Source organism: Saccopteryx leptura, chromosome 1 (genome assembly GCF_036850995.1).
Source record: "Saccopteryx leptura isolate mSacLep1 chromosome 1, mSacLep1_pri_phased_curated, whole genome shotgun sequence".
Classification (NCBI taxonomy): Eukaryota; Metazoa; Chordata; class Mammalia; order Chiroptera; family Emballonuridae; genus Saccopteryx; species Saccopteryx leptura.
Window position 1 is genome coordinate 26,129,598 of NC_089503.1, and position 64,134 is coordinate 26,193,731.

At 43.1% G+C, this 64,134-nt stretch overlaps 1 protein-coding gene across 1 annotated transcript; it reads left to right on the top strand.

The window, feature by feature from the left end:
* The first annotated feature begins 24,802 nt into the window (after nt 1-24,802).
* Nucleotides 24,803-41,336, top strand: TRAF6 (TNF receptor associated factor 6). Its single transcript, XM_066363122.1, has 7 exons — nt 24,803-24,992; nt 30,209-30,526; nt 33,779-33,929; nt 34,569-34,727; nt 36,128-36,199; nt 38,260-38,337; nt 39,826-41,336. The coding sequence occupies exons 2-7, from the start codon at nt 30,231-30,233 to the stop codon at nt 40,693-40,695; spliced, it is 1,626 nt and encodes a 541-aa protein (XP_066219219.1). The 5' UTR covers nt 24,803-24,992; nt 30,209-30,230; the 3' UTR covers nt 40,696-41,336.
* The last annotated feature ends 22,798 nt before the right edge of the window (nt 41,337-64,134 follow it).

The following is a 64,134-nucleotide window of genomic DNA, read 5'->3' on the forward strand; positions in this document are numbered from 1 at the left end:
TCCTCCTTCTTGACCCACAGGACAACCCCAGAGATGTCTCTCAATTTGGAGATGGGGAGGGAAGCTGCCATATTAAACAGGGTCACCCAGAGCAGAAAGGCTTTGGAACATGGAACAGAATGTAGAATCTGCCTCAGAGAATCAGCTGTTGCAGCATCTGGGAAACCAACGACAAGGACAAGAATAACAATTCATTTGGAGCCAGTGGCACTGCAGTGACCAGGAAATCAGGCACAGGAGAAAGGTTAAACAGCCCCCTCAATAAACCTCTCCCTCAAGCTCCTTCTGCCTCTGTAACTGCAACTTTAGATTTGTGTGAGATTTATTCCCAGTTCAATGGCCATGTATTTGTTCTGCCATGTGGAAAAAAACACAATGTCATAAAAATAAAAGGAGGCTGAAAAGTATACAACAAGCCAGAAACCTATCTTTATCTGCCTTCTGATTCTGTCAAATAAGAACCCAGTGAATAAAGTAAAAACAATTTTCATGTAAGTCTTTGTGCATTTGCATTAAAGAGCTTTACAGTTGGAAATAGAGATAGCATTGTATTTCCTATACATAGTAGGTCTAGTTTTAAACTCAAGCAGAAATGGCAGGTAGCCTCTAGAAGGAAAGGAGTAAGTGTTTTTTATGGAAATAGACATAAGAACTCTTTAATATGCCAGTTCTACATAAAATTCTCCTCTTTCTAGGATGAATAATAAAAAAAATCAGTATGATATCTATGAAGAAATTCTACAGCACCAAGAAAAAAACCTTTTTTTAATAACTATTTTGGTGGGGAAAAAAACTTTTTCTGAAACAAAAGAAATATGGAAAGTTTTTATTTACCCTTGTTCCTATAAGGAATTGCATCTGTTGAACAAGAAAAGACCCTTATAAGAAGAAAAGCCGAGAAAAGAAACAAGTGTGATAAAACTAACACTCAAGGAGAGACATAAAATAAATACTTTGGATGCATAAAAAGACAAATTTGCAACTTGATGATACAGAAAGCAAAGTGGAGAAGCATTCTCAGATCACATAGGCAATGAACAAAGAGATCAAAATAATGAGAGAAAAAAGATAGGGACAGATACTATAAGATACATGAGATGGTGAAATGGAACCCAAAGAATGGTGGTGTTTCCCCAAACATAATTGAATCTAGTCAAGTCAAATGGAATAGCGCATTATTCAAGATATAATTAGAGTCAATTTTCCAATGCTAAACAAACATTTAGTTTTAGGAGAGTTCACCACCATATTTGCATAAAGATGAAGAATAGGGGATCTCTTCCAAGACACAGGCTATTCAAATTTTAAAGTTTAAAGAATAATAAAGAATCTAGAAATTATCTATTTCTGGGAAAAATCTTCTTTGAAAAAAGAAGTTTAGGACTATAAAATCAATATAAAATAACACTGTTATGTTATTTCATGCTTTTTCTTTGATTTCCACGATAGTTAGGGTAACTATTGCTACCTTGCATGGAATTGCTTTTGTTTTTTTTTTTTTGTTTTTTTTTTTTTTGTTTTGTTTGGGGTTTTTTTGTAATTTTCTGAAGCTGGAAACGGGGAGAGACAGTCAGACAGACTCCCGCATGCGCCCGACCGGGATCCACCCGGCACACCCACCAGGGGGCGACGCTCTGCCCACCAGGGGGCAATGCTCTGCCCCTCCGGGGCATCACTCTGTTGCGACCAGAGCCACTCTAGCGCCTGGGGCAGAGGCCAAGGAGCCATCCCCAGCGCCCGGGCCATCTTTGCTCCAATGGAGCCTTGGCTGCGGGAGGGGAAGAGAGAGACAAAGAGGAGGGAGAGGGGGAGGGGTGGAGAAGCAGATGGGCGCTTCTCCTGTGTGCCCTGGCCGGGAATCGAACCCAGGACTTCTGCACGCCAGGCCGACGCTCTACCACTGAGCCAACCGGCCAGGGCTGAATTGCTTTTGTTTTTAATTTGCTATAGATGATAGATAGATAGATAGATAGATAGATAGATAGATAGATAGATAGATAGATGATTGACAGATGATAGATTATTGATAGGTACATAGATAATCCTCTTTTTAAATATCTGTGCTATTTTTTAATTTTACAGGTATTTGTTTTTTCAAATGCACTATTAAATATATTGCATATAGAGAGGACTGCATAAAAATATTTATGTATAAATCTCTTTCCCTTGAATTCAGATAAAACTAATTACTTAATCTAAGCAAGGGTATATGGCAAAGGTAATCATCATGCCTTTGACTAGTCTGTCATAGAAGCTCCTGTCTTAGTAACCAAGAAAAGGAGACCTTACTCCCTTGCTGGTTTGAAGAAGTAAGCTTTCACATTGTGTCAGGGCCTATGGAGAGCACTGCCTAACGGAAAGTCTGGCAGCCTCTCATAACTGACAGCAGGCCCCCAGCCAACAGACAGCCACAGGACAAAGATCTCCGTCATATCACCTCAAGGATATGAATTCTGCCAATAACCTGAAAGAACATGAAGCAGATTTTTTTCCTATCAAGACTCTGATGAAATTGCAGCCAAGTGAAACTCTGAGCAAGGGACCAGATAAGCCTTGCCTGGATTTCTGACCCATGGAAACTGTGAGATAGTACAATAGTCAAAGGATGGAAGCAACTCAAGTACCCATGAGTGAGTGAATAGGTAAATAAAATGCAAGACAGTTATCCCTCCATATCCATGGGTTTTGACTTGGTTGATCTTTTGCAAAGGTTAAAAAACAAGTCAGTGTAGGAAAAAAAAACTTCTTAAATCAGTAGTGCTAGAGTTATTGAAAATTCAAAGGCAAAAAAAAAGAGAAGAAGAAGGAGGAGGAGGAGGAAAAGAGGGAGAGAGAGAGGGAGGGAGGGGAGGAGGGAGGGAGGGAGAGAAAAAGAAAAGGAGGAAGGGAGGAAAGAAGGAAGGAAGCTGACCTAGTCTCATACCTTATATAAAAACTAACTCAAAACAGATCACAGTAGAAAGACTAACAATCCAATTAAAAAATAGGCAAAAGGTATAAAGAGACATTTTGCCAAAAAGAACATACAAATGGTAAATGAACACATGAAAAGATGTTGCACGTCATTAGGAATTAGGGAAACACAAATTAAAACCACAGTGAGATATCACTACACATCCACCAGCATGACTAATATAAACCTGAATCACACAAACATTGCTGGTAAGAATGTATAATGGTACAGTCTCTCTGGAAAACTATTTGGCAGTTTCTTGAAAAGCTAAAACACAAATACCATAGGAATCAGTGACAATGTTCTTGGATATGTGGCTAGAGAAATGAAAAATTATGTTTACACAAAGACCTCTATAGGAATGCTGATAGCTAATTCCAATCCCCAAATTAACATGCTACATGAGTTCATTCATGTAACATTCTTGAAATGATATAATTATAGAGATAGCAAACAGATTAGTGATTTCTAGGGTTTAAGGAGGGTAAAGGCTAGAGTAAAGTGGGTGTGGCTATAAGAAAAGCTACATGAGGGATCCCTGTGGTGGTGGAAATACTCAGTACCTTTACAAGATCAGTATCAAAATATTGCAATATTGTGCTACAGTTTTGCAAGGTGTCACCATTGGTGGAAACTGGATAAAGGAATAATGGGATTTTTCTGTGTTCTATCTTACAATGCACATGACTCTACAATTATTTCAGAATTAAAGTCCAAATTTAAAACAGATTAATGACAAGCTAATGCAATTGCAAATTTGAACTGAATCCTGGGTGGAAAACCAAACTGAATTAACAGCTTTAAAGGATTATTTGGGGTACAATGGGAAGAATTTAAATATGAATGCATATTGGATAATATTTATTATATAACCTCTCTGTTCATTGCAGCATTATTCATGGTAGCCAAGACATGGGAACAATTTAAGTGTCCTTCAATGGATGATTGGATAAAGAAGATGTGGTACATATATACAATGGCATACTACTCAGCCATAAGAAAAGATGAAATACTGTTATTTGCGACAATATGGATGGATCTTAAGAGCGTCATGCTGAGCAAAATAAGTCATGTGGAAAAAGACAAAAACCATATTATTTCACTTCCATGTGGGATATAAAACAGAGAGCAACAAATAAAGAAACAAAACAAACAAAAATCATTGACACAGACAACGATATGGTGGTTACCAGAGGAAAATGGGTGGGGTAGTAACGTGTAAAAGGGGTCAAAGATATGATGGCGAAAGAAGACAGAAATTTGAGTGATGAGCACACAATGCAATATACAGATTATGTATTGTGGTATTGTGCACTTGAAATGTATATAATCTCACTAACCAATGTCACCCTGACAAATTTAATTAAAAATGTATTTGTATGAGTTAATTTTTTGAGTGTGATAACAATGTAGTTATTTCAGAGACTATATAACTGCACTTATTCTTAGTATATTGAATTTAAGGGAAACATATAACAGTAACTGTACTTAACTCTCGAGTCATTCAGAAATTAAAAACAAAACAAAACAAACAAACAAACAAAAAACTCTCAAGTAATTGAGAAGGGGGTAAGGAAAAACATGGACCGTTTCTGAAAGCTAAGCAAATAAGCAGGACACTCAAAGAGTGGTGAAGAGACAAACAGCCTCCATAATTAATAGTTCCAAACGTTGTCTTGTAGTCAGAGTGGATAATGTCTTACTTGTCTATACAAGCACAAGGGCTCCTTTCCCACTCTCGTAGATAAATGCTGTCCAACCTTTTCTAAATATTAAATGTTTCACTGACTAGATACTATAATCCTTTTCACCTGCACTTTTATACAGTCTTTTTCAAGTTTCCCCACCTATGGCTCCCAAGTCTACCTTCCCCTCCTGACTGAATGTCCCGGAGTCTATCTTCCCCACTGGAATGTCAGCAAAAGGCAAGGCAACTCTTAAACGTGGTTGTAGATTGTACTCAAGTGATTGTGTTGTGACATTAATGAACGCATGGATTGTGCTAGAGTGGTGGTCCCCAACCCCTAGCAGGGAGGAATTTTCTTCCTTCTTAAGGAAGAAACACAAGGCCTTGGTTTTAAATTTAAGTTGGTCATATTGTTTTTATCCTTCACAGTGGTTATTTCAAAAAAGTAGAACTGAGTTCCAAAGATAATAAGAGGAAAACTTTTACCTTTTATTTTTCACTCTTCTGTAACATGACTGTTTTGTGTGTGAATTTTAATTTTTAAAAATTATTGGTGTGGAGAAGTAGAAGATGGCAGCGGAGTAGGCAGACGCACAGACACCCAGCTCTCACCACCAAACTGGAATACAAATCAATTTAGGAAAAATCAGCATGAAAAACCAACTCTGAACTACAAGAACAGCTCTCAAAAACCAAGGAGCAAAGAAGAAGCCACAACAAACCTGGTAGGGAGCGCCTGAATCTCCCCTGCTTACAGGAATGGAGGGGGGAAGGTGAGGCTGAGAGCCCAGAGGGGATCTCACTCCAGGGAAAGAGCAGAAAATACTGCTCACAGCCACTTGCCTGGCGACTAGAGAGCGAGGTGTGTTGAAAAGACCAGCTTATCTCCCAAGCGGAAAGGAAAGAGAGAGGGACAGACTGTGCGGGGCTAAGGAATGCAAGAGACGATCTAAAAAAAGCTGACTCGTCCGTGCTGGAGGCGGCCATAGCTGGGGGAGGGACTGAACCTTTCACAAAACAGAGCTGAATTGCTTCTGGATCAGAGATCTCCAGACATCTATCCAGCTCCAATCAGCACAAGAAGACACAGCTGAAAACAAGAAGTAGGGAGGAGGGGCAGTAACTCAGGTCTCCATGGAGATCTGAGATACACCTCCCCCTACTGAAGCTGAGAAAACACCCTGCCCCCAGAGAGATTAATTGGCTAAAGAGGCCGTCAGAGTCTCAGGTTACACCCACGCATTCCTGGATACAGTTACAAGGAAGCCCCCTGCTGAGATCAGTAAAAAGACTATCACCTGTTAAGAAAACAAACAAATCAAGACTTCAAAGCTGCCCAAATCTGAAAGTGGATTACAGATAACAGCTGATACCAACCCAAGAAGACCTAGAAATAACTGAAAACTGGAGGCAGATAACACCAAGCCTAGACTCAACCAACTCTACAAATAAAAAACCCTAAAACAGACAATGAGAAGACAAAGAAGTACAATCCAAATGAAACCACAAGAGACACCTTCAGGAGATGAACTGAGTGATATGGAAATAATCAAACTTCCAGATGCGGAGTTCAAAATAATGATTGTAAGGATGCTTAGGGATCTTAGAACAACAATGGATGGTCATTATGAACACCTAAATAAAGAAATAGCAAGTATAAAAAAGAATCAGTCGGAGATGACAAATACAATATCAGAAATAAAGACCACAATGGAAGGAATTAAAAACAGGATAGATAGAGCTGAGGATCGAATCAGTGAGTTGGAGGACAACTGGAATGAAAGCATGAAAGCAGAGAAGAAAAGAGAAAAGAGACTCAAAAAGTCAGAGGAAACCCTTAGAGAGCTCTGTGACAACATGAAGAGAAATAACATCCGCATCATAGGGGTTCCTATGAAGAAGAAAAAGAACAAGGGATAGAGACTTTGTTCAATCATATCATAGCTGAAAACTTCCCTAAATTAATGCAAGAGAAACTCTCACAAGTCCAAGAAGCACAGAGAACTCCATTAAAAAGAAACCCAAAGAAACCTACACAAAGACACATCATAATTAAAATACCAAAGCTAAGCAATAAAGAGAAAATATTAAAATCTGCAAGAGTAAAAAAAGTTATCACCTACAAAGGAGCCCCCATAAGGATGACATTCGACTTCTCAACAGAAACACTTGAGGCCAGAAGGGAATGGCAAAAAATATTCAGAGTAATGCAGAATAAGAACCTACAACCAAGACTACTTTATCCAGCTATCTTTTAAGGCTATCGTTTAAAATCGAAGGAGAAATAAAAAGCTTCCCAGACAAAAAACAACTCAAGGAATTCATTACAACCAAACCAATGCTGCAGGAAATGTTAAGGGGTCTGTTGTAAACAGATCAAAGTGGGAAAAGAATATACCAAAAAAGGAATACACCTTTAAAGGATAAAATGGCAATAAACAACTACATATCAATAATAACCTTAAATGTAAATGGATTAAATGATCCAATCAAAAGACATAGGGTAGCTTCGTGGATAAGAAAACAGGACCCATACATATGCTGTCTACAAGAGACACACCTTAGAACAAAAGATACACATAGGTTGAAGGTAAAAAAACATTTCATGCAAATGGAAATGAAAAAAAAGCTGGGGTAGCAATACTTATATCAGACAAATTGGACTTTAAAACAAAGGATATAGTAAGAGATAAAGAAGGCCACTACATAATGATAAAGGGAGTAATCCAACAGGAAGATATAACTATTATAAATATCTATGCACCTAATATAGGAGCACCCAAATATATAAAGCAGACTTTGATGGATTTAAAGGGCAAGATCGATAGCAATACTATAATAGTAGGGGATTTCAATACCCCACTAACATCACTAGATAGATCCTCAAGAAAGAAAATTAACAAAGAAACAGCAGACTTATTGGAAACACTAGATCATAGATATCTTCAGAACCTTTCACCCTAAAGCAGCAGAATATACATTCTTTTCAAATGCTCATGGTACATTCTCTAGGATAGACCATATGTTAGGGCACAAAAGTGCTTTCAACAAATTTAAGAAGACTGAAATCATATCAAGCACTTTCTCCGATCACAACGGCATGAAACTAGAAATGAACCACAACAGAAAAGCTCAAAAATTCTCAAACACATGGAAAGTAAATAGCAGGTTGTTAAATAATGAATGGATTAAGAATGAGATCAAAGAAGAAATAAAAAAATTCCTAGAAACGAATGACAATGAGCATACAACAACTCAAAATTTATGGGACACAGCAAAAGCAGTACTGAGAGGGAAGTTCATAGCACTACAGGCACACTTTCAGAAGCTAGAAAAAGCTCAAATAAACAACTTAACCCTGCATCTAAAAGAATTAGAAAAAGAACAGCAAGTAAAGCCCAAATGTAGTAGAAGGAAGGAAATAATAAAGGTCAGAGCAGAAATAAATGACATAGAGGCTAAAGAAACAATACAGAGGATCAATGAAACTAGGAGCTGGTTCTTTGAAAAGGTAAACAAGATTGATGAACCTTTAACTAGACTCACCAAGAAAAAGAGAGAGAGGACTCAAATAAATAAAATTAGAAATGAGAGAGGAGAAATAACAACTGACACAACAGAAATACAAAATATTGTTAGAAAATACTATGAAGAACTGTATGCCAAAAAACTAGACAACCTAGATGAAATGGACAAATTCCTTGAAACATACAATCTTCCAAAAATCAATCTGGAAGAATCAGAAAACCTAAACAGACTGATTACACCAAATGAGATTGAAACAGTTATCAAAAAACTCCCAACACGGGTTCGATTCCCAGCCAGGGCACACAGGAGAAGCGTCCATTTGCTTCTCCACCCCTCTGCCGCGCTTTCCTCTCTGTCTCTCTCTTCCCCTCCCGCAGCCAAGGCTCCATTGGAGCAAAGATGGCCCGGGCGCTGGGGATGGCTCTGTGGCCTCTGCCTCAGGCGCTAGAGTGGCTCTGGTCGCATTATGGCGATGCCCAGGATGGGCAGAGCATCGCCCCCTGGTGGGCAGAGCGTCGCCCCTGGTGGGCGTGCCGGGTGGATCCCGGTCGGGCGCATGCGGGAGTCTGTCTGACTGTCTCTCCCTGTTTCCAGCTTCAGAAAAATGAAAAAAAAAAAAAAAAAAAACTCCCAACAAAGAAAAGTCCAGGGCCCGATGGCTTCACAACGGAATTCTACCAAATATTCAAAGAAGAACTAACTCCTATCCTTCTCAAACTATTTCAAAAAATTCAAGAGGAAGGACGACTTCCAAGCTCCTTTTATGAGGCGAGCATAATTCTGATTCCAAAACCAGGCAAACACAACACAAAGAAAGAAAATTATAGGCCAATATCTCTGATGAATATAGATGCTAAAATCCAACAAAATATTAGCAAACCGGATCCAACAATATATGGAAAAAAATCATACACCATGATCAAGTGGAATTTATTCTGGGGAGGCAAGGCTGGTACAATATTCGTAAATCAATCAATGTGATTCATCACATAAACAAAAAGAAGGAGAAAAACCATATGATAATTTCAATAGATGCAGAAAAAGCATTTGATAAAATCCAGCACCCATTCATGATCAAAACTCTCAGCAAAGTGGGAATACAGGGAACATACCTCAACATGATAAAAGCCATCTATGAGAAACCCACAGCCAACATCATACTCAATGGGCAAAAATTAAAAGCAATACCCTTAAGATCAGGAACAAGGCAGGGGTGCCCCCTTTCACCACTCTTATTTAACATGGTCCTGGAAGTCCTAGCCACAGCAATCAGACAAGAAGAAGAAATAAAAGGCATTCAAGTTGGAAAAGAAGAAGTAAAACTATCATTATTTGCAGATGATATGATATTGTATATAGAAAACCCTAAAGCAGGCGTCCCCAAACTACGGCCCACGGGCCACAATGCAGCCCCCTGAGGCCATTTATCCAGCCCCCACTGCACTTCTGGAAGGGGCACCTCTTTCACTGGTGGTCAGTGAGAGGACCACTGTATTTGGCAGCCCTCCAATGGTCTGAGGGACAGTGAACTGGCCCCCTGTGTAAAGAGTTTGGAGACCCCTGCTAAAGTCTCAGTCAAAAAACTACTGGAGGCCCTGGCCGGTTGGCTCAGCGGTAGAGCGTCGGCCTGGCGTGCGGGAGACCCGGGTTCGATTCCCGGCCAGGGCACATAGGAGAAGCGCCCATTTGCTTCTCCACCCCTCCGCCGCGCCTTCCTCTCTGTCTCTCTCTTCCCCTCCCGCAGCCAAGGCTCCATTGGAGCAAAGATGGCCCGGGCACTGGGGATGGCTCCTTGGCCTCTGCCCCAGGTGCTAGAGTGGCTCTGGTAACGGCAGAGCGACGCCCCGGAGGGGCAGAGCATCGCCCCCTGGTGGGCAGAGCGTCGCCCCTGGTGGGCGTGCCGGGTGGATCTCGGTCGGGCGCATGCGGGAGTCTGTTTGACTGTCTCTCCCCATTTCCAGCTTCAGAAAAATACAAAAAAAAAAAAAAAAAAAAAAAAAAACTACTGGACCTGATAAATGAATTCAGCAAAGTGGCAGGATATAAAATCAATACTCAGAAATCAGAGGCATTTTTATACACCAACAATGAACAGTCAGAAAGGGAAATTAAGGAAACAATCCCCTTCACAATTACAACCAAAAAAATAAAGTACCTAGGAGTAAACTTAACCAAGGAGACTAAAGACTTGTACTCGGAAAATTACAAAACATTGATAAAAGAAATCAAGGAAGATACAAACAAGTGGAAGCATATACCGTGATCATGGTTAGGAAGAATAAACATCATTAAAATGTCTATTTTACCCAAAGCAATCTATAAATTCAATGTAATACCAATTAAAATACCAATGACATACTTCAAAGATATAGACCACATATTCCAAAATTTTATATGGAACCAAAGAGAACACGAATAGCCTCAGCAATCTTAAAAAAGAAGAATAAAGTGGGAGGTATCACACTTCCTGATATCAAGTTATACTACAAGGCCATGGTACTCAAAACAGCCTGGTACTGGCATAAGAACAGGCATATAGATCAATGGAACAGAACAGAGAACCCAGAAATAAACCCACAGTTCTATGGACAACTGATATTTGACAAAGGAGGAAAGGAAATACAATGGAGTAAAGACAGCCTCTTCAACAAATGGTGTTGGGAAAATTGGACAGCTACCTGCAAAAAAATGAAACTAGATCACCAACTTACACCACTCACAAAAATAAACTCAAAATGGATAAAAGACTTAAATGTAGGCCGTGAAACCATAGGCATCTTAGAAGAAAACATAGGCAGTAAACTCTCCGACATCTCTCAGAGCAATATATTTGCTGATTTATCTCCACAGGGAAGTGAAATAAAAGACAGGATAAACAAATGGGACTATATCAAACTAAAAAGCTTTTGCACAGCTAAAGACAAGAACAGAATAAAAAGACAAACTACACAATGGGAGAACATATTTGATAATACATCTGATAAGGGGTTAATAACCAAAATTTATAAAGAACTTGTAAATCTCAACACCAGGAAGACAAACAATCCAATGCAAAAATGGGCAAAAGAGATGAATAGACACTTCTCCAAAGAGAACATACAGATGGCCAATAGGCATATGAAAAAATGCTCAACATCACTAATCATTAGAGAAATGCAAATTAAAACCACAATGAGATATCACCTCACACCAGCCAGAATGGCGCTCATCAACAAAACAACACAGAATAAGTGCTGGCGAGGATGTGGAGAAAAGGGAACCCTCCTGCACTGCTGGTGGGAATGCAGACTGGTGCAGCCACTGTGGAAAACAGTATGGAGATGCCTCAAAAAACTGAAAATCAAACTGCCTTTTGACCCAGCTATCCCACTTTTAGGAATATACCCCAACGACACCATAGAATGGCTCCAAAAGGAGAAATGCACCCCCATGTTTGTGGCAGCATTGTTCACAATAGCAAAGATCTGGAAACAGCCCAAGTGTCCATCAGAGGACGAGTGGATTAAAAAGCTTTGGTACATATATACTATGGAATACTACTCAGCCATAAGAAATGATGACATCAGATCATTTACAATAACATGGATGGACCTTGATAACATCATACAGAGTGAAATAAGTAAATCAGGAAAAAACTAAGAACTATATGAATCCATACATAGAAGGAACATAAAAATGAGACTCAGAGACATGAACAAGAATGTGATGGCAACAAGGGTGGGGGGTGGGGGGAGGGGGGAGGGGGCAAAGAAGGAGAGAGGGGTTGGGGGAGGGGAGGGGCACAAGAAAACCAGATAGAAGGTGACAGAAGACAATTTAACTTTGGGGGAGGGGTACACAGGACAATCAAATGTCAAAATAATCTAGAGATGTTTTCTTTCAACATATGTACCCTGATTTATCAATGTCACTGCATTAAATTTAATAAATAAATTTAAAAAAATTATTGGTGTGTGTGTTTGCTTCTTAAAATAATACTCAATCCTAGAATTTTAGGGAGAATGAGTAAGATGCACACCAAGAATCATCTGGAACACAAAACGACATCTTTCTGGGAAGTCATTTGTAACACCAGTCATAAATATCTCTGGCCTTTGACCTACCAATTTCCATTGAAGGGATCCGTCTTAAAGTACTAATTTAAAATGGGAAAAAAGATTTATGCACAAAACTTCATTGACACATTATAAAAGCAAATATAGTAGAACTAACCTTAGAGGACTAGTTCATTTGTTATAAGCATAGCTAGATAAATAGGAAACTACATCCCTTAATATTATTTTGAAGCATTTTAATTACATAGGAAATGCTTGATATAAGAAATGAAATATAAACTATTTTAAGAACAACGGAACTAAAGCTGGTGAATCATTTCAGTTTCCAACTGTGTTCCAATTTCTAATACTTTCTTTCCTCTCTGGAATATGATGGTTGGCTCTTCCCAATTTAATTTGGAGGGATTTCCTATCAGAAAGATGCCCTCTGGTCATGTATAAAATGATCTCTTGTTTCTCTTGTTCATAGATTTCTGGCATTGACCCCTTGTATCCCTAGTTCACTGGTACAGAAAACAAAATATGTAGATGACCTTTAATGAATTCCTTAAAAAGAAAATAACCACCACCACCATCCTCAGAAAACCATTTTGGAAATCTTCCAATGGGCACATGTCAAATCTTCAAAGATCATTTTTAATTTAACATTACTATATGTTGTATACTATATAGAATCTCCTTCAGGAAAGCAGTAGATTATAAGCTATCGTTCAGAAAATAAAAACTAATCTGTTATAAGAAAATGGTCAGTCTCGTGTTATTCATTAAAGTTATATTCTACCTAGAAAATCCAGAAAGAAATATGTTCTGTTCTGGCAGAAATTAAAATGAAATTTTGATTTTTTTTTTTGGTGGATAAAATACTCCACTAAAAAATTATTTATTTTCACCCTGGCCGGTTGGCTCAGCGGTAGAGCGCCGGCCTGGCATGCGGGGGACCCGGGTTCGATTCCCGGCCAGGGCACATAGGAGAAGCGCCCATTTGCTTCTCCACCCCCCCCCCTCCTTCCTCTCTGTCTCTCTCTTCCCCTCCCGCAGCCAAGGCTCCATTGGAGCAAAGATGGCCCAGGCGCTGGGGATGGCTCCTTGGCCTCTGCCCCAGGCGCTAGAGTGGCTCTGGTCGTGGCAGAGCAACGCCCCGGAGGGGCAGAGCATCGCCCCCTGGTGGGCAGAGCGTCGCCCCTGGTGGGTGTGCCGGGTGGATCCCGGTCGGGCGCATACGGGAGTCTGTCTGACTGTCTCTCCCCGTTTCCAGTTTCAGAAAAATACAAAAATAAAAAAAAATTATTTATTTTCTTAACAGTCTCAAGGTATTAATAGCAGCACCGTATGAAAAATGCAAACATGGGCGCAGGCTTCAGAGGAACTTGTAATGTGGCCTACTCTATGTGATAAAAAAAAGAACCTAAAAAGGTGTAATAGCGCACATACACACACACACACACACACACACACACACACACACACACCCTTTCCACTCCCTTTTATAGCAAAGCAGCTTCTAATTTACTTAATTTGTCATTGTAATAAACCTATTGTCTCATGGTAAATTGTTCCCAATCTATAAAATAATTGTATATTCTCCCCAAAGCATTTTTATTTAGTTGCTCCAAACAAAATACATTATTTTCTATAAAAACAACGTTATAAATTGGGACTAGTTTTCCAGTCTGCCCCACAAAAGACTACTTGGTTCATATTGCAAAGAAAAGATACAATTACTGAAAATAACACTGTTGCATCAAAGACACATTATTTCTACTACATTGTGGGCAATTCAAGGAAACTAATATTATTTATTTAATTGCCTTTTGGGGAAATGATACTGTCAATTCTAATCAGGAACACTGAAAATCTATCTCCTGTTTTTCCCGCTAAGCATGCTCAAGCTTCAGTCCAGGACACTTCTCTTGTACCTCAGATACCCCACTTCCCGCCACTGCTGTGGAGTCTCCACGCCCGGCAGCCAGCAAGAACACATACAAACGAGGCTTTGGAACTTAGAACCTTCCTAAACTATTAGCCTCTAATTGTTTCAGAATATGGATGTCAAAAACTTAAATACACAGTTTTGGTTTTGTACTACAGTGAAATGATTTAGGGCTTTTAAAAACAAGAAGAAGAAGAAGAAGGAGGAGGAGGAGGAGGAGGAGGAGGAGGAGGAGAAGGAGGAGAAGGAGGGGGAGGAAGAAAGAAGAAGAAGAAGAAGAAGAAGAAGAAGAAGAAGAAGAAGAAGAAGGAGGAGGAGGAGGAGGAGGGGGAGGAGGAGGAGGAGGGGAAGGAGGGGGAGGAAGAAAGAAGAAGAAGAAGAAGAAGAAGAAGAAGAAGAAGAAGAAGAAGAAGAAGAAGAAGAAGAAGAAGAAGAAGAAGAAGAAGAAGAAGAAGAAGAAGAAGAAGAAGAAAGGAGGAGAAGGAGAAAAAGAAGAAAGAAGAAGAAGAAGAAGAAGAAGAAGAAGAAGAAGAAGAAGAAGAAGAAGAAGAAGAAGAAGAAGAAGAATCCCGATGTCCTGAAAGATGCATCATTGTCCCATTCAAGAGGTCAAACATCAAACACGCAAAATTCTGAGCGATTTATTCTATATGCAAATATTGGAAAGAAGTAGAGTCAAGCAGGAATGTTGTAATGTCAAAATAATTTTTAAAAAATTAAACACAAGACTGTTATACAAATATACAATGAACATGTGTCTAAGATTTTATTCAATCCATTAATTAACAAATTGGCAAGATAATAAACTACTTCAAAGGAGACTTGGAAAAACAGAGGTTTTATATAGTCAAGCAAAAAAATGCTGAAATAAATTTACCTGCTTAATGGATATGAAACTGCTTAGTATCTTTCAGAGAATTAACTACTGGGGTTTGGTTTTTTTTTTTTACTGGACAGAAATCTCTAAGTTAATGTGTAACTTCAGTGACTGGTCTTTAATCAAATTGTAAATATCAAAGTCAAACAGAGGTGAATTCTCAGACACAGATATTAAATAATCATTAGGTGAACATGTTAAACAATAACACTATAGAATATTGTAGATTTTTTCCTGCTATATTTCAAATTTTAGATGATTTTTCCTAATAGTAATTGTTTGAAAAGTGTCCAGAAGAGAATGTACCAAGAGAAGTCATAAGATATTATATACCTTGATGAATTAATCTTCTGCCTAGCTCTGTCAGTTCAAAAACTGATTCTGTCCATCCAATGTGCCTATACACTAACTACCTTTGAAAATGGACAACAGGCCCTGGCAGGTTGGCTCAGTGGTAAAGCATTGGCCCAATGTGTGGACGTCCCAGGTTCAATTCCTGGTCAAAGCATACAGGAGAAGTGACCATCTACTTCTCCAGCAAACCCCCCCCCCCCCCGCTTCTCTCTCTTTCTCTCTTTCTCTTCCCTTCCTGCAGCCATGGCTCAATTGGAGCATGTTGGCCCAGGTGCTAAGGATGGTTCCACGGCCTTTGCCTCAGGCACTAAGAAGAGCTCAGTTGTTGAGCAACAGAGCAACGCCCAATATAGACAGAGCATCGCCCGTTAGTGGGCTTGTGGGTGGATCCCAGTGGGAGCGCATGTGGGAGTCAGTCTTTGCTTCCCCTCCTCTTGCTAAATAAAAAATGCCTATAAAAAATAGACAACAAGGAAACAAGTATACATATCAGACAAAAGCAATTCAGCTTTTTAAGCATCTAGTGCACTAATAAATTAGATACTTAGATCCTATGGCTGCTACATTCTTTCCCTTAAGAAAAGCAGTAAATTGGGTCAATATCTCATGTCAACATTGCTTGATGAGCAGTGGTGCAACTCTGAAAAAACTGGTCCCAGTGCCGTGAAAATGGGCCCACCCTCCCCATTTTTCCAAATAAAGAAGAGAAATAATCCCCTCCTTTCTTCTAGAGCAGGAAGAATGAGAGTGCCACAAAGTTTGGGTTCTTGACTGGGATTTGGAAAGAAGGTGAAGAAGGTGATGAAGAAAGGACAACTATTTTTACTCCTTGCTAGTGGACAAGCTTTACCAAAGAAAACTCATTGCCATGGACAATACTGGGAAGTTCCATAGATTCCAAAGCAAGTTCCAACATAAGCTTCTGGCTCCTAGTAGTTCAACTGCTCTCAGCCTAGACAGTGGACTGAGCCAAGAGCCCAGCATCCAAGCCTGTTATTACTGTCTGAAACTTCCCCAGGAGTCTTGTCATACACCCCCACATGTCTACACACCTCACTCACCATCCCTCTCTGCCCCCACCTTTTCACTGGTCATCATCTACTCCCTCCTTTGCACTCTGAGATCTTTCCCTTATTTTGGTGGAGTGGGGTAGAAAGAGGGAGAGAGAAACGGTGGGGACTACCCTGAGCCTTATTCTACTTGAAATCTGTTCCAAGGCCAGAATCCTCTATTGGGTAACATCTCTTCCATGTGCATCTTTGACTTTATTAAGCCACGTTAGCAAGCATGAACTCATTCAGTAGGTTATTGCTTTTACAACTCAAAGATTAATGACATCAGGTCATCTCCAAAACTCCTGCCTTTGACAATGGACAACTAAGGGGAGATTTTGATGCGGGGCACTTCCTTCCCCAAACAGAATGCACGTGGGAAATTCCACCCTGGATCTCTCTGGCCTTTTTCTAGGCTCCATCATCTCTAATTCCTCTTCTAATTAACTGAGTCTTTCTTGATTTGTAATTGTATCAAAGATGATTGTACTTAATTTCTTGCTCTTCCTGTTTGTGCTGTGAGAGAGATTCTGACTTTAAGGTGCTCTGATAAGATGATATATCCCAATGCACTTTTAGGTTGACATCTAAAATATTTTATAGGTTCAAGTAATTGCAAAAAAAATGTCAATCTACCATATTGTATAAATATATTTCACACATGCTTTACATATGTTTTGACAGAATTTTGGAGCAGTACATATAGATCATTCAATTTATGGGGGAAATCTACTGTACATATAACCGAGTGGTAGTCAACCTGGTCCTGGCCGCCCACTAGTGGGCGTTCCAGCTTTCATGGTGGGTGGTAGTGGAGCAACCAAAGTATAAATAAAAAGATAGATTTAACTATAGTAAGTTGTTTTAGAAAGATTTATTCTGCCAAACTTAGCAAAAATCTGACATAAAATACTTGGTAAGTAATTATTATTATATGCTTTAACTTGCCGTAACTCTGCTTTATACATTTTATAAAGTTACTTCCCTACTTTATAAATCATTATTACTGTGGAACTGGTGGGTGGTTAGAAAATTTTACTACTAACAGAGATACAAAAGTGGGCAGTAGGTATAAAAAGGTTGACTACCCCTGATATAACCTAATTAACAAAGCCAGTCTTTATTGACAAACCAAGTCAACCAATCAGATGCACTTTCCATCAATTTTCAATCAAAATCAATCTAATAACATGCATCATGAAAACCATCTCATTTGTGAATTTTAACTCTAAAAGAGGCATAAAGATCATCAATGAATGGATAGACAAATGGGTGGATGGTGAGATGAGAGAGAAAGAGAAAGGTGGATGGAAGGTATAATAGAAAACTCTGGTTTGTCTTGAATTTGTTTTCTGAATGAAATATGGTCACTTAGAATACTTCTTACTGAATACCCCCCTGTTGTCCAAGAAATTCTCCCTTAGTGGCTGTGAAATCTTGACATGTTTTCTTTGGAACCCTGGAGTCAAACTAGCCTAGGAAATAGCATTCTGTCATTTCCACATCTTACTGGTTACACCCTATTCGTGTGGAAGGGAATCACACAGGGTATAAATATGTCTTTGAGGCTGACTGCCACGTACACATAATGGTTGCTCAATAAATGTTTTGAACTATTGAATTGTGTTTTAATATTATAATTTAACTCTTACTCATAATTCAGCTATCTTATTGCTAAATGTTTGGAAAAAGAATCTCTCACTGGCTTCCCCTCACCTGCAACAGTCTATACAGTGTATCTTATTCATTTCTCAAATAGAATGTGAAAACCAGCAATCCAGGAATGATGTGCTGATGACATTTTTATACACTTTAATTTACCTGTCTAAGACAGCTGATAAAAATATTTTAAATTAGCAGCATTTCAGAAAATCTGGGCATTGCAGTTGCTGTATATTCCTGGTAACTCCACAGATCAAATGTTCAGTTCCCTCCATCTATATAGGACTTTCTAGTTTTTTTTTTTTTTTGTTTTGTTTTTTTGTTTTTTTTTTTCATTTTTCTGAAGCTGGAAACGGGGAGAGACAGTCAGACAGACTCCCGCATGCGCCCGACCGGGATCCACCCGGCACGCCCACCAGGGGCGACGCTCTGCCCACCAGGGGGCGATGCTCTGCCCATCCTGGGCGTCGCCATGTTGCGACCAGAGCCACTGTAGCGCCTGAGGCAGAGGCCACAGAGCCATGCCCAGCGCCCGGGCCATCTTTTGCTCCAATGGAGCCTTGGCTGCGGGAGGGGACGAGAGAGACAGAGAGGAAAGCGCGGCGGAGGGGTGGAGAAGCAAATGGGCGCTTCTCCTGTGTGCCCTGGCCGGGAATCGAACCCGGGTCCTCCGCACGCTAGGCCGACGCTCTACCGCTGAGCCAACCGGCCAGGGCTAGGACTTTCTAGTTTGATAAGCATTTTTACATACATGATCTCATTTGGACTTATCACAGCTCTGAAAAGAAGACAGAGTACAATTTATTCCAACTTTATAGCTGAAGACACCTGACCAGGTCCCAATTTAGGTGAGGCAGAGCCGGAGTAAAGCTTTGGTTTTTTGATTCCCAGTAAACAAGGGTACAAGCTGTTGGAAAAGACTGCAAGGAGGAACTGCGCATAGGATAGGATACGTTTTATGGCAGAAAAGACAACTCCTCGGCCTAGCGTGCAGAGGACCCAGGTTCGATTCCCGGCCAGGGCACATAGGAGAAGCGCCCATCTGCTTCTCCACCCCCGCCCCCCCCCTTCCTCTCTGTCTCTCTCTTCCCCTCCCGCAGCCAAGGCTCCATTGGAGCAAAGATGGCCCGGGCGCTGGGGATGGCTCTGTGGCCTCTGCCGCAGGCGCTAGAGTGGCTCTGGTCGCAACATGGCGACGCCCAGGATGGGCAGAGCATTGCCCCCTGGTGGGCAGAGAATCGCCCCCTGGTGGGCAGAGCATCGCCTCCTGGTGGGCATAGCGTTGCCCCATGGTGGGCGTGCCAGGTGGATCCCGGTCGGGCGCATGCGGGAGTCTGTCTGACTGTCTCTCCCTGTTTCCAGCTTCAGAAAAAAAAAAAAAAAAAAACGTAAAAAAAAAAAAAAAAGACAACTCCAACATTTCAATGGCTTAAAACACTAGACATTTGTTTCCTGCTCACATAAATAAGTCCAATGCAAGTGAGCTGACTTTCCAAGACAACTGCCCTCCACACAGCAATTTATCAATCACCCTCTTACAGATATCCCATGATCTCCTTGGTTGCCACATGGGGAAGATGGTCTTGCAATAAAAATCAAATGCTTTGGCCTTAAAATGACATGTGCTGCGAACCAGCGCAGCTAGTAATTCCAGGTCCTGAGTGGGAACAGCGCGGAACTAAAAAAATAGGCTTAGAGTAAAAGGATGGGCTCGGGAGGCCTCTGCAATGCTCATGGCAAGAACAGAGTGCACTCTACACCCGCTTCCTGCTTTATTTATAGGGCAAAGTAAGGCCATTAGCAAATCAAAGAGATCTCTGATCACATTTCCAAGGCAACCCAAGAATTCTACCAAGTGCAGAAAACCCCCACTATCATACATAACATCTTAACTTCACAAGACAAAGGATAAAAGAAACTGCCTCCAGTTTTTCCGGGGGGGGGGGGAATGGGGGGCGGGATGAGTATAAACAATCCAGCACCGTAACAAAATAGCCCTTAGCAACTTCACAGAACAAATAAGGTGGGGGGTTGGGCAGACTGTCAGCTTACTGTCAGTTCCTCACACCTCTGTCCCCCAAAAATCTAAACTGCAAAGACCCTGTTGGCTTTCAGTCCCCAATAGACATGCATTCCTTCCCCTCGCAGCCTGTGGATCAGAATTAGCAGTATGATATGGCCCAACTGCAAGGAGATGGAGAAGTGTACGTTTCCCGCATGCCTATGGCATAGATGAGCGCTAAAACCCTCCACCACATATAAAATAGAGGAGAGTAAATAGGATTTATGGAAGTAGATGAAGGAGGTTTGTAAAGCCAGTAGCCGCGGCCACCATCACAGCCGCCTGGCCCATGCAGGTTCGCATTTGATTCGGATAGACAGTAATGAAACAATGGAGCCAAGAACTGGTGGGCCATTAGCTTTAATACTAGCTTGCACCCGATGGGCAAGAAATACACACAGAGGGCAAACACTTCCCTTCCCATTCAGGACTCCCAAAACCACTGACTTATCCAAATTTTCCTAGGATCAAAGGTTTGTACCTCACCAGACTTATTCACCTTTGTTCCCCATCTCCTTCTCTCTGCACAAACTCTGCAAAAACTGGCTTCTCCTTCAGCATTCAGCCATTTGGCTGCTTCTCCTCTCCTCCACGTGGCCTTTCTCTGCTCTGCTCTCTAGTGCTAATCTCAGGAACCAAGAGAGAGCAAGCTCCCGGTCTGCCCCATTTTACAGTGTAGAAATCAAAACCTTTAATCCAATATACAAACAAGGAAGTCTCTGATACAAAGTCACTAAGAGTGGGAAAGGCTTAGACTTAAAACTAAACCTTAGGGCAGGGGTCCCCAAACTATGGCCCGCAGGCCACATGCGGCCCCCTGAGGCCATTTATCCGGCCCCCGCCGCACTTCCGGAAGAGGCACCTCTTTCATTGGTGGTCAGTGAGAGGAGCACATTGACCATCTCATTAGCCAAAAGCAGGTCCATAGTTCCCATTGAAATACTGGTCAGTTTGTTGATTTAAATTTACTTGTTCTTTATTTTAAATATTGTATTTGTTCCTGTTTTTTTTTGTTTGCTTTTTTTTTACTTTAAAATAAGATATGTGCAGTATGCATAGGGATTTGTTCATAGTTTTTTTTATAGTCCGGCCCTCCAACGGTCTGAGGGACAGTGAACTGGCCCTCTGTGTAAAAAGTTTGGGGACCCCTGCCTTAGGGTATAACCACCCTGCCTGCTTACAGCCTGTCCCCCACTCCCAATGCAAACTATAAGCGAGCAAACCTATATATCATATTTACAAACTTATTTGACCAACATTCCACCCCTTTTGCTTGCTTCACAATCTAAAGCACAGGTATACCTACCTGCACAAGGAAATTAGGCACATTACACAGATTACAACAACATGACAAATCATACAATTTCAACAATTGAAAAGATACACTTCACCAGTATCTGATCACTTTGCCCAAAGCGCAAAATGTCCTCGGCCTTCTTTCTAGCCGTTTGAAAGTCTTCCCGGGGCAAGGGAGTGCTTCCAGCTAAGCTACCCCTCACCCCCATCAGGGTATTTCACATTGTCCAAAATCTGTAAGTCCATCCAACAAAGGAGCCAGTGTCCACTCCGGTCATAGTCCAGGAATCAGTCCACGCACATGGGGCCTCAGCCACCCCCCTACCCCTGCCATCCTGGCAGGTCTTACACTGTCCCAAGGAGGAGCACGTGGCAAAGGCAGTCAGCATTTCTGTCTCTGCTCTAGAGAGCATGATGGCAACCACCCCTATGTCCCCAAATCGCAGACCTATCAGGAGTGTAGTAGGTACTCCTTGCTGCAGATTCTCATCTTCTGGAGACTGCAGATTGCAACTCAAGCCCGATTCTCCTCATCCTCCAAAGAGGAACTGAAAACACCAGCTCCCGCTGCCGGACTCGAGCCCTGGGCCGCTGCCGCCTTCTGCTCTGCGGGCCTTGCAACCTCAGCTCCGGCCTTAGCCGTGGCCTCAGCCTCCCGCTGCTGCTGGCTCTCCACAACGTCCAGGGTAATCTGTAACTCACTCACCTGTGATTCCTTCTCCAGCGGCTGCTCCATTTCCAGGCGAATCTTGCAAATCTGGTCGGCCTCCTCCTCCAGCGCTTCCTCCAGCTCCAGGGTCAGCCTGTTTCTCCCACATTTGCTCCAGCTCCTTCCACTGCTCAGTTTTCAGGTCCTGGGTAGCCTCTTCCACAGAACTCTCAGTTTCCTCACGCGTGGCTGTAAAAGTCAGCCAGCCTTTGGTCTCCAAAAGGACAGCCATGGGGAACCATAACAACAGCCAGTCCTCTACTCCACCACTCAAAGGTGGTGGTGGCTCCATACAGAATTCTGAATCCTGCCACAGACTACGCCAAATGTAAAGCCAGTAGCCACGGCCACCATCACAGCCGCCTGGCCCATGCAGGTTTGCATTTGATTCGGATAGACAGTAATGAAACAATGGAGCCAAGAACTGGTGGGCCATTAGCTTTAATACTAGCTTGCCCAGCGGGCAAGAAATATACACAGTGGGAAAACACTTCCCTTCCCATTCAGGGCTCCCAAAACCACTGACTTATCCTAGTTTCCTAGCATCAAAGGTTTCTAGCTCACCAGCCTTATTCACCCCTGTTTCCCATCTCCTTCTCTCTGTACAAACTCTGCAAAAACTGGCTTCTCCTTCAGCATTCAGCCATTTTGGCTGCTTCTCCTCTCCTCCACGTGGCCTTTCTCTGCTCTGCTCTCTAATGCTAATCTCAGGAACCTAGAGAGAGCAAGCTCCTGGTCTGCCCCATTTTATAGTGTAGAAATCAAAACTTTTAATCCAATATACAAACAAGGAAGTCTCTGATACAAAGTCACTAAGAGTGGGAAAGGCTTAGTCTTAAAACTAAGCCTTAAGCTATAACAACCCTGCCTGCTATAACAACAGCCTGTCCCCACACCCAATGCAAACTATAAACGAGCAAACCTATATATCATATTTACTAACTTATTGGACCAACAAGGTCCCTTGAGGACACATAAAAATGGTCAAACATTCAGAATACACAGTGCTTTTGAAAACCCAGTGCTGGGTTCTATCCCATATATTTTTATGAGTTGATCCTGACAACAGCCTGGAAGGTAAATATTATCCGCGTGTTTACATATTAGGAGGCTGACGCTCATGAGGGTTACACAACTTTCTCCAGAGTTTATACTAATAAGAGAATGAAAGTCTAACTCCCTTGCTCTTCCTTTTCTCTAGCTCTCAATTTCATATCATAATCTCTTTGTCATCCATAAGTGATTTATTTTTATATGGCAGGTGAGGGGTATTGGGGAGGGACACATAGGGACCGGCAACTCCATTGACTATGTTTTCATTCTTGAGCTGGGTGGTGAACGCACAGACATGTGTGTATAATTCTCCTTATGTCTTAAATATTTCAAAATCCATTTTTTTAAACAGAGAGGGAGGGCCAATGGACTCTGACAGGTTCTTATCTTGAAAACATAAGAATTTTCTATGAATATTAGCAGACAGAAAACAAGAAATACAATATTGCTATCACTTACTGAGCATATACTATATCCCAGGATCAGAAATTTTCAACCTTTTCATCTCATGGTACAAAAATGAATTACTAAAACTCTGCAGCACACCCAAATATATATATATATTGCCAATCTGACAAAAAAAATAGATACAATTTAGATTCATTCACACCACATGGCTATTGTGTTGTCATTTTTTTATTTGACAACCTAAGGAAAAGAGGTCAGTACCGCTGACTAACTAGTCAGGTATTACATGTTTTAAAAATTCTTGCAACACACCAGTAGAAAATCACTGTCCTAGATAGTTTTAAATGGTGTATTTACATTCCTAGCCAATCTCACCTGATCAACTAGCCTATGAGGTAGGTACTATTATTATCCCCATTTTAATACGAGATGAAAAAAAATGAAGAAAGTCAGATTAAGTAAATTATCTGAAGTTCTAACTTATAAAGGGGAGAAAATTAGATTTAAATGAAACACTGGCTTCAGGGTATGTACACATAAAACCACGACCCGTAATACCTCCTTCAAGAGGTGAAAGATGAGCCAAATTTGCAGGGGTGTGTGTAAATCTTTTGTGCATCTCCTGCAAAGTGCTTGTTACATTCCTTAAAGGTTTGCATCCAGTTAAACAGGGAATTCAAAATAGCTTTCTCGTGACATTGAAAGAAAAAGGATGGTATGGTTGCCAGCAGTTTCAGGAGGAAAAAACCTTTAATATGTGGGCTAGACTTGCTTGGACTGGTTGAAGAGGAAGGACCAGGTGATAAGAGAAGGTTCTACCTATCGTGGAAATTTTCTTAGCAAGGAAGGTGGAGTCCAGGAGGGATTTAAGAATTCCCAAAGGTCAATTGATCTCTCCTGATTGGATAAGGGAAGCTATAAAAACACAGTTTTGATTACTGCTGTTGTTGCGGCTGCTCACCAGACTCTTCAGTTATTCCGGGACGGATCTCCTTGTCAAAGTTCTCCCTTAAAAGAGAAGCCCAGCGGGAGCGCTCTGGATTGACAGCTGGCTTTGCCCCGCGCCTGCGCCGCAGCCCGCGCACCTGTGGAGGACCGCCGCCAGGGGGCGCCGAGGCCCAACTCGGCCCTTCAGTCTCCTCCCCCGCCGCTGGCTCCCCCGGGCGGGCAGAGAAGGCGGAAGTAGGGGTGTCGGGAGCTGGAGTTTGGGCTTCGGGCGGCCGGAGGACGCGGTAACGGCGGCCTCCGGGCCGGGAGACTGGCGTCCGGGCAGCCTGAGAGCGGAGCGCGGTGTCCGTCCTCTCCCGGTGCCTGGACTGAGCGGAGCGTGCGGTCGGGGGAGTGGGCAGCCCAGCGGACGCGAGCGGTGAGTCTTCCCGGCGGCCGCGGCCCCGGTTCCCACAGGCGGCGGACGCCGCCCCCTGCTCGCCTTTCCCACCGGCGGGGACGTCGCCCCTGTCCCCGCGCTCCCCCGAGGCTGGGGACGCAGCCCCTTCTGCTCCCGCTCCCCGTGGTGGGGGACGTCGCCCCGTGCCCCCGTCTGCCCTCCCGCGCGTGTCCCCCCGCGCTCAGCCCCCGTCTGCCCTCCCGCCGCTTCCCCGCGCGGGACCCCCGCGCTCAGCCCCCCGTCTGCCCTCCCGCCGCTTCCCCGCGCGGGTCCCCCCGCGCTCAGCCCCCGTCTGCCCTCCCGCCGCTTCCCCGCGCGGGTCCCCCCGCGCTCAGCCCCGGTGGCGGGAACCCCGCGCCCCCCGGTCCCCGGCTGCCCTCCCGCCGCTTCCCCGCGCGGGTCCCCCCGCGCTCAGCCCCCGTCTGCCCTCCCGCCGCTTCCCCGCGCGGGACCCCCGCGCTCAGCCCCCGGCCGTGGCGGGAACCCCGCGCCCCCCGGTCCCCGGCTGCCCTCCCGCCCGCTTCCCCGCGCGGGTCCCCCCGCGCTCAGCCCCGGTGGCGGGAACCCCGCGCCCCCCGGTCCCCGGCTGCCCTCCCGCCGCTTCCCCGCGCGGGTCCCCCGCGCTCAGCCCCCGTCTGCCCTCCCGCCGCTTCCCCGCGCGGGTCCCCCCGCGCTCAGCCCCGGCCGTGGCGGGAACCCCGCGCCCCCCTCCGCGCTCAGCCCCCTGCCCAGAAGGGGAAACTGCCTCCTGGATTTTCCCGTCCCTCGGAGCTGATACCAGCTTTAGGAAAAAAATCCCTGAGTTCCTACCGACTCCCTGTCACTGTCACTGTCACTGTCACGGGAAAGCTATTTTTGGGTTCGCTGTTTGAACTCACAGGTCCCAGGCAGCACGTTAAAAAAAAAAAAAAAAAAAGTTCGGATGACACGGATCTTCCCCCCCGCCCCCCCTCGCTGGCGGTGGCAGCGATTGTTCCAGACGCTGGTAGATAAGGCTGTTCCTAGTACCGGCGCGAGCGGAACTCGGGCGGAGGTAGGGCGGCGGGGACGCGGCAGAAAGCACCGAACGCGGCCGCCGCTCGACCTCGCCCGCGGCTTTGGTTTCTCGGGGGAGCGAGCTACCTAATGTCTTGGTACCCAGGCGGAGGACCGGGGAAAATTTGGGAAGAAAGGGGAAGCGTTGGCCTTGTGAGCCTGGCCACTGGCGTTTTATTCCTCCCGCGCCCACGCCCCGGTGGGGAGCCGGGGACCCGGGAAGGTGGAAGGGGCTTTTCCGACCTTGAGGTTGGGGGTGGGGTAACTCAAGGAAGGGATGGACGTCACGCACTTGTTGCCGGGCGTGGTGCTCAGAGGGTTTCAACCTGCACACACTGTTCGTACTTCACAGTATTTCAGGGCTGTAACTTCAGGTCTTTTCTGTCATACATTTGAATCTGATGCTGATAAAAAAAAAAAAAAAAAAATTGGAGGCCACTTGGATTTTGGAAGAAGCTGTGCAGATCTTTGCCTCCCTGGGGCGGGGGAGGCACAGTGCTCAGGACGGGGACTGCCCCTTGAATGTTCATTCAAAATTAAGACAGAACAATTGACTCTTTTGCAGCGTTTGTATTCACAGGTCTTTGCATTTTAAGAGTAGATTTTAAGGAGTTAGGAAATAGTTTCTATTTCTAAAGCTAGCAGCAAGTTAAAGGTAATTTCTTTTTTAAAAAAAATTTTTTAACTAAAGCTATTGGGGTGACATTTGGTAAGTAAGATTATATAGGTTACAAGGGTACATTTCTGTGATATGTGATTTGTTTTACATAGTTTTACTTCAGCCGCGAATTTCCATTGACCTAAAATTGAGCAATTCAAGATATTAGTTGTTTCTTTAGCTTAGACATTTCTCTCACTAGCAACTGTTGATCTTAGGGAAACAAAGTTTGGTGCATCATCCTACTCCCCTGCCCCCAAGACATTTAACAGTATACTCGTTGGGCTATAATATACTCTCAGATACAAATAAGTGGACTTAAGCCACGATTTACCACAATGCTATTTTCAGTATTTATTCCTTTTGCAGTCAAATTAAGTTGGCAGTAGTTACATCCCAGAATATTTAACTAAGGCATTGCTTACTCTGTTAGAGTCACGACTGCAAAAAAGGAATTGCAGTGATGAAACTCTTAACCTTCAAGGTAAGGAATGATTTCATCCTTGTTCCATCCCTTCTATCAATTCCTGTAGAAAGCTACATAAATTCTGAATGTTAGAGTAGAAAAGTAGCTGTAAGAAATCTTTATAGTTAAGACTATATATTCACCCTTACCTATTTTAGCCTTGTTAACCTAAAAAATAAAAATCCAGAATGAGAGGCAATTAACATTTATTTGAGATTTAACAGAATAGCAATTTGGGGAGCAGAAGCCTAAAAATGTCCCCCCTCCCCCAATAAGAAGGTCAGGGTTTTGGAGGGGCAAGATGAGGATGATGAGGTTAGTTGTACTAAAGACTAAAGGAGAGTTCATTGGTGCTAGGTGAGGTCAAGTTACATTTGTTCTTTTTTTTCTCTCTCTTTTTTTTTTTTATTTTTTATTTTTCTGAAGTTGGAAATGGGGAGGCAGTCAGACAGACTCCCACATGCGCCCGACCGGGATCCACCCGGCACACCCACAGGGGGCAATGCTCTGCCCATCCGGGGCGTAGCTCTGTCGCGACCAGAGCCACTCTAGCGCCTGGGGCAGAGGCCAAGGAGCCATCCCCAGCGCCCAGGCCATCTTTTGCTCCAATGGAACCTTGGCTGCGGGAAGGGAAGAGAGAGACAGGAAGGAGAGGGGGAGGGGTGGAGAAGCAGATGGGCGCTTCTCCTGTGAGCCCTGGCCGGGAATCGAGCCCGGGACTTCTGCACACCAGGCCGACGCTCTACCACTGAGCCAACCGGCCAGGACCACTACATTTGTTCTTCATAGATTACTTAATATTCATTCATCAGGCAAAAGACTAGATTTGTACCTCATTGATTGGTTAACAGTTTGGCCATCTGCAAAGTCCATTTTCACCTGTCCTTACAAGCAGTTGGGAAAGTCCCAAAAGTCCAGTTGGGAAGAGAAACACATGACATGTAGGACAGTTCCTCTGAAATGACTACTGTGACTCTATTATAATATGATTCCACCCATGTCATCTTCCACAGCTTGTGTAAAGCCAAAGCCTGCTTTGTAGCATCTCATGAAGTACCATACAAAGTTAAAAATAATTCTGATAGAGCATAATATTTTCTGCATGAGTGTCAGATCACTTTCTGTTTACTTCTATAGCTGACTCAAAGTACTTGTTCTTTTCTTAGTGCTCATTAAAATAGTTACTTATTATAGTTTAAAAAGTGATTTCCACTTAAGTCATTATGTCATCACAATCTCTAAAGTAAAAGGGAAAAATCTTTTAACATTCCAGAAAGAAAGAGTAAACAAAAATTCTGAATGGCGAGCACTCAAAATACTGTTTTAGCTTATTTTCTTTTCAATATAGTTACATGGGTCTATGTACTGTAGGCATAGAGAGCGACTATCAGAGGAAGTTTATTTGTAGAATGTAGAGCTTCTGTATTACTTCTTAAAGCATGAAAAGTAATGTGAAAATTGAAGACCTCTAGATTTTTAAGAGCACTCACTTGAATTCCTACGCTGGAGTTCTTTTTAAGGAATTGGGACTGATTAGACTGGTTTTCCTAGTAATACATTGGCTGTAAAAGGCCTTTTTAAATCTGAAGACCTTCAAGTCTTTCAAACTGAACTGCAAGAGGGTAGTATATAGACTGTCTAATAAACTGAATTGTAACTGGACAGTTGGGCAGAAGAAGTAGGCTTAGCTTAGTAACTTGGTTTTACCTTCTGATTAGCACTTTGATATATTCGGTACAACTAAATAACAAATACTGATTTCTCAAAGGGATTTTACTTAATAAATAAATGAATGGTTAAAGATCCACAAGATAAATATACCTAGAATTGCCAAATGTATATAAATGGTCTCTTTCAAACTTACTCTGCTTTTGGCAGTGGAAATTAAAAAGTTTGTTATATTTTGGGTAAACCAGCATTATCTATGAGAAATCTTAGAAAGATACATACCCTTTCACCTAATAATTCTACTTCCAGGAGACTGACCTAAGGAAGTAACTGGACACAAAAATGTGTATGGGAAGAAAAGTAACAGAAGACACTGTAACATACCAGTGTCATATGTTCTCAGGTTTGAAGGGTATAACGGGGGCCTTCTGCCCCTCTTGGAGCAGAGGCATAATGACTAAATCTGTGTTTGCCACTGTGTCCTTCCTCTCAACCTGGACTGAGTCTTCCCTGGGAATCTGCATTATCTGTAGCAAGGCTTTGGGAGCTGTTTCTAACTTTTCAAAAATGGTATACCAAAAGTCAAAGAAAATGTCAGCTTGTCTCTGATTCTTTGAAATTCTATCAACCTAGTGTAAAAACGCTAGACAGGTCCTGTTTAGTAGAAGCTGTGGTCACACCTTAGTCTAGTGTAATAAAAATTAAGGGAGTGGCCTGACCTGTGGTGGCGCAGTGGATAAAGCGCGGACCTGGAAATGCTGAGGTCACCGGTTCAAAACCCTGGGCTTGCCTGATCAAAGCACATATGGGAGTTGATGCTTCCAGCTCCTCCCCCCTTCTCTCTCTCTGTCTCTCTCTCTGTCTCTCTCTCCTCTCTCTCCCTCTCTCTCTCCTCTCTAAAAATGAATAAATAAAATTTAAAAAAAACTAAGGGAGAGAAATTTTAAGTGCAGCTTTATAGACAAATTTGTGGAAACACAAAGAGACAAACATGGTACAGTACAAAGTGCACATGGTCTGGGGTCAGGTAGACTTGGGTTCTGATATGAAAATCAAATTCTTGACTTCAGTGACAGGAAACAAACATTTAAGTAGATAATTGTAATATAGCTAAGGACAGTATTACAGTTGAGGTCATTTCTTCTTTTAGCTTTATATTCTACCTGCCTACTAGATCTCCAATTCCTTAGGGTATTATAAAATAGTAGTCATGAAGTAAAGATCAAAAAACTTTGAAAGTTTTCCATAAATCATATCAATGCGCTTATCTCTGTCATATAAGAGGTGACCTGCATAGGTAAGCTACGATGTGTGTGTATGTGCGCGTGCACGCACGTATTAAGACATTTTTTCCTGCTGTTTCTACAGAGCAGTTGATCACCTCGTCACCATGAGTCTGCTGAACTGCGAGAGCGGCTGTGCCTCCGGCCAGTCCGAAAGTGACTGCTGCGCGGCCATGGCCAGCTCCTGCAGCGCGGCGATGAAGGACGACAGTGTGAGTGCCACTGCCAGCGCGGGGACCCTCTCCGGCTCGCTGATGGAGGAGATCCAGGGATACGACGTGGAGTTTGACCCTCCCCTGGAAAGCAAGTACGAGTGCCCCATCTGCTTGATGGCATTACGGGAAGCAGTGCAGACGCCATGCGGACACAGGTTCTGCAAAGCCTGCATCATCAAGTCAATAAGGTACGTGAGCGTGAGGAAGAGCCGTGTCCTGTACCAGAACCAAATACAGAGGACGGTACTGCACAGAACACGGGCCCTCCCGGGGTAGTCGTTCACGTGCAAAGCTGCTCAGGGAAGAACGCTGGACAGGAACTTGAGACATCTACATTCTTACCCTACTTCCTACTGTGCTGTGGAAGGTGATTTCTATCTCCTACCCTCCTCTTACCCTCAGACGAAGAAATTCTTTATGCTTAGAGAAAATAATATAAACTAGATCTACTTAAATGATAATAGAATGTGATCATTTCAACCATGCAAAGAATGCTGACTCTATAATTGATCAGCTGTTATGATTTTAACCACATTAAATTCTGTTCGTTATCTGCCACCTATGGACAACTGTAAAATAAATTTTTAAAGAAAGTATTAATTGGTGGCTCTACCTTTATAAGAGATCCAAAATTCAGTCCCGTCTCAGTGCCCCACTGCTGCCGCTGGTTTCTGACTCGCCATCGGCCTGTCCCAGGCCTCCCGCCTCTCCCCTTGCCTTCCTGCAGACTGTCCTCAGGGTAGCAGCCAGAGTGGACCCGGTTAGATGAGCAAGGTGATGTCACTCTGCTTAGCACATTGCAGCGGGTCCCGTGGAAGTAGCAGGCGCAGTGCTTTGTTAGGCTCTGTATGATAGACCCATCATCCGTTTTCTGGCCTCTCTGGTAAGCTCTTCTTGCCTCTGCCAGTTCACCTTTGCTGCTCCTTCAACCTGTCAAGTGTGCCCTGCCTTGGGGATTGGCTTTAGCTGTTCTGTTTGGAATGGCCTTCAGTTAACTGCCTAGCGGACACCTTTTACTCCCTCCAGTGTGGCTCAGATCTCACCTCTCATAGGTACCCTGGCTAACCTATTTATATCACTGCACACCTCCCCACTGTCCCCCCCACACACACACACTCCCAATCTCTCTTACCTAATTGGAAATGATATTTCCTGTGTGCCGGGAATAGTGCCTGCCACACAGTAGGTGCTCGATAAACCCAGTTGCTTTAATAGAATGAAGATATGTGGGATTTCCATAAATGATTCAGGTTCATCTCCCAAGAAATAAATACCCTTATCCAAAAGTAGATGGGAAGTATTTTAGGTGACGAAGGAGTTCTGTACAGAAAGAAAATATTGGGAAAAGTGGGAGGATTTTATGTTCTTCAATAAATCAGCATCTAGTTATATAGGTGAAGTCATTTGTAAGTAAGTTAAGCTGGCTACTCACTGTCTTATAAATTTTTTTCTTTCAACTTATAAATTGCCATTTTTTTCTTCCCTTGTGGTGTGCTTCTCTGGTTTTGGTATCAGGGTAATGCTTGCCTTATGAGTTTGGAAGTGTTCCTTCCTCTTTTTTTTAGAGAGAGTTTAGGAAGTATAGGTATTAATTCTTCTTTAAATATTTAGTGACTTTAAATATTTTGCTGCTCCTGGACTTTTGCTTGTTGGGAGGTTTTTGATTACTAGTTTACTGTCCTTACTAGTAGTCAATCTGTTCGAATTTTCTGTTTCTTCATTACTCAGTCTTAGTAGGTCGTACGTACCATATTATGGATCATTGACTATTTGTAGATAGATAGATGTGCAGTATTTTGCCAAGTGTCGTCATGCCCAGAAGGTGGCTAGTCTTTAGCAGTTTTTTATAGCAAGATGTTCGTGAAAGTAATGGACAGTGGTCTGAAAAGGAAGTAAAACCCACAAAAGGATGTCTGAGGCTTCTTTTCTATCTTCCTCCCAGCTAGAAATGACCACTTACTTTGACTCTAATGTTCTTAAAGGAATGGTTTTGAAAATTTTCACCATTATAGTCATTCAGAAAATCAAAATACAGGTTAAACCAATTTCATTTGCTGTGGATAATGGTTTCCAGTTTATTTTGTAAGTTTCTTGTTTTAGAAATCCACCACTTAGGTTTTGAGTATACAGGGTGGGCAAAAGTAGGTTTACAGTTGTAAGTACGCAAAACGCAGTATTTTATTCTTATATTATTTATTAATTATTGTATTTATTTGTACTATAACTGTAAACAACCTACTTTTGCCCACCTCTGTATATTTCAATAAATTTGTATATAGTTTTCTAAACTTCTCATAAAATAGTTGACAGTATACCAATAATTTTAGTCTAAGAGAAGGCCAATCAAAGATTGTGTCTCTCACCTTTGTTAGTTTGAAAGCATTTGGGCCTGACCTATGATGGCACAGTAGAAAAAGTGTCGACCTGGAATCCTGAGGTCGCTGGTTCAAAACCTGGGCTTGCCTGGTCAAGGCACATGTGAGAATTGATGCTTCCTGCTCCTCCCCCCTTCTCTCTGTCTCTTTCTCTCCTCTCTCTAAAATGAATAAATAAATACATAGATAACCTTTAAAAAAAGTGAGAAAGAAAGCATTTGACAGCAGACCCTTTTCAGCACCTTTCTACCTGTCACAGCACCTAGCACTGTTGGCTTACACACAGGAGGAGCCCAGCAAGCGTTTGAGTGATAGACTAGTGCTTCTGACCTGCCGCTTTCTGTGAGTGAAGGTTGAGACATCCCAAAATGTTAAAAGGGAAGTGGCGGACAGCCAAACTTCCTGGGCGAGGGGGGTTTCACTCGCTCTCTCTCTCTCTCTCTTGAGGGGGCACCTGGATGTGAACCAGGGACCTCTGGACTGGAGATGGTTTTTCCCATCGGAAGATGAAATAGCCCCACTGGGCAGCAGGAAATAGAGGTTCTTTAACACCCTACTAAATTGTACCCTAGACATAAAAACAAAGGAAACCCTTTGTTGTTTATAAGCCAGAGTGTTATGACTGTTTAGAGTAAACCTTAAAATGTGGGCCTGGAGGGGTACTGCTAATTGGTTTAGTTTTTACTTAGGACGGAGGAGCACACTGTGGACATGTTATTGGTAATACGAGCGGCATATTTAGTCCGTCTCACTAGGGTGTGTAGAGCTGCTGACTGAACAGGCCTGCCAGACTGCAGAGCCCCCACCCATGACTTTTACGTCATCTATGACAGTCAAAACATGACCCTGTTCGGTTCATTGTTCTCATTTTTTGGTTGAAATCTATTGCACAATCTAAAATCCTATAGTTTTGATAAGGGAACCAATATGGTGCCATTATACTCATTGCATAAAAAAGTTTGTGAACTGTCCATTTATATATGGGGAATTAAAGCTGGTTATACTTTTTAATGTTAATGGTTGTTTAAATCTGCAAAATGGACATATCTTATTTGTTTCTTTTAGGGATGCAGGTCACAAATGTCCGGTTGATAATGAAATACTGCTGGAAACTCAGCTGTTTCCTGACAATTTTGCAAAACGAGAGATTCTTTCTCTGATGGTAAAGTGTCCAAGTGAAGGCTGTTTGCACAAGATGGAACTCAGGCATCTCGAGGTATTGAAGTACTTTCTAGCCATTAGCATGAAGAGAACAGAGATTGTTATGCCCAGTGCCTAGGATATAATAATCGCTTAATAAGATGCCAGTGCTTTCATTATTGGATATATTGTAGGAATCAGAAATTTCTTATGCCATCTACTCAGGCTTTGCCAGATGGTGATAAAGAAATCTTCAGGCTTTACCTGTGAACATTATTTGTTACTAAACTGAAGAGCATTTTAAATATAATAACATCACTTCATTTCTCTCTTGAAATAAGCAACAAGTCTGGTGTAGCCATCATTTCAGGACCCTCCCTCCTCAGGCTTTTCTCTGTTTCTAAGTTGTGTGCTTTATTATGAACTAAATGGAGTCCTCTATAACTTGAGGTTAACTGAAGCAATCAGGTAAAAGAGTTGCTTTTAAATCAAATAAATCCATTTTGAGCTTGATGGTTTTACAAGAAATTAAATCTTGTTAAGGATCTATTCGAAATTAAGTGTTTAAAACAATTGCAGCTGGCCCCCTTTCCTTGGCTCCTGTGAAGGCGTGGTGGTTCTCAGGGAGAATAGTTTACACTCAGAAGGGATTATATTTAGGAGATTTCCTGGTGTTTGGCAGATACTAACCGATTATTGTTTTTCCGTATTATAGGATCATCAAGCACATTGTGAGTTTGCTCTTGTGAATTGTCCCCAATGCCAGCGTCCCTTCCAAAAGTGCCAACTTCACAATCACATTCACAACGAGTGTCCAAGGAGACAGGTTTCTTGTGAAAACTGTGCTGTGTGGATGGCATTTGAAGATAAAGAGGCATGTACTAGCTTGGGTTTGTTAATTCCACTCCTTAAATTCTTTTTTAATATATATTTGAGGGGCTTTGCAGTAGATGAGGGTGTTACTCCAATTCTGAGTATATTATCAGTTGTGGGGAGATTGATTTTTAAGTTAGTTCAATAAACCAGTTTAGTAAGTAAATGTAGGATATATATTTGTATATCTTTCGTAGAAAATTTTATTTATACTACGTATCACTGTGGTGGATCTGCAGATAACAAAACCCTCCGAGAAAGACCTGTACTGATCCACTCTCCTATGTGATATTTTAATGACCAGTCTTGGATTAGAGACAAACAAGCGGAATAATTACTGTCTGAGATTCACACTTCACTCTTTGAAAGAGAAAGTGGGTTGTTAAAACGTTTATGGAAAATAAATCTCAACATGGTTTTGTTTTGTTTTTGTTTTGGTGATAATTTACTGAGCTATACACATGTAATGAATTTACTTTTCTGTAAATATGTTATACTTCACTTAAAACATTTATCTTTAAAAAGTAACTTTTTGACCTCTGACAGCATCATGATTATAGAGCAGTTTTTTCATTCAGGAACTGACGTAATTTTATATAAAGATAAATAATTTTATATTACTATCGTAACAACAAAGCTGGCCCTGAGACCCTAATCCTGGCCCCCCGGTCTGTGTCCTCTTCACTACAGTTCCGGCAGGTCCCTTGCGCTCTTTAATAACTATTAACACTCCCTTAAACTTTCTTATACGTTTACCTCGGTAATTTTTCCTACTTTCTTAGGAAATCAAGCATATTATACTCACTAAGTTGATGGAATAGTCAGAAAAAGGCAGCTAACTTGCTAAATAGGGGGAGATGTCTCAGGCATAATTAAAACAAATTGATGTCTTCTTAAACTTAAGTAAATTAAGTGGGTTTAACCTGAAGGGTTATTTCTTAAATTCACAGTATTTTAGAAAACAAGGCGCAGCCTTCCAGGGCCTGTGAGAACCTGAGCCAAACCTCCTGCTCTAGTAACGCCTCTGTTCTGGACTTCTCTTGAGAAGAGTGTTAATTAAGTCACACTGCTGCCGGACAGTTTGGGGAGAGTACTGTGAAGCATTGGAGCATTGGTCGGTGGGGTCCGGACTAGTCACACATGCTCTGCCTTTGGCTGAAAGAAGTGATTGAAAGATTCTTTTGTGTGCTACCATCCTCTTTGAAGAGCTCACATGTGAGATGTACTTTATTACTACACTGGCTAAGGAAGAGAAAGTAACCTTTATACATTCTCACTTTTTGTATATATACGTGAATGTCCTTTATTTGTATATAGTGAAAAAAATTACTTTTATAAAAATAGTTTTTTACATTTTCAGAATTTCTCATGCTTTTCTTATATTTTTGTAATAAAATTTAGATCCATGACCAGAACTGTCCTTTGGCAAATGTCGTCTGTGAATACTGCAATACCATGCTCATCAGAGAACAGGTATAATGCTTCCCTTTCATAAATTAACATTTTTACAAATAGATTAAAGAAACGAGTTAGGTTTTTAATTAGATCAATAAAGCAATATGAACACAGGTTGAAGTGTTAGAACACTGAAAAATTTTCATATAAATTAATATAATAAATACTTTCTAAAGGAGAAAAAAAAAGTCATTAACGTAACACCCATGCTTTCTTCTAGTCTTAAAAGTTCCAGATGAAACCAGTTTTAAAATTCTAATAATTAAGAGGAGAACACCGGAAGAAATACAACACACTGTGAAATAAGGGCCTGAAATATCCAGAGACTAGCTGAGAGGACAATGGAATAAAAGAAAGCAAGTGTGTTCGGTAGCAGAACAAATGTCCCTGGGCTCCTGAGACCCTGAGAGATTCTGAGACGGCCAGGCTCTGTAGCCCTCGGCTCAGTTGTCCGCTGGACCACCGACAGGCGGCGGCAGCAGTAATTAAGTAATTAGAGTAGAAAACTGTACATTATTAATAGAGATAGGAACATTCCATCTGATTGCTACCTTCTGACATTTGGGGGATTTACCCACACAATTTGAATATTAGTCACTATTTATACACCCATGAAATCTGCACACCCAGAGATCTTCATTGATTACCTTACTAAACTAGAAGCAGGCAGAACCTGTCACTCGACTAAACTTTTCCATTTGTCCTAACAGAGTCCTGTAGTTTTGTTTTTTTCCAACAAAGCCTTAATTTGGAAGGTGTGAAAACTTTTTTTTTACTTATGAAGTGCCACCTTCCTGGTTTTTCTTTTTGCTCTGTTGCAATACTTAAAGGGAACCATGTAGCATATCTAAAACACAGCAAAAATACAACAATGTAGGAAAAAGTCTTAGGTTAACCGTCAGAAAACCTAGGCGTTGACCCAGGTTGTATCACTGACTCGCCCACTTATCTCTGACAGGAAGGTTGACGTCCAGCTCAGGGATCAGCAACCAGCCTGCCAGCCCCAGCTGGCCCTGCCTGTCCTTATTAATGAGTCGTGTTGGAACGCGACCGTGCCTGTCTGCTTGTCGTATGGGGCTGGTTTTCTACCACAGTGGCAGAGTCGGTCCTTGGGACAGAGACCATAGTGCCTACAAAGCTGAAAATATTTACTATCTTTCCCTTTTCAAAACATTTTGCTCCCCTGGTCAGATGGCTTGGTTGATTTAGAGCATCATCCCAAAGCACGGAGCTTGCCGGTTCGATCCCTGGTCAGGGCACATACGGGAACAGATGGATGTTCCTGTCTCTCGCTCTCTCCCTCCTGATTCAGCAGGTCTGGAAGGGGACTCCCCATGAAACTAAAAAAATCAATAAAAAATTTTGCAGACCGCTTTTGTAGTTTATGCAAAATTGAAGGATTGGGTTAAATGGTCCCTAATGTCGTTTCTGCTGGAAATATCTATGGCTATTGCTAACCTAAATTTCCAACGGGAACTCGTCAGAGAATCTGACTCTCCGTAATGGATCTTACCTTAAAGACTGTTTCAGAGTCCCTAAATCAAAAGCTGAGGCGTTCTTTAGAACTTTTATTGATTTGTTTAAAATACCTTCTAACACCTGAGTCCCCCCACTATGGCCAGAACATGGCCAGGTAACGGAAGGTAAGATTCATGAAAGGTGGTCCTGAGGGAGGTCCTGGGCGCAGGCTGTGGCTTTATGTATGCAGTATTCTGGGCCGTTTAAGTGGCCCGGACCCCTGAATGGGACCCGGTTAACTTTGCAGTTGAGGTTGACATCAGAAGGTGCTTTTTCTTTAAATGCCACTAGAGGGTTCCAGTCCCCAGCAATAGGAACAAATTCGTTTTCTCAAAATGAATTTTGAGTGATTTGGAGGGATAGTATGAGTTGTTGATAATTTTCTTTCCCTGACTTTTAAGTATTATTTTCATCTTTGTGGGCTACCTGGGCTCTGTTGCAGCAATTGGACATAGCTAATATGTGATTTTGTTTAGATAAAATGTAAGTCTGTATTTCAAGTGTGGTCTCATCACATGATATACAGGGAAAAACATCTTCAGCCTTTGTTTTGGTTTCAGATGCCTAATCATTTTGATCTGGACTGTCCTACGGCCCCAATTCCATGCACATTCAGTACTTTTGGTTGTCATGTAAAGGTAAGGTATTTATTTCTTTTTTCTCTTAGTTCCTGAATAGAGAGCAAGAAAATTCGGTTATATATATAGTGCAATGGAGAATACCAGTGGGAATGGAGGCAGCTGACAGGTATCGTACATTTGGTCTTCAGCTTCGAAGAGAAATCGGGGCCCAGAATATTGATTTGGGGAAGTAGTTAGTGATGGACGGAAGGCGTATGACTGAAAGGAGCTATGGAACTGACTTAGAACCTAAGGAACCAGGCAAGGAGAAGGCATAGTTACAGTCTCCAAAATTAGTTTCAAGACAGCATCAGTTGCGTCAAATGTCTGAGATAGTTCATTATTTAGGAAAAGTTATTATTTTCGGAGAGGACTTTCACTTTCCCATTATGTTTTTTATTTGACTTTTTTACAATAAGCATGTATTTAATAATTTAACAATAAAAGAAGCAAATTATATATTGTGTGATTCCATTTTGTAGGCAAATTCTGTATTTGTGCAGCAGAGAATAAAAGACGTGTAGGAAATGCATCAAAATGTTAACAATAGTTAAGTGAGGTAATAGATAACAGTTTCTCTTTTTGATCATCTATTTTATTTTTTATAGTGTACATAAATTATTCTTACAATAAATATTATTACATCAGGAAAATTTTTTATAGCAATTACAGTGTTCTTGAGTACCTGATAAGAATGTGAAGACAGGAGAGATTCTAATTTGCAATAGATTTGTATAATAAATGAGTAATTGGGGCCAGTGCAGGTAGTCTGTCCTTGGTTATAAAAGGAATAAGGTGCCTGACCTGTGGTGGCACAGTGGGTAAAAGCATCGACCTGGAACACTGAGGTTGCTGGTTCAAAACCCTGGGCTTCCCTGGTCAAGGCACATATGGGAGTTGATCCTTTCTGCTCCTACCTCCCTCCTCTCTCTGTCTCTCTCTCTCTAAAATGAATAAATAAAATCTAAAAAAAAAAAAAAAAATCTCTCAGATTTGGGGGATAACTTCTTTAAAAAGGAATAAGGGATAAAATGGTATTAGCTAGAGGGAGACACAAAATCAGTAGGGAGGTTTGCTCTTTTTTATGGGAAAGACTAATAATTCTATTTGGAGGGAAAGTGTTAGGGGAGAGAATGTCTGAGGGTAAAGGAGAAGAGGAGAGCTGAGCAGACGTCTAAGGTGGTATGGGATGGTGCCATTTAAGAGCCCAAGAGAAGCATTGATCTTGGACAAGAAGAGAGTCATCGCTGAGTCAGAAGAGAAGGGTGGGTGTGGTCCTGATAATTCTGTATGTGGGATGGAGCTTATCTGAATGATAAATGGGAGAGTACTCAGCAGATAGCCTTAGTTTTTCAGCAAATCAGTAGGTGAGATGATCTCATTGGATGAGAATCTGATAAGGACAAAGCAGGTTGGAGGGGACTGTGGGAAGTGTGTTCCTTGAACCTTTTACCTGGCTTGGCTAGCCCCCTTTCGGGTCCTCACGGTCCGGTGCTTGATTTTCAGATGCAGAGGATTAAACTGGCACGTCACCTCCAAGAGAGTACCCAGTCGCACATGAGAATGTTGGCCCAGGCTGTTCAGAGTTTAAACCTTGCCGTCGCCCCCATGCCTCCGCGAGAAATGCTGGCGTATGATCCTGCTTCTCTGTCCCGGGTCTCGTCTGGGTGTCATCCAGAGGTCCAGAATTTCCAAGAAACCATTCAGCAGTTAGAGGGTCGCCTTGTGAGACAAGACCATCAAATCCGGGAGCTGACAGCGAAAATGGAAACTCAGAGCATGCATGTAAGTGAGCTTAAACGAACTATTCGCAGCCTTGAGGACAAGGTTGCTGAAATAGAAGCACAGCAGTGCAATGGGATTTACATCTGGAAGATCAGTAACTTCGGGATGCACTTGAAATCTCAAGAAGAGGAGAAGCCTGTTGTCATTCATAGCCCCGGATTCTACACAGGCAAACCTGGGTACAAACTCTGCATGCGCCTGCACCTTCAGTTACCAAGTGCTCAGCGCTGTGCAAACTACATATCCCTCTTTGTCCACACCATGCAGGGGGAGTATGACAGCCACCTCCCTTGGCCCTTCCAGGGCACAATACGCCTTACAATTCTGGATCAGTCTGAAGCGCCTGTAAGGCAGAACCACGAGGAGATAATGGATGCCAAGCCAGAGCTCCTTGCCTTCCAGAGACCCACAATCCCACGGAACCCAAAAGGCTTTGGCTATGTGACTTTTATGCATCTGGAAGCCCTGAGACAAAGAACCTTCATTAAGGACGATACTTTATTAGTTCGCTGTGAGGTCTCGACTCGCTTCGACATGGGTAGTCTTCGGAGGGAGGGTTTCCAGCCCCGGAGCACTGATGCAGGGGTATAGCAGCCCCTCACTTGTCTTTCTGTTTTCGTTTTTAAAGCCTGCCTGGAGACCACTGTGTCTTTCCTTGCCCTGCTCTCAATAATACTATGTAAACAAACAAAGCAGTGGGAAAGATGGAATACCCACCAGTGAATGTGGGTGGATAATCACTTGTCACCTGCCACTCTTTTCTGTTACAAATACCGAAAGCATGCCTTGGGAATCGCATGTCCCATGCTTTCTCAAACCTGTTAACAACCAAAGTGCCTGTGGCATATCGCAGCACCTACTTGTCACTAGTGTGCCTCTTTGTTGTGCTTCCAAGGGCTTCTGCTCCAGAACCTTCTATTGTCAGAAGCCCAGGGTTGGAGTAGTAAAGCCCAAACCTTTTAATAATACTGGATGTTTCTTAAAGTTTAAGCTTATTTTTATAGTATTGAATGTAATATATTAAACTTGGGAATCACTACCACCTGTGCTGGTACCAGCTAGAAGAGTGACTGTTACAAAGTTCTCATTTTATTTGCCCTCTGATAGATTTCAGAGGACTTGACCCTTAATTTTTGGAAAGTTTAAGTTCTCATTCACCCCCACCCCAGGGTGTTAATAATATTCTGGGACTAGTTTAAACCCTAAATATAACCTTACTTATTTAGTGTGAACGTGTTGTCTGTTGAATAATTCTTGTCGAAGTGTTTTGTTCTACCTTGCTTACCTGTTTCTTTGAGGCTATAGAGAAGCATCTACCGAGTTTAGAATGCCAACAATCACCAGCTGCTCAGTGTTAGGCTATAGATCCCTTTTTGTCTATTGAATGCAGAGAGAATTCCACAGCCCTGCCTGTGCTCCCTGATGCTTAATGCTTGTAGGACAAGGTACACACACATAATTACCAATATAAAAGGTCAAGTGGCTCGACCTGTCAGCTAATCTGGCTTCTCATTGATGGTGACAAAAGCTATTTGAGCCAGAAATTTTTAGCTCTTTTGGACACCCTCTGGTTTAGTTAAGTGAAACAATATCAATTTTCTGAAAGCAAAGTTTATTAATACTTGGGAGCTTTTTGGTGATAACTGATAGGTCACCAGACTAAGGTGGGAAGTCATGGTGGTTTATGTCAGGACTTGGCTTGTTGCTGTAGTCCGACAGTGCATACCCGAGGGGGCTCATGTAGAAGTTATTGAAGTGGCTAGATGTGCCTAATAGGGAGAGATGATGTCGGTGCCATGATGCGTTTGTTCAAGGCCTAGGTATTAAATATTACAGTGAAATCTAGTTCTCAGGGCGTCCCCCAACTAGTGTGGGCTCTTATCAAGACTATACACTGTGCCATTTACACCAGATTGTTTAAAGTTGTGAGGGCCCGAGAGATGGTGCTATACCTCCAGAGAAGCCCAATCAGGTCCGCCTGAAAGATCAGCCTCAGAAAAAGCTAACAAGTATGTGATTTCACTCATGTGTGGGACGCAAATGAACTCATAAACAGTATGGTGGTTACCAGAGGGAGGGGAGGGGAGGCGTGTAACTAAGCGTAAAGGGGGCAGATACATGCTGATGGAAGATGATCTGACTTCGGGTGCTAAGCGCACAGTGCAATGCACAGATCAGGTGTTGTAGAAATGTACACTTAAAACCTGTATAATCTTATTAACGAATGTCACCCCAATAAGTTAAATAATAAAATAGCCTCAACTTCAAGAGGAAGCCAAGAGACTGTGGAGAAGAATGATTTCGGTCCCAGGCAGAGCCAGCCTGGAAAGGTCACTTTGACCTTTCCCTGTACCTCTCTCCCCACCCCACGTTTAGACTCCTGCTCTGGTGGGTTTCTGTTCTAAGGTGAAAATCAAGGCTATGCAGAGATCCTGTTCCCCAGTGCCACTGGCAGTGTGTCCCTGGGCTGCCAAGCTTTCCAACTAGCTCCCGAGAACCGCGGCAACAGCGCCCTCTAGGTGGGGAACCCTGTGCGGCGACCGCTCCTAGGGCTGTGTCCATGAAGAAACAATCCTCGCGTTCCACTCAGAAAAGAAATGGTGCTTCGTGTTGTTGCCTAGAAAAAAGCTGGAAGGAAGCATATGGAACTATTTTTGATGATTTATTTTGTTTGTGCTTTCTCATGTGTTTTACATTTTCTATAATAAACATGTACTTTTTTATCTGAGGAAAAAACTGCATGTTGCCACAAAACATTCAACCCCACCAAAAAAGGAAATGATATTGAAAAGCTTCTAGGTCTGGTCAGATTTCTATTAAAAGAATGGCTGTGCATTAGCTACTGAGGAGGCATTTCCTGCCTTGGTTATTTTTCTTTTTTTTCTATGGTATTTTTTTTTCAACTCAGGAATTTTAATCCAAACAATGACAGTTTTTTGTCTAACGTTAACTTGTAGCTTCAGGGTTCCTATCTGTAATATACGGAGTTGGAGTAGATGTTTCTAAGGTCCACTCCAACCATAAAATCCTATTTTAAGAAATGAAGTTCTAACTAGCAGCATGTTGACAATACTTATAAAATGATTTTGCCAGAAGACAGCTTTAACTTATTTTTTGCTGACGTACTACTTCAATTTAATGTCTGTCAGCTGGGTCTCATCTGAATTTTAAGAAGCAATTTTTTTAACCCCCAACATTTGGCATTTTGTAATAAACCAGCCACTTTATACTACTCCTTCACTGTGACTAGTAACATTTATTAAAACTTAATAAAAGTAACATTTGTTAAGACTTCAACTCAGAATCGAGTCTTTCCTCTAAAGCTAATTTGTTCTGTTTTTCAAATCTGCCTGGCTCTCTGAACCATGTTTCACTCAGTGGGCTTACGAGTGTTTGGGGCATGTCTGTATAGTTTATCAGCCTTTTAACATTTCTATCGTTTGACAGACATTGCTGAATTGAAAATAAATTGTTTCCTCTTTCCCCAGACATTATCCAACCCAGGGTTGGATGAAATGCCTCAAGACACATATATTTTGCTATTGGAAAACAAGTCAGGATGTTCATTTATCATTCGGTCGTGTTCGATCGTGTTGTACTAGCCTTTGGCTGTTGTCGCAGTGACAGTTTCTGGCTACACTGTAATACACCGATTTTCAACCGGTATGCCAAAAGAATTTTTAAAACATGCAACACCTGACTAGTCAGGGGCACTGACCTCTTCCCTTAGATTGTCAAACAAACAAATGACAACAGCCAACACAACAGGATCTGTTCAGTGTGAACAAATCAAAATTAAGCCTGTTTTTTTGTGAGATCACAAGAAATATAACACTTTTGGTATACCGCAGAATTTCAGTAATTAGTTTATGTGTGCCATGAGATGAAAAAGGTTGAAATCACTGCTATAATGTGATTCAATGTTTATTTGAGGAAATAAAAGTAGAAGAGAAAAAAGCGAAATAGAATGAGAATGAGTTGTTTCCCTAATGATGGACTAATATGGGGATGTTGGATCTCTAGCAATTAGTTTTGCAGCACGTATAAATTTATAAAGTTCCCCGATACTGTCTGCATCAGGAAGTCTTAGATGAAAACAAAGAGTGTGCTTGTGAATTATGCATGCCATTAGGGTACGTTCTCCACAGGGAGGAGCAATTGCTTATCATTCCTTTATCCAGAGAATCCTCCAGTCTCTGATGACCAGAACATTTTTAATTATTTTATTTATTTTTAATGTATTGATTTTAGTGCTAGAAAGAGAAAGAGAAACATCAATTTTCTGTTCCACTCACTGAGGCATTCATTGGTTGATTCCTGTATGTGCCCTGACTGGGTATCAAACCTGCAACCCTGGCATAGTGGGAACATTTTGAATTATTTGAGAGGCTTTTCTAACTTAAGACTTAGAAGTACTTCTCCTTTACTGCTGCTCTTTTCTCAGCTTGCCTCAAATTCTACTCATTGTTTTCTAGAAAATATTAGCTGTTTTTGTGATGCCTAGTTCCAAATGAAAAAGGGAAAATAATAGTCATTTGTGTTCTTCTTTTGAAGTACATTTTATTTTAATTCTCAGGTTCACATGGTGAGTCCATCGTTAGTGTCACAGTTGTTGCCGTTGGGTCTATAGGATGGAGCTGGCACTTCCAAATTCCCGGTCCCCAGAACATGATCTGATGAAACCCAATGAGATGGGTGTCTGCTGATTGTACCATTGGATTACAGCCTTCCCTTGCAAAGAGAAGCAGTTGTTTTTGCCAAATGTCACCTAAGCCTTTAATGTTTTAAAGCTGTTTTTCCTCCATGAAGATTTGGGTGGTTATCAGAATTATAAAATATTGAAAAATAACTCTTGAGGGAGAAAACCTTTTGTGGAATGAGGCGATGGGGTGCTTCTTTCTCTCTCGGAGTGCTTTTCCAGCAGTCACTGCCCAGCCTTGGGACAGGAGGGAAGGGGGGTGTTCTCTGCTGTCCCGAAGCTTGAGGCCCGGAATGTGGGTGCAGTGTGGCCCCGGGAAAGCCACCAGAGCTCAGCCGGGATGCCGCTCCCGAGCTGTTTCCTCTGAAGAGGAAGACCTCCTCCCCTTAGCGCTCCCTGCTACTTGGATTTATTCCGGCGCTCTTCCAGGTGGATTTTCAGTGGCAGCTCAAGTGCCAGGGGAAGGAACAGCAGATGGCTTCTTGATTCCACAAAGGAATTGCCACCTGTGATCCTGGAAGCTCGTAATAAGTTTTCTACCCCTAGGCCTCAGGAGAACGCTGGGATACGTGTTAAATAAACGGGGTGTGTGGGGGGGGGGGGGGAGGCACTGTGCGCTGCTGAAACCCTGTACTTAGCACATAGAACACATTGCCGTATTTACCAGGGAACATGTGGTGAAAATACTGGTTGAAACTGACCAATTTCTGATCGTTTATTTGCTGTATAAGTTTTAGGTCAGAAGGCATAGAGGTTTATCTTTTTTGCTTTTTTCCCCTGCTCTTCGACATTTTAAGAATATACAGAAATGCTGAAAGAATTGTATGGCGAACCCCCACCACCTAGAACCCACAAGTAACACTCGTAATGTTTGCCTTGTCACCCGAGGTTAGTGTCAATGCAACTGCTTCAAGCCTGGGGTCTCTTTTAAAATCTCACTGCTGAGGTAACTGAACAGTTTTCGTGGAGTTGTCTTAAACTCTCTGGGGAAACTTGTGATATCTGTGTTGTAGGTGGAATTGTAGCCCACACCTTCCTTAACCTAATTTTAAAGTTGTGAATCTGTTATGCTGAATTTTTTAAAATTTTTATTTCTTGATTTGAGAGAACGAAGAAAGGAGAGAGAGAGAGAAGAGAGAGAGAGAGAGAGAGACTTTGATTTTTTTGTTCCACTTATTTATGCATTCATTGGTTGGTTCTTGTATGTGCCCTGACCAGGGATCAAACCCACAACCCTGGCATATCAGGATGACACTCTAACCAACTGAGCTACCCGGCTAGGGCCTGTTATGCTGAATTTTAATCTTATTTATTTTGCCTGAAGGGGTATTTCTCATAATGGATTTATCTGAAAGTCCTGATCAATTGTGCAGAATATCTCAACATTATTTTCACGCTTGGTAAAGTATCCAATTAATTTCTCTGGTGAGAATGTACTTTGGGGTCCATTTTGCTTATATGAGATTCCAGGATTATGTTCCCAGAGGACAGAAGAGGCAGTGTTGTTTAGCATATAAACCACCAAATTAGGAACTAAGAGACTTAGATGTTGCTCCTGGTTGAGCATGGGCAAATCAGTTGTCTCTATGTCCGTTTATCTGTAAAGTGAGGATGAGAATTTGAAATTTAGATATTGTTAAGTAATGGGTAACATTTCTGAGTTCGTGGATCTATTAAGAAAGACACTTTATGAATCCAGGGAGCCTCTTATAATTTTATAACTGTATGACAGGCTGTGGAATGAAATCTGACTTTTGAAAAATCGAAGCACATGCTAAAGGAGTTTAATCAAAAAACCTGCTGTTGCTTAGAACTTAACTGTCACCACAGAATGTGTGAGCGGTTTTTCTAATCCATCTGGACTGTGACATTAATGTGTTTGGTGAGAGGGAAGGAATGCAAATTTGGGACAAGGGGACACTAGTCAGAGGAAGACTGAAAACCCTGTTCCGTTCAAGAGAGGGGGGCTTAAGGGAATTAATCCGAGTTACTGCAACACGCCCTCCGCAAGGCCCCGCCCACCATCCCCACGCACAGTACAGAAACAAGCCTGGGTCCTGCCTGCTGGGGCTCCATCAGGTCTGTGCCACTGAATGGCAGGCAGGGCTGACCGGGGGACAAGCGGCGTCTCTGTGCTCCATTTGGGAGATATGTGACCTGTTCTTTCTAAACCCAGATTATGAATGTAAAGTAGCATCTATCTCACAAAAGTACAAAGGGGTTTTTACTTTAGATCACATCTCGTTGTGGTTGCCAGGATATGACCAAAACATGATCCTTAAATGGCACTTTATTGAATATTAATGAAAAGAAAACAAATGCTCGGCTGACACACCTAATTCCTCCTACCTGTTGTTGATATTCTCTTATCAGCCTGTATAATGCATTCATACCTTTACTCAGAAAGTACTCTGAATTAAAGTGCAATGTGTATATATTTCAACATAAGTGATATTCTAGGTTCTTTTATAACTTTTTCTTTTTTTTTTACTTACTCATTTTTTAGACGAGAGAGAGAGAGAGAGAGAGAGAGAGAGAGAGAGAGAGAGAGAATAGACGGGGAGGAGCTGGAAGCATCAACTCCCATGTGTGGCTTGACCAGGCAAGCCCAGGGTTTGGAACCGGTGACCACAGCATTCCAGGTCGACACTTTTATCCACTGCGCCACCACAGGTCAGGGTTTTGTTTTGTTTTTAATAAAATAACTAGACTGCTTTGATTTTTTCTCTATCTTTGTTCTGTATTGGAACACTGTTCTCATTTTCACTTGAAATAAAACAAAAATAATATCTTGCTCCTTCAGGAGAGAGTAACTGGGGATTCATTCTAGTCCTTAGTGTACACTGTGTTTCTGCCCTGGGGCCTCTAAGACTTCATTCTTCCAAACAAAATTAGGCCCAAGGAGAGAGGACACTAGACAGGTAAATAGAAAGTGTGAAGCCACATAAATAACAGCGTGAACTTCTTTCCAACTGGGAATGAAAGCCTCAGTTCTCCCCGGTCCCAGGGCTGCGGCCACCTCCCCTCAGCCAACTCTCTGGGTGAGTTCTCAAGTGATTGCTGCCTCTACTGTGGGACAACTAAAATAATTTCTAGTCAGCTTTCTAGGGGTCAACCCCTATCTCTTCTAATATAGACTCAATTTCCCTAAGTGGGCTATAAAAACTGGTAAGACATGTAAATGCTTTACAGAACTCCACCTTAATTGTAGTTTTAATTAATTAATTTTTTGCCCTGGCCGGTTGGCTCAGCGGTAGAGCGTCGGCCTGGCATGCGGGGGACCCGGGTTCGATTCCCGGCCAGGGCACATAGGAGAAGCGCCCATTTGCTTCTCCACCCCCACCCCTTCCTTCCTCTCTGTCTCTCTCTTCCCCTCCCGCAGCCAAGGCTCCATTGGAGCAAAGATGGCCCGGGCGCTGAGGATGGCTCCTTGGCCTCTGCCCCAGGCGCTAGAGTGGCTCTGGTCGTGGCAGAGCGACGCCCCGGAGGGGCAGAGCATCGCCCCCTGGTGGGCAGAGCCTCGCCCCTAGTGGGCGTGCCGGGTGGATCCCAGTTGGGCGCATGCAGGAATCTGTCTGACTGTCTCTCCCCGTTTCCAGCTTCAGAAAAAATACAAAAAAAAAAAAAATAATAATAAAATAATAATAATAATATATTTTTTTTATTCAGTGAGAGGAGGGGAGGCAGAGACAAACTCCCACATGTACCCCAACTGGGATCCACCAAGCAAGCCCACTAGGAGGTAATGCTCTGCCCATCTGGGGCATTGCTTGGTTGAGCCATCCTCAGTGCCTGAGGCCAACTCTCTCCAATAGAACCAGGGCTGTAGGAGGGGAGGAGGAGAGAGAGAGAGAAAAAGTGAAGCAAGAGGAGGAGGAGTGGAGAAGCAGGTGGGTGCTTCTCCTATGTGCCCTGACTGGGAATCGAGCCTGGGACATCCACACGCCAGGCCGATGCTCTACCACTGAGCCAACCGGCCAGGGCCTCTCCAGCTTAATTTTTAAATTAAATTCCAAAAGTAAAACACTAGTATTAATTCCAGAATAAGCCATACTTTGTTTAAAACACTCTATTTCTATTTTAGGGTAGCTTCTTGACACTTCTGACTCATTCTTGTGAATGTCTGTTACACTGTTGTCACTTTTTTTTTCACATTTTAAAAATTAACTTTTGTACAGGCACCAGGAGGGGCAGGATTGCTTTATAAAGTAACAATTTGTCTGGAAATGATGCATAAGCACAAATTTTTGGCTTGGTCTGGGTAGGGATTTGTACCATTTAATATAAATGTGAGTCAGCGAGTCTGATCTTCACAGAATTTATGCTGCTGAAAGCTTAATAATAAAACCATGCTGAAAAGTCAATCCCAAAGTCCTGAAAAATTATCCTTCTCATCCTTCTCTATCCTGATTGGCAGGGCAAGGTGGGGAGAGAGAGAAAGAGGCGGGGGGAGAGACTGACTCTGTCTGAAGAGGTCTGGCCTCTTTGTCTCAATCTGTCTTAATTCCAGGTTCCTTTCCCCCAGCTGGTCATTTCACTTGAGCCGTCTAGATAAAGTAGACAAAGCCCCACCCAAAGTCCTTAAGGAAGGGAACTGTCATTCCCTTTAGAATATTTATGTCAGCAGGAGTTTGAGTCGGGCACCTTAGACCACTTGGCCACCCTGACAAGGACCCCTTTAGCGTATTTTGGAACCTGAAACTTAAATGCATTCCAAACCTAACCTGAAAGTCCTTTGGAGCCATTATTAAAGATGAAAAGAAAAGAGCCTGACCAGGCGGTGGCACAGTGGATAGAGTGTTGGACTGGGATGTGGAGGACCCAGGTTCGAGACCCCAAGGTTGCCAGCTTGAATGAGGGCTCATCTGGTTTGAGCAAGGTTCACCAGCTTGGACCCAAGGTCTCTGGCTCGAGCAAGGGGTTACTTGGTCTGCTGTAGCCCCACAGTCAGGCACATATGAGAAAGCAATCAATGAACAACTAAGGTGTCGCAACGAAAAACTAATGATTGATGCTTCTCATCTCTCTCCGTTCCTGTCTGTCCCTATCTATCCCTCTCTGTCTCTTTAAAAAAAAAAAAAGAAAAGAAAAGAAAGTAGAATACACTAAGCTAATAGAGACGAGTTTAGCATTTTTTATGCCTTTAAAGTTAGTGTTTTGCATCTTTTTTTTTCTCACTACCTACAGTAAATTACATGGATGGATGGGTGGGTAGATGGATGGATGGGTGGATGGATGGATATGAATAAATAATACATACACCGATCTCAACAGAAATGAAAGGTTTATGAAACATTCACTTCCCAATATTTTCTGGTCCTGCTGCTCCTGCCTCTCCTTCCCTCAGCAGGAGGTGACAACCTCAGTGTTTCATGGAAGGGAAAGCCCATCTCCCCGCTGTCTCTCTGACACACGGGTCTTCTGCTCCACTCTCCTCTAAATTCTTCTAGTTTTAGGAAAACAAAATCTAGAAAGGTTTACAAACTCCTTGTTGTGTGTGTGTGTGTGTGTGTGTGTTGTTTGGTTTTGGTTTTGCCAACGTTCCTCCCTGAGGCAATGATACAGCAGTGTGCCACCTGTTTGAAGAAGGGAGGTCGGGAGGGGGTGGGCAGAGGAGGAGGGGCGGGCTTCTCCACATCTCCCAGTGTTCCTGGCGACACCGAGTGTCTCCTCAACTAGACTGTGAGCTTTCAAGGACAGGGCCAGCTCTTCCATACCTCAGATGGCAATCAGAGATATCGAATGTAATGCTGACCTTTATTAAAGGATAATTTTCCAAAAAGGAGTCAAATGATGGCTCTTCTACAGATATCTAATGAGCAGGTGTTAAAAGATTTTATTAACTCTTGCTGAAGGAACCGGGCAGATGTCAACCCATTCAGAGGAGAATCCAAAGAACAGGCAGACTGACCAGGCATATTTAAATGAAGGTCCAAATGGAGGCAAAATGTAGCTTCTTTCTCAGGACGGGGCAAAGATCAAGAGGTCAAGAAACAAGAATGATTTCACATCCTCCCAGTTACAGGACAGCTGTAAAACAGTTGCATAGAACCAGAACCTGATAACCCTGAAGGGTGTGTTCTAGACTAGACAATGCATAGTTTCCATCAAAGCGCAAAATTTCCCCACACCCTGTTTTGAAACAGTTCAATATAATGTGTGAATTATAAAATAAAATACCATATTTTTCACTCCATAAGATGCACCTGACCATAAGACACACCTAGTCTTTTAAGGAGAAAAATAAGGAAAAAAATATTCTGAACCAAATGGTGTGTTAAAATATTTAATAAAATACCATATTTTTCGCTTCATAAGACACACGGGCATTTTCCCTCCACTTTTGGGGGATAAAAGTGCGTCTTATGGAGCGAAAAATACAGTGCATTTGTCTGTGGTGCTCCTGACGGTTGTAGCATCTACAGAAAGCTAAACTAGAAGACAGGCATGGATAGCACCAACCCAGTTTGAGGCCCATGTGGCAGTAGGGGGCAGCAAAGCTCCATCCCTAAAGAAGGTAGCCTTCAGAAAGAAAAGTGTGCGATAGGGTTGGTGTGGAGTCCTCGGCCTTTTAAATCCATAAATCTCCAGAGATTGTATGCAAAAAGTTGTAGTGTGTGCATTTTTCTGGGAAAAGCTTCCTTATTTTTATTTATTTCTTATTTCTATTTAAGTTGAATGAAAGTTACAAAACACTCTCCCCAGATATTGAAAATTCCATGTCCCAGTGGTCATATTCACAAGTTGGTTGCAAAATTAGCTTCGAATTAGAGACGCCTGAAGAATTATTAAGTCAGCCCATACAAAAACGCCATTTTTTAAGGTAAAAAAAGAGTCAAATATCAACAATTCCAACCTATGTATAGAGATTCGTAGTTGCCCCCTCTCCCCTACCTCTGTTTCTGATACAGCCAGTGGATGATGAACATCTGAGATCCACTGCTATCACCACACTGAAATTCAGGGAAATGGACTGTTAGACTAGAGTCCTTTCCAAGGCATCGTCTTCCTGCACTCATCTCGGACCACGCTGAACAGTGAGAACCAAGTCGGCACGGGGTCAACCACCAGCAGGCCGTTCTCTGCAGGGCTTTCTCAAGGTGTCCGATCTGAGGACCAGAGTCTCAGGATTTCCTGCGGTGCTTACTGAAATGTACATCATTAGGCTTCATGCCAGACTGCCAGAGTTAGATTTCCTGAGGGATAGGCTGGGGAATCTGAGTTCTAAATTGGCATTGCAGGTGACTCTTCTGCAAAATCAAGTAAGTAATCACCGGACTGAAGCTGTCCTACTTCAGGCACATGATGAGAAGGCAGGGTTCTTCGGGGGAAAAAAAAAACAACAACACCCCAAATGCTGGGAAAATAGAAGGCAGCAGGAAAAGAGGAAGATTCGCTAAGAAAGGGATTGACTCCATAAAAAGAGCCGTAAGTGTGGGTCTCTAGGAGCTGGGCAGGGCTGTTGAGAACCGGGCATTGTGGACAACGCTCACTCATAGACCTGCCAAGAGTGGGAGCCCACCCAGTGGCAGGGAGCCACACAATCACAGCAGGTGGGAGAAAAAGACCAGCTGAGGTCTGTCAAAGCATAATTCTTAAAATGGCAAAATCATGGCTCTCATCACCTGTCACAGGTGTTGTTCAGCGCATTCATTTATGATGGAACCTTTGATGGTAAAGCTGATTCCAAGAGCATTTAAGGAAAAAATAATTATTTAATCCAGCAGGATAAGCATTTTCAAAACAAACAAACAAAAAAAGAGTATAAGATTGCTAGGTTACAGAAGAAACAGGTTTATGTCCTATGGGCTAATAAAAATATAACCCTTGGGGTTATCCTTCCTACCAGATAGAAAAATACAAGTTAACGTGTAACTTTCACATTATCCGGGCTATAATCAAACATTAAGTAGCAAAGTCAAACACAGATGCATTCTCCTAGAAAATTAAACAATCCTTCAATATGGCTTTGAAAAGTCATGCAGCTTAGCTTTTTGCCTCATTGCCAAGTTTTAAATAATTCGTTTTTGTAGTGAGTGAAAGCTGAACTTAGAATGCATTCACTCTATACCTCTGAGTGAGAGCAGTCAGGATGGAGCAGGTAAGTTCAAAACCAAGAACCAGTTAATTGGGAGGGAGGAGAAAACAGACTGATGTTGAGAATTCATGCAGAGCCTCCTTGGATTTATTTAAGACACCAGCTACAATCCCTTCTGTCTGCTTTTGAAATAAGCGAGCTGTCATCTTTGTAGTTGTCTGGCTTACAAACTAGTCATTCTAATACTTTCTCTTTGAAGTTTATCTAAAAGCTTGCTAAGATTTTCAACTTTGTTCTTTTGTTTTTAATCTAAAAATTCAGGCGCTTTATTTGTTTAAACAGCAGGAATATCCTCTGATTTTTAAGAAACAACTGCGGGGAAATGAAGCTGTGACCACCAAGAAACAGGTATTTAAGTAGAAAAACCAACCTCAATATTTTTTTATAACTTATTTTGCCTTTAGAGAAGCAGTTTAGGAATGAATAGCTTGTTGTAAGAGCCTAAACTCAGCAATTTCTTCATTCAGTTTGTCTCTTCTATAAAGTAAAATGAAAATTTAGTAACCTCTGTACACTAATCTTTCAGTGCTTATCCCTGAGATCACACTTACTTCTTTTCTCCCTTTGTACTTTTCTATATTTTTCTTTTTTTTTTAAGCCATGAACATATCTTTTTTATTAAATTAATTTTTAAAAACTCACTTTTTAAATCAAATTTACCAATTCTCAAGTTATCATAACAGTATCTATCACTTTTTAGCTCTTTCAATTTTGAAAGAATAATTTATTTACTTGAAAATAACTTTAGACCCTGGCTGGTCAGCTCAGCAGTAGAGCGTCAGCCTGGCGTGTGGATATCCTGGGTTCAATTCCCAGTCAGGGCACAGAGGAGGAGCTACTATCTGCTTTTCCATCCCTCACCACCTCTTGTCCTCCCACAGCCATGGCTCGACTGGCTCCAGCGCATCAGCCCCAGGCGTTAAAGATGGCACCCTGGAGCCTCAGCCTCAGGCTCTAAAAAAATAGATTGGTTATAAGCATGGCCCCAGATGGGCAGAGCACCGGCCCCAGAGGGAGGCGGGTGGATCCTGGCCTGGGCACACGCAGGGGAGTCTGTCTCTCTATCTCCCCTCCTCCCACTTGGAAAAAGAAGAAAAAAAAGAAAAATAACTTTACTGAGATATGTTTTACATATTATAAAATTCACCAATATCAAGATATTTACACACCCATATTCATAATAATATTATTCAAGATAGCAAAAAAATGGAAACAACAAATGTCTATCAGTGGATGCATAGATGAACAAAATGTGGTCTATACCCGAAAGGTGGAAACCGTGGGCCGAACAGAAAGCACAAGGCTAGAGTGTTCCAAAAGAAAAATTTATTTTAAAAACACCTGGGTGTAGGCGAGCTGAGACAAACTAAACTGTGTCAGCCTCAAGCGAGGGATGGGGCAGGGGTTACAGGATTTGTCAAAAGGCCTTGGGCAAAGGCTGCTGCGTGATCGCTTCTTCTGTTTGTGGCTGGGAGTGGCGCCACAGCTCCTCAAAAATCGTTTGCACTTGATCCAATCGTCCCTTACCAGCCTCCAGCTGCAAGGGAGGTCTGAGCTGGATTACCGAGTAAGCAAGTCCTTCTTCCCCGTTCAGGCCTACATTTTTCTTAAGAAAGGTGGTGGCTGAAAAGCCATTTTATTTATCAATACCTACAGTAGAATATTATTTAGTCTTTAAAAAGAGGAAATTTTGGCCCATGTTACAACATGGATGAACCTTGCCTGACCAGGCGGTGGCGCAGTGGATAGAGCGTCAGACTGGGACACGGAGGACCCAGGTTCGAAACCCTGAGGTTGCCGGCTTGAGCACGGGCTCATCTGGTTTGAACAAGGCTCACCAGCTTGAGCCCAAGGTCGCTGGCTTGAACAAGGGGTCACTCGGTCTGCTGTAGCCCCCGGTCAGGGCACATATGAGAAAGTAATCAATGAACAACTAAGGTACTGCAACAAAGAATTGATGCTTCTCATCTCTCTCCCTTCCTGTCTGTCTATCCCTATCTGTTCTTCTCTCAGTCTCTCTGTTTCTGTCACAAAAACAAAAGCAAACAAACAAAAAAACATGGATGAACCTTGAAGACATTTGTAAGGCCAGGAGCCGCCATCGTGGCCATTCACATGCAGGTTCCCATTGGATTCGGGCAGACGGTAAAGAAATAGCGGAGTCGGAGGATGGTGGGCCATCCTATTTATTGGTGTCTCACCAAGACAGGCAAACCACAAAAGAAGACAAGGGAAAAGCAGAAAACCAGCTTTTCCCATGAAGGGCAGATCAGGGAGGCCCCTGCAATCGTGATAGCAGGAACTGTGTGAGCCAGCTCCTGGTCTGTCCCACTTTAGAGTGGAGAAACCAAAAACCCTCAATCCAATATACAAACAAGGAAGTCTCTGATACAAAGTCACTTATCCGAGGCATAATTGGATTCCTCATGAGAGTGCACCACCCAGATCATACAATCAGTCAAGGGTGTGGGGAAAAGCCCAGTCTTAAAACTAAGCCCTAGGCTATAACGACCCTGCCTGCCCACAGCCCGTCCCCCACACCCAACACAAACCACAAGCGAGCAAACACATATATCATATTTACAAACTCAATTGACCAACAACATTATTCTAAGCACAGTAAGCCGATCACAAATGGACAAATATTGTATGATTCCACCTCCGTGAGGTACTTAGAGGAGTCAAAACCACAGAACTGGAAGTGGAACGGTGGTGGCCAGGGGTTGGGGAAGGGGCCGTGGGAGTGTGGAGTGGGACAGAGTTTCAGTTGGGGAAAATGAAAACATTCTGGAGACGGAGGGTCGTTGTGGTTGCACAACAATGTGAATGTACCTAATGCTGCTGAACTACACACCTAAAATGAAGAAAAAGGCAAATTTTGTTACGAATTTTTTACCACAGTAAAAAAAAAAAAATGCAATTTTAGGTGTTCAGTTCAAAGACCTTTAGTAAGTTTACAGGTTACTAAGTCACAAAGCAGTTTTAGAACATTTCCAACCCTGCAGTGAGAACCCTGATGCCCATGCATAGCTAATCCGCATTCCCACCCCACAGGCAACCGCTAGTCTATCTTCTGTCTCAACACATTTGCCTTGGCTGGACATTTTGTTTTGTTTTGTTTTGGGGTTTTTTGTTTTTTTTTTTCCAAAGTTGGAAACGGGGAGGCAGTCAGACAGATTCCCGCATGCGCCCGACGGGGATCCACCCGGCATGCCCACCAGGGGGCGATGCTCTGCCCATCTGGGGCGTCACTCTGCCGCAATCAGAGCCATTCTAGCACCTGAGGCAGAGGCCACAGAGCCATCCTCAGTGCCCGGAACAACTTTGCTCCAATGGAGCCTTGGCTGTGGGAGGGGAAGAGAGAGACAGAGAGGAAGGAGAGGGGGAGGGGTGGAGAAGCAGATGGGCGCTTCTCCTGTGTGCCCTGGCCAGGAATCAAACCCGGGACTCCTGCATGCCAGGCCAACACTCTACCACTGAGCCAACCGGCCAGGGTCTTGGCTGGACATTTTATACGAATGGAATCACACAACATGTGGTCTCCCATGCCTGGCTCCTTTCACTCAGCACATGTTTGAAGTCTGTCTGTGCTGTAGGCTGTTCCTTTTTTACTGCCAAATAGAACTTCCCTGGGTGCACGTACCTCGTTCTGTCTACCTGTTCTTCTATCGGCGGGTGCTTAGATTGTTTCCAGTTTGGGACCATTACACATAATGCTGCTATGAAGATTCTTGATGTTACTACCCAGAGACAGCCTGAACTAATCCATATGTAGGCCATACATGTGTGTGTGTGTAAGTATGTATATATGTATATGTATGTGTGTGCATGCATTTTTCTCTGCAAAGTGGGTAAAATTAATTGCATTTTGCCGAAGAAGAAAAGTGAGGTTAAGTGACTTTGTGGATATGCTAAAGGGTGTCACTGACCTCAGTGCCAGCGGAGTGACAGAGGAGAAAGATTAAATTATAAGTAGCATCCCTTGGTTTCCCTGTGGAGTTCAGCTGATTGACTGAATCAGAGATGAATACATGATTCTTGAACCAGACCAGATTCTTGAGCACTTACACTAAAAGAAATTCATAGAAGTCAGGCTTCAGTAGTCCATAAACGGGGAAGTCTCTGTATCTTTTAAGGATCATGAGTATGAAAGAGCAGAGCATTTACACAGGGGCGTGAGTGTGTGTGTGTGTGTTTGTGTGTGTGTGTGTGTGTTTGTGTGTGTGATGCACACACACACATGTGCAGGAGAATCAGACAAACAATCTTAGTTGTCGAAGGGTTATAGTCCAGAGTTCCAGGAGTCCCCACAGAATGTCCTCTCCTATGCCCTTAGGGGTCCTCTCCAAAGGGCAGTGGGGTGCTTAGAAAGCAGAGCAGTGATTAAAGCTCTTTGGCAAGAGGTCAGACAGAATGAGGTTTGGATCTTGTCTCTATTATTTTCTAGCTATATGACCTTAGGGGAATTGTTTGGTTTCTCAGAGCTTCCGTTTCCTCATCTAATGGGGATGACAACATTATAAAATTGCTCATGAGATTATAAAGAACAATGAACGTGAAATACTTAGGGTGGTGTTTGGCATACAACTGATGACCAAAAATTGATAATTTATGTATTATAATTAAAATCTTTCTTTCGACTCAAACTTTATCACTAAGAAATTTGCATGACTCTAAATTAGCAACACCAAGTTTCTTTTGCTAGTGTTTACATGGTATATATATATATATATATCTTTTTATTTCAGTCTTTCTCTTTCCCAACATTTAAAGTGTCTCTTATAAATAACATATTGTTATTTTTTTAATCTGGCTTGCCCATCTTTGTCTTTTCATTGAAATGTTCAGGCCGTTCACATTTAATATAATTACTGATATAATGGTGTTTTAATCTACCATCTTTCTACTGAGCATGACTTTGACTCCTAGACTATAACCCTCCTGGGTCTTAACCCAAAACCCAGGATGTTTGCTAGAACCCCCTTCCTCAGTGGGATTTGAACCTCTGTCTCCTCACCATTGGGAAGCTGAAATCTGTTCAGCTCTTTAGCTTCCCAGCTGCTGTTTTCTGCTGGTTTCCTGGAGTTCTCACTGCATGTTCAGCTTAGGCGTCAGCTAACAACTTGAAGAGTAGTAGCTTTATCATTAAACTCATTCTATCGTTCTCCCTTCAATCCCAGCTACTCTGGCAACTTTATAATCTGACTTCAGCCCAGGGAGACTGCTGCTTCTGCTACCACCGTTCTTTCACCACCCAGCCCCACCAGTGATTTGGCAAAATGCCCTCAGGAAAAACCGGGATAAATGTGAAGCTTACCTAATACATTTTTCTTCTCTTAAGGGTTATAGCCTCTCAGATCTTGCCTGCACTGGGTGCTCTCCAATTCCTTCACACAGTTGCTTTATATATTTTGTCCAGCTTTTATAATTATTTTGGCAGGAAGATTAATCTGAGGCAAGTCATTCCCCTACGGCCAGGACCAGAAGCCTTGTGCTATTTCCATTTATTGAGCCCGTCCCCCAACTCCCTTAGAATGGGCAGCAAAAGTTTTTGTTGACAGGCAATTGACTTGATCCTAGATCAGTCTAGAGAGAATGGAATGATCTCATAAGCTGGACCCCAGACAAAACAGATATTTAACTGATGTAAGACAGAAATTTAGGTATTTCTTAAAAGTTATGTAATCCTGAGAATATGAAAGAATTCAGGAGCCTATTAAGATTCAAGATACTCACATTGCTTAGGATTCTTCTTAGAGGTCACCAGACATGGGCCAAAAGACCAAAGAAATTAAGAACCAATTTAACGAGTGACCTGATGAGAAAGGCATATTTCTGAAGATAAGAGTGAATAACTAGGCAACTGCATAAGGCGATTGCCTACAAGATCACTTCTTTTAGGTTATAAAGTCATTGACTAGGTGTTGGGCAGATAAAATATATTATGCTCACTTTGTTAAAGATGGCGCTGCACACCTGGAAGCCCGTCACCCAGGTGATTGCTTGGGATGGGTGTGATTATGTTAATATATGTTGGGGGGAGGGCTTTCGCACCAAAAGGTTTTAAAGGGAAGAGAGATCACGTTGTTCTGGGAGAAGAGTGATTACATTCTAGGAGAAGCCCATGCTGTAGAAGAGCAGAAAAAAGCCACGTGGAGGAGGCCAGGAGAGGCATCCAAGATGGTGGAGTGCTGAAGGAGAAGCTAGTTTGTGCAGAGTTTGTGCAGAGAGAAGGAGATGGGAAACAGAGGTGAATGAGGCTGATGAGCTAGACACCTTTGGTGCTAGGAAACTCAGATAAGTCAGTGGCTTTGGGAGCCCTGAATGGAAAGGGAAGTGTTTTCCTACTGTGTGTATTTCTTGCCCACCGGGTGCAAGCTAGGATTAAAGCTGATGGCCCACCAGTTCTTGGCTCCATTGTTTCATTACCATCTGTCCTAATCTAATGCGAACCTGCATGAGCCAGGCGGCTGTGATGGTGGCTGTGGCTACTGGCTTTACAATAGGCAATCGTAAATATCATCCAAGGCCTCTTGGGGACACTTACAAGAATCAAGTTCACTTCACCAGTGATCTCATGAGTACAGAAGAGCAATCACCAAAATTACTTGAAATACTAGTCCCCTTAGGTGGGCGAGGGTGAGATGAACCACCCCGAATGTCCGCAGCTGTGGGTCTCACTCACATCCAAAGAGAAACCATCACATTTCTTGGTTAACTAGGATGGTTATTGTTTTCGTTAGTCGATACGCAGTGTCCAACCCCTGTTCTTCAGTTGGGGTCTAGTCAGGGGACACAAGCCACAGCCATCATTTTAACTAAGAGCATTTAATATCAAGAATTACTAATCAGAGATTGGACAATAAAGTGGCAAAGAGGGGACAGAGAGGCACCTGGAATGGTAACCACAGGGAGCCATGGCCACCCTTAGCAGTGGGGAAACAAAAGGAAGACTTGGAATAATTGAAATTCAAAGAGTTGGAGGTGTGACCCCAAAAGCTGGCTTCAGACTCCTGGGGGAGCCCAGGCTGGCGTGCTCTGCTCTCTCTATCTAAGGGGAGAGGTTGAGGTTGGTTCTGTGAAAAACAGCAAACGGAACTAGCTGCTGCCACTGGATCCAGCTGTCCCTGCCAGGCGATGTTGACAACCACACGTCTCTTCTACTCCAGCAGGCTTCCTCTAGCGCCCCCTACTGGCAGAGCTAGCAGCAAACAGCTAACAAAGCAGCAATGTGGTATGCAGAAGAAGCCTCGCCCCGCATCCCAATGTATTTAGAAAAGGCTTGGAGCTGAGAGGCAATAGCTCGACCACCAACACACTAGAAAGACTAGGCTTCAGTGTAGAAATATTAAAGGGAAACAAAACTATAGAGCGATATTTTTATATGAGAAAAGAATCTGATCGTAGTTGGTGTTTTAGACACATGATAACAAGACAATAAGGTCTATTAGAGTGACAGTGTAAGGACTCCACTTTAAAATGTGTAGTTGAGTAATTAATTTGGACTTGTGGTGGTTTGTTTTTTCATGGTGACATCAAAGTTTAAGTAGAGTTTAAGAACATTTAAAGTTTTCATTACTGCCGTCCCTCGCCATATCGTGGTTCACTTTTCGGGGTCTCACTGTATCGCAGAATTTTAAATTGTATACACCTACTTTTGTGTTGCGGATTTTTCTCTGTATCATGAGATTTTTGTGGTATATAGGTATTTTTATATATTTATTATTTTAATTATTTTGGCGGTAAAATAAGCAAAGTAAGTGTGACAAAGGTTAATAACAGTGTGGAAATGGTTTATAAGAGTGTGGGGAGGGTTTATAAAGCCTTAAAATATATATAAATAATAAAATAAATATAAGGTCGCTACTTCGTGGATTTTTGCCTATTGGGGGGTGGAGGGGGGGCTCTGGAACCTAACCCCTGCAATAGATCAGGGACCACTGTACTCCTGAGTTTATTAGTTCCTGTAAGAATTTCGGATTTGGGAAGATTGTGCTTGCTATCAGAAAAACTGAAGTACTTAAAAAAGAAATAAATATATTAAATTTATATGTGCATTTTGAAAAACCTTTGAAGTGCTGAGCTAAGCTTGTAAATGGGGCCAAGCATTATTCAAAGCCTTCTCTAATGTTATTGCTAAAAATCGGCTAGACTTACAAAATAATACAATTTGTAAGCTGAACTTAAAAACCCAAAAAAGTGATCTAATTGGTATCCTAAATTGAATCTTGATTCTAGAGATAAGATTATTGTGTTATTTAAGTAATTGTTTAACTTATTAAAATATTAGGTTTTAAAATCAAATTTAAACTTACTAATTTGAAAGGGGGGTGGGGAAGCACCCAAATCTTTCTACAGAAGAAACCTGCTGTGCAGGACACCAGACTCCCCCACGCCATGGGGTTTTCTAGGAGGGGCTGGAGGACGGAGACAGGCAGCTTCGTTCCTCTCCCTCCATCCGCCCTCGTAGCAGGTGGAGACTGTGCCCCTGGCACGGTCTGGCCTGCTCCCTCAGCTTCTGTCACAGGATAGAGAGGGGTGACCACCAGACTTCGGGTGAAAGACCCTGAGGTTGAGTCCCAGATCCGTCACTTAAAGAACCCGTGCCTCAGTTTCCCCGTCTGTAAAGCGGGGGGTGAGATCTGCCTTACGAGGATGAGAGGATTGTCCCCCCAGTGCTTGGTACAGCAGAACAGCAGGACGTGAACGTGCTTTGTGCTGGGTCCGGACTGAAGTGCGGATAGGGCAAGGGAGTCTTTGCCTGAGCCCACTGACCTGGGACACTTCTCTTACTTCTTAGTCAGATGGCTTCTTCAGAGAGATGGCCCTACCCCAAACAACAGGGGCTCTCCCTCGCTGTCCCTCAGAGTCACACTGCAAGCCCCAAAGGAATTTCTCACCTCACACACAGAACAGGGACGGGCCCAGGGAGTGGCCGCTGGCTCAGGTGCAAAGCAGCAGCCCAGTGGATTGCTGTTTGGCGTTTGGCTCTCGGCAGGGACAGGGCAGCCGCTGGCTGGAGCTGGAGGGCCCAGACCTGGTCCCTGCCTAGGCTCTCAGGGTCGCCTGGCCACAGAGCCTCAGCTGGAATACGCTTAGAGAGCAGCATGGAAAAGGCCCCTGCCCACCGGGAGGGAATGGGGGTGAGGTTCCTTCCCGTTAACACCTGGGAAGGAAGGAGTGAAGACCAGGATTATCACCATCCCATGAATTCATGCAGCACAGGACCTCAAACTTTCTCTGTGTAGCTAGTGCAGACAGAAATCCTCCACACCCTTGCCTTCCTGGCACAGCACCTGAGAATGTGTAGAGGCAGAAGTGGCTCCCTCGACCTGGAGAGGGAGGGAGAGCAGGAGCAAGGGGGGAGGGTCGAGGGTCGAAGGCAGCTTCCTGGGGCGGTGAGCAGTCTGAGAGCAGCGAAGGCGGCTAGACGGGCAGGTGGGGGTCGGGTAGGTGGGGGTCAGCCTGGCAAGGACCTTGAAGTTCAAGTTCAGGTGTGTGGATTTTACTGGAAGCCAGGGAGAAGTCTTAAGGACAGATTGCACTTTAGGAAAACCAGTTAGGAACATCCACAGGGAGAGATGAAGTCTGAAGACAAACTGGTACCCAGTCACAGAGGTCCAGGTGGGGTGATGAGGGCCTGACAGGCATAGGAGAGGAGAAGAGAAGGCTTTGAGCAGAGGACCCCAGAGTCGTGGTCACTGCGGCAGTCCAGGTCACGGTGGGTGCAGGCCAGGCTCCAAGGCCGCTGGGCCCGGCCAACCAGTCTGCCCTGGACACTGAGAACAGCACCCATCAGCCCGATGCCATCTCATCCTCCTGGGGTCCCAGCACACCACGTGGCTGGCCTTTTTCCTACTGAGAGAGACATCAGTAGAGGAGGCAGCAGAAGCAGCTTCCACAGAAATCTTGAGATGGAGATCACCCTTAACTACCCAGATGGGCCCGATGGAACCACAAGGGTCCTTAAAAGTGGAAGAGGGAAGCAGAATGCCGTTGGCATGATGGGATGCGAGAGGGATCCGACCCACCACTGCTGGCTTTAAAAACGGAGGAAGCGGGCCAGTAGCAAGGAACATGGCAGCCTCTGAAGTTCGCAAAGGCGAGGCTGTGGGTCCTTCCTTGGAGCCGCCGGGAAGGACCTCAGGCCGGTGGCACCCGCCTCAGACTCCCAGCCTGCAGTGCTGTGAGATAATAAACGTGTTTGTTCTGAGCTACTGATTTGTGGTCATTTGTTATGGCAGCAATAGAAAACGGAAGCAGGCTGTAAGGCTGGCTCCCAGTCACTCAGGTCTCTGCTCACGTCCATGTTAGAGACCTTCTCCAGGCCTGACCTGTGGTGGCACAGTGGATAAAGCGTCGACCTGGAAATCCTGAGGTTGCTGGTTCGAAACCCTGGGCTTGCCTGGTCAAGGCACATATGGGAGTTGATGCTTCCTGCTCCTCCCCCCCTTCTCTCTCTCTCCTCTCTCCCTTTCTGTCTCTCTCTCTCTCTTTCCTCTCTAAAAATGAATAAAAATAAAAAAAAAAAAAAAAAGAGACCCTCTTCAGCCATCCCACCTAAGGTCACCGTCCGGTCACTGTGTTTTGCCATTTTATTTCATCCGATGCCATTCGGTATTTGAAATTCCTGTGTTGACCTGACTGCCGGCCTCCCCTCATTAGTTTGTAAGCTCCACAGGGTCACCTTGGTTACGTCCATCACTGTGTCCCCAGCACCCGGACAAGTGCCTCCACTTGGGATGAGTGGATGGATGTGTGAACGGGGTGGGGCACCAATGACATGAAATCGACCCAGGCAGAACTCTGGGCGGCACCAATGACATGAAATCGACCCAGGCAGAACTCTGGGCGGCACCAATGACATGAAATCGACCCAGGCAGAACTCTCAGCGGCACCAATGACATGAAATCGACCCAGGCAGAACTCTGGGCGGCACCAATGACATGAAATCGACCCAGGCAGAACTCTGGGCGGCACCAATGACATGAAATCGACCCAGGCAGAACTCTCAGCGGCACCAATGACATGAAATCGACCCAGGCAGAACTCTCAGTGGCACCAATGACATGAAATCGACCCAGGCAGAACTCTCAGTGGCACCAATGACATGAAATAGACCCAGACAGAACTCTCAGCGGCTATTTCCCATGGTGACCGCCTCCGAAGACTCAACAAAAATGTACACAGACCCCCTCCCCGTCCGCCAGGGTCTTCCCTCGGCTCAGGTCC

Excerpts from the sequence above, each read along its gene's own strand:
- TRAF6 (XM_066363122.1), top strand. The coding sequence starts at position 30,231 with ATGAGTCTGCTGAACTGCGAGAGCGGCTGTGCCTCCGGCCAGTCCGAA. Across the intron at positions 33,930-34,568 it reads TGGAACTCAGGCATCTCGAG|GATCATCAAGCACATTGTGA; the intron begins GTATTGAAGTAC and ends TCCGTATTATAG. Across the intron at positions 36,200-38,259 it reads CCATGCTCATCAGAGAACAG|ATGCCTAATCATTTTGATCT; the intron begins GTATAATGCTTC and ends TTTTGGTTTCAG.